The 60,948-nt window shown below is 46.8% G+C and overlaps 2 protein-coding genes and 1 long non-coding RNA gene across 3 annotated transcripts; 1 reads left to right on the top strand and 2 right to left on the bottom strand.

Annotated features, from left to right (window-relative positions):
* Positions 1–404: 404 nt before the first annotated feature.
* Positions 405–25,429, bottom strand: C9H22orf23 (chromosome 9 C22orf23 homolog). The gene is made up of 9 exons (XM_040408477.1): positions 25,352–25,429; positions 15,372–15,492; positions 8,953–9,072; positions 8,195–8,257; positions 4,152–4,334; positions 3,337–3,468; positions 724–824; positions 500–640; positions 405–436 (listed from the first exon to the last, which is right to left on the bottom strand). Exons 3-8 carry the CDS (start codon positions 9,053–9,055, stop codon positions 554–556), a joined length of 669 nt encoding a protein of 222 aa, XP_040264411.1. The 5' UTR covers positions 9,056–9,072; positions 15,372–15,492; positions 25,352–25,429; the 3' UTR covers positions 405–436; positions 500–553.
* Positions 25,430–25,515: 86 nt separating this feature from the next.
* On the top strand, positions 25,516–33,446 carry POLR2F (RNA polymerase II, I and III subunit F). Its single transcript, XM_040408478.1, has 4 exons — positions 25,516–25,630; positions 31,113–31,313; positions 32,871–32,942; positions 33,225–33,446. Exons 1-4 carry the CDS (start codon positions 25,611–25,613, stop codon positions 33,313–33,315), a joined length of 384 nt encoding a protein of 127 aa, XP_040264412.1. The 5' UTR covers positions 25,516–25,610; the 3' UTR covers positions 33,316–33,446.
* On the bottom strand, positions 25,765–31,033 carry LOC120979619. The gene is made up of 3 exons (XR_005774334.1): positions 30,466–31,033; positions 26,533–26,537; positions 25,765–25,775 (listed from the first exon to the last, which is right to left on the bottom strand). It is a non-coding gene; the product is annotated as an uncharacterized LOC120979619 (long non-coding RNA).
* Positions 33,447–60,948: the final 27,502 nt, after the last annotated feature.

Genomic DNA, 60,948 nt, shown 5'->3' with positions numbered 1-60,948 from the left:
ATTTCAGGTAAATACATTTTCGCTGTCTACTACTTCCCGGTGCTGGATATTTCCTTCTATATTGCACAGTGTCAGAACTAACTATCTCTGCTTCCTTCATCTCAAGGAGTGTGACGTGGGGAAGAGCACTGGGGTCATAAGTAGATTTGGAGTGGAGTTTGACTTTAATTCACACTTGGTAGGTTTTTCTATACAGTAAACTGTTCTTTTAAATAAATAGGCAGGACCGTAGCCCAAGTCTTTTTCTAGTAGTAGGGTTTTCATGAACACATATCAAGACTGGGTGTTAGGCTACATGCACACGACCGTATGTGTCCGTATGCCATCCGTTTTTTTTTTTTTGCGGATCCATTGTAACATGACCTATTCTTGTCCGTTTTAGGCAATGTTCTATTTTTTTTTGCGGGGCTACGGAACGGACATACTGATGCGGACAGCACACGGTGTGCTGTCCGCATGTTTTGCGGACCCATTGAAATGAATGGGTCCGCATCCTATTCGCAAAAAAAACAGAACGGACACGGAAACAAACAACGTTCGTGTGCATATAGCCTTAGACTGTAAGCATCTTATTTTCTGACTTCGCTTCCCTTAGTTCTGAGCTTCTCTGCTTGTCAATTATTTCCATCTCTCTCACTTTCTGCAAATGAAAGTAAAGACAAGTTAAAATTGAGACAACTACAAACAATACACAAATGTTTCATCCTGTAAAATGCAGGTTACCTGTGAAATCTCTGTATTGATAATAGTGTGGTACTGCTTTCCTCGACCCAGAGCTTCCATCTCTTGTAGGAAATCCCATCTCTCTTGGATTTCTGCAACCACTGAAAAAACAGTAGGTTACAATGGAATAACTCAGTCATGTGCGTTAGGCTGCTTTCACACATCCGATTTTGGTGATGTTTTTATGTTTTAGTGCAGTTTTCTGTGCTAAAAACGTCAGCTCCAGATTTTAGCTGAAGGTCTGTGAGAAATCTGAAATGCAGGACACACACATTTTTTCTACTGGTGTTTTTGTTCATTAGGTGGTGTTTTTTTTTTTATTGTTTTGCTTTCTTTTTAAAAAACGCAAAATGCTGGAGCTCTGGTGTTTTTACATTTTTCACTATAGGGGGGGAAAAAAAAAAGAGAAGACAACATGTGCCCTGTAGGGCATAAGTGTCTGATCAGCAGGGTCCCATTTCTGGGGCCCTGTCGATTACATGAACTGGGGCCTGTTCTCTCCTGCAGACATGCATGCACACTGCTGCTCCATTCGGCTCTATAGGGCTGCCGAAGATAGCTGAGTGCTTGTACTCGGCAATCTCCGACAGTCCCATAAAGAGTTGAATGGAATGGTGGACATGCATGCTTGTCTGTCGCATCATTCAAATGGGGAGCACGGGACCCCATTCTTATGATTGGTAGGGGCCCTAGCAATCAGTCCCCCGGGAAGTCAGACACTTATTCCCCATCTTCTGAATAGGGGATACCTTGTCTTCATGGGACAACCCCTTTAAGAAAAGATGTGGAAAACAGTGGCAGGTTCAGTCTGGTGCACACTGCACAGGACAGCGGAAGTCAGTATTGAAAAAAAAACCTCCAACAGTCCAGAGGAGCTGAAGGAACCTCAAATGGGAGTTTTTATTTATTTATTTACAGTCAGGTCCATAAATATTGGGACATCGACACAATTCTAACATTTTTGGCTCTATACAGCACCACAATGGATTTGAAATTAAACAAACTAGATGTGCTTTAACTGCAGACTGTCAGCTTTAATTTGAGGGTATTTACATCCAAATCAGGTGAACGGTGTAGGAATTACAACAGTTTGCATATGTGCCTCCCACTTGTTAAGGAACCAAAAGTAATGGGACAATTGGCTTCTCAGCTGTTCCATGGCCAGGTGTGTGTTATTCCCTCATTATCCCAATTACAATGAGCAGATAAAGGGTCCAGAGTTAATTTCATGTGTGATAATTGCTTTTGGAATCTGTAGCTGTCAACTCTCAAGATGAGATCCAAAGAGCTGTCACTATCAGTGAAGCAAGCCATCATTCGGCTGAAAAAACACAACAAACCCATCAGAGAGATCGCAAAAACATTAGGTGTGGCCAAAACAACTGTTTGGAACATTCTTAAAAAGAAGGAATGCAGCGGTGAGCTCAGCAACCCTAAAAGACCCGGAAGACCACGGAAAACAACTGTGGTGGATGACCGAAGAATTCTTTCCCTGGTGAAGAAAACACCCTTCACAACAGTTGGCCAGATCAAGAACACTCTCCAGGGGGCAGGTGTATGTGTGTCAAAGTCAACAATCAAGAGAAGACTTCACCAGAGTGAATACAGAGGGTACAACACGAGATGTAAACCATTGGTGAGCCTCAAAAACAGGAAGGCCAGAATAGAGTTTGCCAAACGACATCTAAAAAAGCCTTCACAGTTCTGGAACAACATCCTATGGACAGATGAGACCAAGATCAACTTGTACCAGAGTGATGGGAAGAGAAGAGTATGGAGAAGGAAAGCAACTGCTCATGATCCTAAGCATGCCACCTCATCAGTGAAGCATGGTGGTGGTAGTGTCATGGCGTGGGCATGTATGGCTGCCAATGGAACTGGTTCTCTTGTATTTATTGATGATGTGACTGCTGACAAAAGCAGCAGGATGAATTCTGAAGTGTTTCAGGCAATATTATCTGCTCATATTCAGCCAAATGCTTCAGAACCCATTGGACGGCGCTTCACAGTGCAGATGGACAATGACCCAAAGCATACTGCAAAAGCAACCAAAGAGTTTTTTAAGGGAAAGAAGTGAAATGTTATGCAATGGCCAAGTCAATCACCTGACCTGAATCCGATTGAGCATGCATTTCACTTGCTGAAGACAAAACTGAAGGGAAAATGCCCCAAGAACAAGCAGGAACTGAAGACAGTTGCAGTAGAGGCCTGGCAGAGCATCACCAGGGATGAAACCCAGCGTCTGGTGATGTCTATGCGTTCCAGACTTCAGGCTGTAATTGACTGCAAAGGATTTGCAACCAAGTATTAAAAAGTGAAAGTTTGATTTATGATTATTATTCTGTCCCATTACTTTTGGTCGCTTAACAAGTAGGAGGCACATATGCAAACTGTTGTAATTCCTATTACATATGTATATGTACTACTCCTGACAAAACATATGTTTAGATTTTTCATACCTATCAATGGAGGTATCCGCATCCTATCTATACAGACCACATTTCAGCATATACATTAAATTATCCCCCTCTGCAGCTGTAGTCACCAAGTGGATGGAGAATCCGAATATACTATACAGTGCAAGCACCAGATGTAACCTATGTAAAAACTTACAATCATCAAATCTGTCCCTCTCTTCCTTGTTATCATCCCCTGTCTGCAGTGGTGGTACTCGAGGAACGTCTGGCAACTCTTTCCCTGTAGCCATAAGGTTTTGTAGTCGGCTTTTCTCTTTGTTGAGGTCTCCTATGGAGTTAAGAGACAAAATACTATTAAAAGGTAAGAAAAATGTGTCTTTACATACTAAAAGTTGCATACATAAATCCTGGAGAGAATAATAGGAGGCTGGTGATCGTTTGGTTTAATACTCTTCTCCATGGCTTCAGTATTAATTGTACTGAGTCCTCAAAGTACAGACACATGCTGCATGTGCAAATGCAGAAGATGTAAGGAAGAACACTGGAGGGACTCGCCCGGTATGGTGGTGCCATACATTACCTTCTGAAACACAAAGTGTAAACTCACTAGGCCTCATTGATCATATTGTTTCACCAGTTTTCTGGTGTGAAAAAGTTGCAAACTCTGTGTTTGTGACTTTTTCAACACCGTATGCGCAAAAACTTTTGCGTTAGTGGCATTTCTCCACCGCCTTCCAGATTTTCCCAAAAAGGGGGCAGGGCCAGCAGCCCTGCCACATTTATCTTCTTTTATGCCAGTTTTCTGGCATACAATAAGACTGAAATCTAAACCAACCAGTAGCTAGCGTAGTTCAGGCGCCCGGACTGGTGAAGGCTGCACCTCATTCGTGACGAGGCGTACACCTTGTCATAAATTAGGAGCAGCCTCTGGCAGTGCACAGGGTTATCATAGACCGACGTACACCGCCGGTCTAGTATAAATCGGGCCCACTATTTTCATACATCACTTACTAGTTGCTCGAGGTTGAAACTTTTCTCTCATGTAAGCGTCACCAGCTCGGCACCTCTCTGCAGGACGTAAGCTTGGTCTTGTATTTATAATGGAGGCTTTTGCTGGACGAGATGCAGGCACTGGAGGATTAGCTTGCGTATTGCTGGCACTGGGGTGACACTGGATTGGGAGTGCACCACCACCTTTGAAAATAAAAGGTATTGTTGCATCCAACACAAGCAAGTTTCTTTTCTATACTGTAGAACTTGTCAGTTACTATACAATTTATTTGTCAAGCTATGGTCATAGGCCAGGACCAATTTTATAACCAATGGTGCCCCCTACTTGCCATTTTTAGATAGTTTTTCTCATAATTTAGCCCACATAATACCAACTGTGAGGGATTAGCTCTATCTCCGGGGTCTCAGTCACAATATTCTCGCTGACAACCGTGTTGAATGTCCAAACAGTGCATTTATTTTGATACCAGCACCAGCAAACACCATACAAAATGAAAACCTTTCCGTCTGGGCACTACCTAAACATATAACATGATCCCTGACTCACCTATAGAGAGCACTGTTCACACATGGAACATAAATGCGGCTTTCTCCAGCCATACAGTCTAGCAGCTTCAGGGCTGTGACCCTTCAACACGTTCTGGGGGATTGTGGCCCAGTAGTCCTCCCGACTCTGGCTTCGCGACCCTTGTTCCCAGGCGTCAAGGCGTCCCCCAAAGTTCTGGCTAGCGCCTAGCCCCGTGGCCCCTCAGCCTTGGCCTGCTGAGACCACACTGACAGAGCCTCACCAGGCCTCTGTCTGTACATTCCCCACTAACTGACACCCTGTGATCCTCTCTGGTCCAAGGAAACACCCATGCTCGAAGGGTGTGGATTGGCAGATCCCACTTCCAATCCTATCTGCCAATCCAACAAAAATCTGGCCCAAACTATACCAACAAGAACCTTGTCTCAGCAACCTACATGCTGCTGAGACTATTACCTCCTGTATTTTAGCTATCCCACCCAGCTGAGGTATCTGAGTGGGATATACACCTCTTCCCGAACTGTCCACCTTATCAAACTTATCACACACCACATAGTGTCAACATCTGAACAATATTCCCTAAAAGTGTATCCATATGTTTGGAATGTAGGTCAATTTAACAGAAGTTTTTTTCCGCATGTGGATGAAATTTCTTAAAATCTCATCTCTTTTGCAGATATTGTAAAATGCTTCGGATTAGCCACAAGCAAGTCCGCAGTGCAAAATCTGCAGCGTATCCATTCCCACTCGGACGTACCTTAACAGTGGCCATACATATTCAGCGGCGGACTGGGAACTTAAAGTAACCCTGGCAAAAAAACTAAAAGTAGCCTTATGTTGTAGGTGGGTCCAAACTGACAGAACATGTGGAAACACGAGTAGGGAGGGACAACAGAAGTAGGTGAGGCCAGCAATACTGTACTGCAGAACCAAATACCACAGTGCAGCACAAAATACTGCTGTCTGCACCAATGTATGAAAACTGTATCATTGTCCTGAAGACAGCAATACAGTTGAATTCAGTGGCCAGGTGCATAAGTACCTGATTCTCCTACATTAATTAATGCTGAGAGCATCAGATCTTCATGTGCTTGGCTGGTGGCCATGAGGAGGCCTTGGGTGGTCCCATGGGCATTGGCCCACTGGGAGATTTCCCTATAGTGTCTATGGTCATTCCTTCCCTGTACATATTAGAGTAATTGGAAGGAGATAACGGAAATCAAGTTAAAATTCACATTTTAATCCTACCTTAAATTAAACACATAGTGGTGCTGTAATACTGGCAGTCCATGCCTGCCAGTGGCACGGCTGCTGGAATGCTTCCCTGTCCTGCTGCCCTGTAGCTCTGGTGGCCTGTGCCTGCCAGCATCACCCTGCGGCTTCCTGGTGGGCATGGCTGCCGGAGTACTGATAGCTCTGCCTGCTCCACACTAGGCCTCTGTGGCCTCTCTGCTTCTGCCCATGGGGAGTGCGCATACTATCTGGCTCCTAAAGCACCAGTGCAAACACATTCTTATCAGTCCCTAACCGATGGACAGCCTTCCCTGGGTATTTATGGGAGAGTACCTGAACAAAAAGGTTCCTAGCTTGTCTAATTCCTGCAAAGTTGTGTTAAATGCTGATCTTCCATGCCCTGACCTCTGCCTGCCTCAACTTTTGGCCTGTTTACCAGATTGAAAAAACTCTGCCTGCCTTAGGCTTACCCACTGACTATGACTCTGCCTGTTCCCTTTGGTGCTATGGATCGGTGTCTTTTGACCTGCCTAGGTCAGTTGTCACCGAACAGAGACTACTCCAAGAGGTAGCAGCCTGGTGGTAGAGGGGTGAAATGGTGAATACCAAGGGGGCCACTGGGATAACACAGTTAAGGTCCTTTTACATGGACTGATGATGGCAGATTATTGGGAACAAACTAGACGTTTCTGATAATTGCCTGATCATCAGCGGAGATGAGGGATACATTTAGGCTAGGGCTACACAACGACATATTGTCGCACCAATGTCACGCAACAATTTTTATGATAGTCTATGGTGTCGCACTGCGACATGCGACGACTGCGACACGACAGTAGCAAAAAATCCATCCGAAATTGATTTTTCTGCGACACCATAGACTATCATTATAAAAATTGTCCAGTGACATTGGTGCGACATCAATGTCGCGCGACACATGTTGCAGTGTAGTTGTGCCCTATGTGTTACGTGACACATGTCGTCGTGTAGCCCTAGCCTTATATGCAGCAATCACCTCCACTGTATGGGGACAAGCGATCTATATAGTGATTGCTTGTATCCATAGGGGATCATTGTTCCTGGGCAGTAGATCATTGTTTAGACAGCACTATCTGCTGCCCAGGAACAATGATTTTTGGTACCAGCAGAATGATAAGATCACCCAAAGAACAACCATTTGCTTTTTTATCAGGTGATTGATGGCACCTTTTACACAGCCGTTTCTACAAACCCTCATCCCTGATCATCTGCCTGATCATTGGCCCCTGTAAAAGGACCTTTAGGAGTAGCCATAAGCCAAATCAGTGACACTGTGGGTCCTCCCCCACTGCGTTACAGGTACACATCCACAGAATCAAAAGACTATCCCGCTTATGGGTTTCGAACCTAAGAAGCCCAAAGGGTTCAATTCAAAACGCATAAGCAGCATAGTCTTTTGTTCTCTGTGTCTTTAATGTAATTTAGGATTAAGCACCAATTTTAATGGTGTTGACGGAGTTCCAATATCTTTTTCCATTGAGTACATGGGAAGCAGCCTGGTATGTCTCCATGCATCGCATGTATCTCCCTGCAACCTGAGAACCTGTCTTCTGCCATGGTGATACCTACATTGCTTACTTTTGCCTTTATGACTTTAGATGAATGTTGGCTGAACCCGGTGGAATTGGTTGACCATGTAACATGTATGGGGGCGTCCAAACTCTCCCCTGTCTTCAGATGTCTCAACATACCCACTCTTTTTTTCTCACAAGAGATAGACCACTGTCTACTTAGTAGTAGCAGTGTATTGCAGCTGTATCCTGTTCACTTCCATGGGATGAAGTTGTGATATCCTGCCCTTCAAACAGTTGATTGGCAGGAGTGCTGAGTTGACCGTCAGATCCCTACAAATCAGATATTTATGCCCAATCTCAAGGATATCCCATCGATATCCTAAACCAAGAAACCTTCTTCTTAGTTGATACAGTGTATGAGTAAAACAGCTGTTAGAGGGCTACCTCCTATCTGCTGGGAAAATGCTGTATACATGCAGAGTAATCTCAATTCATCCATCTACATGGGCCTTTTGGGCAATGGTAGCATAATGAGCCACCAGGGTTATGATGAACACTTAGTATAACGCCATCATGTGTTAGGCTAGTTGCAGACTGGGGTCTGCGCACTCCGGCATTGCTGGCTCTGTCGGGCCCCTTTCACTATAATGGGGACCGGCAGAGATCCGGCCTATATGCTGAGAATCGGATGGAAGGAAACCGCTGATATTGCAGAATATCACTAAACTTACTTTGCACTTGTTCCCTGATCTGACGCTGCTGGAAGTTTGTCAGCTTAGATTCTTGCATCATCACTGAGGAAAAGAAAGACATTTTGGTTTTCTGTTAACTGACATCACTCCCATTAACAGATCAAAATACCCCACACTAATAAATCACGGACAGATATTGAATAACTTTATTAATTTCCATCAAAATAGTGAAAATATAAAATCAATCACAACAACGGCATGCACATATAGAAAAAGGAGGATACAGCGGTTCTATTGTGTAATCTTATGTAATAAACGGGCCTAATTCGACTTAATAAAGTGCTCATCATCACATCTGATGGGTACACAATAAAATGTGCACGGTGCTGGCTAGTACAAAATACATATGTCCCAGGGCAGTAGAAGATGAGGACAACAATACATAACAACCAATAGTGAAATCACATATTACATACAAAGAAAGAGCCCAACATACTTCTAAAATACAGACCAATATGCCTCCTTTTAGCCCAAAATGAGTAAAATGCAATAATAAAAAAAACTGCCTCCGAATTGTACATGGCCTTCAAGTTCATATCTGCTCTGGTTTCAAGAACAGAAAAATGATTTCATTGTGCTCTAATGGCAGCACCAAGAATTCCGGCTGTTCTGAGATCAGAGGAGGGTTATTCATCACTTCATAGTACAGGAGAAGGTTTAGAATTATAGTGGACGTTTTAACACATCTCTAATTACGCACTCATTTTAACAAAAGAGGCAAAAAAACATAACGTTACCTTTAATCAGATCTTGAGTCTCTTTGCTGTACGGAGGTGGCTTAGTGCTGGTCCAAAATCCAGTGCCCATCGGTACTTGCAAATTTTCGTACTTCCGAGACATACTGGGAAGGCTGAAGGCTACAACGATTGGTTAAAAAGACCATATGGGATCACATTAAAACTAAATTAATTTATTTATTTAATGTTCTTTGGAGAGCTGCAAATGAGACAAGTAAAAAAGTACATTTTCACCTTTTAAAGGGCATCTGTCAGCAGATCTGGACCTATGACACTGGCTGACCTGTTACATGTGCACTTGGCAGCTGAAGACATCTGTGTTGGTCCCATGTTCATATGTGCCTGCATTGCTGAGGGAAATGATGTTATAACATATGCAAATGAGCTTCTAGGAGCAATGGGGGGCGTTGCTGTTACTCCGAGAGGCTCCGCTCTCTCTGCAACTGGCATGCCCTCTGCACTTTGATTGACAGGACCAGGTAGTGAAAATATCATAACGCCTGGCCCTGTCAAAGTGCAGAGGGCGCAGGAGTTGCAGAGAGAGTGGAGCCTTTAGGTGTAACGGCAACACCTCCATTGCTCCTAGAGGCTCATTTGCATATATTAAAGCTTTATTTTTCTCAGCAATACGGGCACATATGAACATGGGACCAACACAGATGTCTTCACACATGTAACAGATCAGCCAGTTTCATAGGTACAAATCTGCTGACAGATGCCCTTTAAATTCTGTAGCTTCACTGTCCCTGGTCCAGTGGTCCAGCACTGGTGCCTTGTGTACCATATCACCAAAAACATCTTTCAGACGCTGGCTGCAGCGTTCACGTGCATCTCTGACTGGGCAAGGGACCTGCAGGAGACCACTAGACCAGGAGGGCAGCTTTTTATTTTAAACCCCGTGTTTTTTTTCAATTCGCTGGAAATATTTTTCAAATGCAGTTTACAAGTAGATGCCCTCAGAGCAGGGCCGGATTAACGTAGGGGCTGATGGAGCTGCAGCTCCAGGCCCCTACCATAAAATAGGCCCATCTGCCAGCCAAAAGGCCGTCGGGAGGGTTAAAAGTCCTCTGTTGTACACAGCGCAGCGTCACACAGCACACAGTCAATGCAGAGACGCTCACCTCACGCTGGCAGCAGGGAGCCTGAGGGAGGGACTCGGGAGGAGCGTAATATGATCCTAGAGTGGAAGCTGCTTCTGCCAGCCCCTCCCCTCCCCGCCCACCAACCAATCAGAGCTGAGGCAAGGCAAGCACTTCACAGGTCCTGTAAGGGAACTGCACAGTGTAAAGTGTAGTTCCCAGGTTAGAACAGTGCATCTGCCAGGACCTGTGATGACATCATCTTCAGCATCACAGGTCCTGCAGAATCTAGCAAAGGAACTGCACCAAAAATGGTGTAGTTCCTAGGTTTCAAAGGTACATCTGCCAGGACCTGTGATGACATCATCACAGGTCCTTCAACCCCTAACAGCAAGTATTTGAAGTTCACAATCAGCTCTGCATTGATCCATACAGACTGGAATGGAGTGGTAAGAGGAGGTCCTCCACTTCTCATCATTTACCCCCCCTCCATGCCCTGTTTTTACTCATTGCTCACTCATGTATAATACTTCAGACAGGTACAGTGACCACAACCTCATGTACTTCACACACACAGTGACTATAATGCATAACTGACCACATATTTCTATAAACACTGCACCTACAGTATTATACCTTGTATGTCTCACATATATATATATATATATATATATATATATATATGCACACACACACACACACACACACACACACACACTCTGCATATATTAAACAGTATTATAGATGCAATATGTACAGATATATAATATATATTGCAGTGTACTGATATGTGAGGTACAAGGTATAATATATGCAGTGTGTATAGATATATTGTATATACAGCAGTGTACTGATATGTTAGGTACGAGGTATAATAGATGGTGTGTACAGGTATATTGTATATACAGCATTGGATTGATATGTGAGGTACGAGCTGTAATTTATACCTCATATATCAGTACACTGCTGTATATACTATATACCTGAACACACTGCATATATTATACCTCGTACCTCACATATCAGTACACTGCTGTATACACTATACATCTGTACACACTGTATCTATTATGCCTCTTTTGTGTGCCAGGCCTGTTTTGTAATCCCAATCCGGCCCTGATGCATAAATTATAAAACAGCAGCAAACATAGTTCATGGAACAAAGAGAGAGGCCTGGAATGGGTAGTAGGAGGGGCTATAAAAGGGGAATGGGGGCCCAATTTAGATTCTTGCTATGGGGCCCAGTGATTTCTATGTACACCTTTGACAGGAGCAGAGAGATAAGAGAAGTGACAGATGACACAGAGTTTAGATTACAGGTTGAATTAACCCTTTAGGATCAAATTGGCTTCTCAGGAGATAAATATGTTAAAGGCATCTCATTCAGTAGCTATATAACTAAGGCTACTTTCACACTAGCGTTCGGGTGTCCGCTCGTGCGCACCGTTTGAAGGGGCTCACGAGCGGCCCCGAACGCATCCGTCTGGCCCCAATGCATTCTCAGTGGAGGCGGATCCACTGAGAATGCATCCGCCTGCCAGCGTTCAGCCTCCGCTCCGCTCAGTGAGCGGACACCTGAACGCTGCTTGCAGCGTTCGGGTGTCCGCCTGGCCGTGCGGAGGCGAGCGGATCCGTCCAGACTTACAGTGTAAGTCAATGGGGGCGGATCCGCTTGAAGATGACACAATATGGCTCAATCTTCAAGCGGATCCGTTCCCCATTGACTTTCAATGTAAAGTCTGAACGGATCCGCTCAGGCTACTTTCACACTTAGAAAATTTTCTAAGTTTTAATGCAGACGCATCCGTTCTGAACGGATGCGAACGTCTGCATTATCGGAGCGGATCCGTCTGATGAAACATCAGACGGATCCGCTCCGAACGCTAGTGTGAAAGTAGCCTTAGGGTGGGTTCACATCTCCTTTATGGATTCCATTAAGTGGGGACTGTGGGGACTATTTTATTATCAGCCAGTGACTGTGTTACTGTAATACTGTTATCAGTTCAGCACATAGTTTTCCCTGTGCGTGCATTCACATTTCACTTCACTTGGTTCGTTGTACTACTGTCAGTGTCAGACTGTTGTCCCTGTGGGTAACCATGCACAACAGACAACAATGCACACCACAGTGACAGCTCCTGAGTCCTGTCCTGAGTACTCCTGTCCGGCGTCAGCCTCAGCTTCCCTTCACTATCACTATAATCAATCACTCTTCCTGATCCTGACTCACTCATTAGAGAGCTGAAGAGCCGACTGAGTCAGCAGCAGCAAGTGAATCGAATGGATAGCATCTGCGCATGCGCACCGGCACCTAGAGTCTTCAGTTCACTTGCGAGTCAGCTCAGCAGTCAGTGACTCACCAAGTGAACCAAAGATCCGATTCATGAATCGGTTCATTTGAATGAGCTGATTCAAATGAACCGATTCATCTGAAAGATCCGAACTTCCTATCACTACTGAGGTCATATCCGGCGGGCCGCGGCATTACAGGAACAGCACCAGCTGCTCTGACGTCCTGCCGCCGGATATACGTCACAGGATATCCGGCGGCAGGACGTCAGAGCAGCTGGTGCGGTTCCTGTAATGCCGGCCCGCCGGATATGACCTCAGTGCGCCCGCGGTTATCCCTCCTGCACGCTGCGCTGTGTACAACCTACTCAGCAGTTTCGACCAGCACACGGCCCACAGCGCTCAGCCACACCAGCCCGTGAGACAGCAGGAGCTTCTGGAGCAGGGCAGGTATCAGATAAACTCATCCAGTTGGAAGGGAGGGCAATCATAGTGCTGTTCTGATTTATGGACACAGCTCTCAGCATGCTTAGCCAGCCTTCTATCTGGCTGTTTCTGAGCCTGTGGACTGTGACTCTCAAGAAGCACAGCCAGATAGAAGGCTGGCTAAGCATGCTGAGAGCTGTGTCCATAAATCAGAACAGCACTATGGAAATTACTGACTGGCTAAGCATGCTGAGAGCTCAGTCTAAATAACATAACACATTAAAGAAATTACTGTTTCTAGCTGCTAGTCCACAGTCCACAGTCCACAGCAGCTAGAAACAGTAATTTCTTTAAAGGGATTCTGTCACCAGGTTTGACCCCTGTCAGCTAAAAATATGCTGATGTTCAGGGCGTCTTCACGATTCCTAATGTGGGCTTATAAATGTCATCTGTGGGCTTATTTAGCTAAAAAACAGCTTTTACTAACCTGTCAGTCAAACAAATAAGGTGCCCAAAGGAATGTTAATGGGTGCAAGATGCCCGCCGCACCCACCGCCGTTCGTGCCCAGCGCCGCCTTTCCGGACTTCTGCACCGCCTCCTAATCCTCTGTGCCGCCTCTCGCTCTCCCTCCCTCCCCCCTCCTTCTGCTGTAAGATCTCGCGCTTGCGCACAGGGCTCTGCCTGATGCGCCCGTGCAGACTTCTCCATTTGGCTTCTTACAGCGAAGTGCGCATGCGCCGGCACTTCGCTCAACCCCTGTATGCGCAAGATCTTACAGCAGGAGGAGGGGGGAGGGAGGGAGAGCGAGAGGCTGCACAGAGGATTAGGAGGCGGCGCAGAAGTCCGCAAAGGCGGCGCTGGGCACGAACGGCGGCGGGTGCGGCCGACACCTTGCATTCATTAACATCCCCTTGGGCACCTTATTTGTTTGACTGACAGGTTAGTAAAAGCTGTTTTTTAGCTAAATAAGCCCACAGATGACATTTATAAGCCCACATTAGGAATCGTGAAGACGCCCTGTACATCAGCATATTTTTAGCTGACGGGTGAAACCTGGTGACAGAATCCCTTTAATGTGGTATGTTATTTAGACACAGCTCTCAGCATGCTTAGCCAGCCTTCTATCTGACTGGCTAAGCATACTGAGTGCTGTGTCCATAAATCATAACACAGCTCTATGAAAATTACTGTTTCTAGCTGCTGTTGTCCACAGTCCACAGCAGCTAGAAAACAGTAATCTTCATAGTCATGTTAAATGATCACTATAGTGTCAGGAAAACAAAGCGGTTTTCCTGACACTATAGTGCCCTGAGGGTGCCCCACCCGTGGTCCCCCTCCATGTTGCCAAGATAGAAGCCAAATGAAGGGGTAGTTGCAGGAACAAAATACTTTAATGGTATCGATAAAATATATATGTAATTAAGACACTGAGTGCAGTTCCATAAAAAGGCCCAGCAAAATCCTCAGCACCAGGCCCATGATGCTCTTAATCCGGCCCTGCCTCAGAGGGTCACATACATAAATCACAAGACTATCCTGACAAATAGCATTCCCTTTGTAGAAGCAAGAGGTGAACGCCATTGAACTCTAAGTGGAGGTGTATGGCGACATCTCCTCTGCTGTGGCTGGTGTGGGGATTCACTCTGGTAGTTAAGCGGGCACAGTACAGAGGCAAAATACAAGTTCGTAATTCAAACTTCAGTGTTTATTCACACATGGTGCCAAAAACAAAACGGCACTTTTGCAGTGTTGGTGTTACTTCACACCCAATGGAAAGTTAAAGAGGACCTTTCACTAGAATAAAACATCTAAACTAACTATACAGACACGGAGAGCGGCGCCCAGGGATCTCCCTGCACTTACTGTTATACCTGGGCGCCGCTCCGTTCTCCCGTTATAGCCTCCGGTATGTTCGTAGTTAGGCTCCACCCAGGGGAACCTTCCGGCGTCTCATTCTCCCATGCTGTAGCGCTGGCCAATCGCAGCGCTCAGCTCATAGCCTGAGAGAAAAAAAAGCCTCTCAGGCTATGAGCTGAGCGCTGTGATTGGCCAGCGCTACAGCATGGGAGAATGAGACGCCGGAAGGTTCCCCTGGGTGGAGCCTAACTATGAAGATACCGGAGGCTATAACGGGAGAACGGAGCGGCGCCCGGGGATAACAGTAAGTGCAGGGGGATCCCTGGGCGCCGCTCTCCATGTCTGTATAGTTAGTTTAGAGGTTTTATTCTAGTGAAAGGTCCTCTTTAATAAAACAAAAGTCACCTCAGAAAGTTCAAATACAGGCTTTAGGCGGCCTGTTCCCCTGACACACTGGTCTCCGCTCTCCAGCCCAGCACAGGCCCCAGATCCCAGCACACAGACCCCCTGAGCTCCACTGTCAGACAGAGGTAATCCTCTCCACCTGGCAGTGCTGGCCTTTTTTTATGCCTGGCAAAACCCGGCCTGGAACATGGGGAGTAGTCACCCACCCAGCACTTTGACTACTCCCAGTAAGAGCCGTCCCAGATCAGCTATTGCAGCATGCTAAGTACCAAGGTGTCAAACAGCAACTGCTGCTGACACATAAAAACCGGCTCTTGCTCCACCGAGGCCAGGAACCTATCATCCACAATGATTCCTTGTACCTTCTTAAACTGGTCAGAAGATGAGCTGAATCCTGGAAGTTTCAGGAACCAGAGCCGCACTGCTCAGCCAAGCATCGAGCCAGATTACTTCAGATAGTAGGTGGTCTTCTAGACACAAGTCCTGAGTTATGAGAAAGAAGCATCATATGTGATCCGTGCCAGTTTTCCGGCATAAATATAATGAAAAGTATGACGTTTGGGCCACAAGCTCTATTTATGAGGCCCCTACTCTGAAAAATAGGAACATACGCTGAAAAGTGGCCAGGGCTTCGAAGCTGTGCCAAGCACAACTCACTTACTGATGGGTTCTGACACTTTTCTAACTAGAAGACTTTCAGAAAGCCAGGCCAAGTCCAATCTGCTCTATGACAGATTCATCGCCCGGACGTCTCATGTTCATTAACCTCGGGGAGAGACTATCCGTACCGTGCGCCGATCAAAACACATTAATCAAAACTGGTGTGAAGGAGAACTGGCTTAGTTGCCCATAGCAACCAATCAGATTCCACCTTTCGTTTATCACAGCTCCTCTGGAAAATGAAAGGTAGAATCTGATTGGTTGCTAAGCCAGTTTTCCTTTACACCAATTTTGATAAATCTCCCCATTTACCGCCATTTTCTGCCCATTGCCTCTCCAGTCCACAAGTAGTTAATGTGAACGTTCATTAGTCAGTGAATGCATGACACCCTCCAAGTTGGCAGCGTTGGCCGTGTGCTAATTAAAAGCCATCTGTAGCATATACGCGTGCCAGGGAAGCGGTGGATTTATTAAAGGTACAGTAGACCGAGACATCAACATACAGGAGACTAGTAGAAACATTAAAGGGATCGTCCAAGAGTAAAAAAAAAGAAATGCAGTCATAATTGTAAGATTTTAAAAAAAGTACTGACATGTTAAGGAGCACCTGTCAGCAGGATCAACTCAAGCATACTGCTTAGTGGGGTTGATCCTGCTGATTAATGTGATAACTGTCTTGTGAAAATTGGTTGTTGGACCTTTATTCTTTCCGCACGTTTCTATGCACCAAGGGACCTGGCCAGCGCTGGAAAGCTAAGGTGCCGTGGTGCACCATGGAGAGAGGCCACGCCCCTCAGAGCACTGAAGCCCTCATTTGCATTAAGAATAAAAGATCTCTTTCTTGTAAATGCCACAACCAATGTCCACAAGACAGGTATCATTTTAATCAGCTGGATCAGCCCAACAAACAGTGTGCCTGGTTTAATAGGGTTGATTCTTCTGACAGGTGCTTTTTAAATCGCCCGCCATTCCAGTGCTAATGCTCCAGTGGTCCTCTGCTGGTCTTGGTTTATATTCCAGGATCACTGACAATGGATGACCAACGATTGGCCCGGAGCAGTGGTGCTGGAGAGTAATGAAAGACCAGCCGGGAACCCCCGGAGCAGTGGTGCTGGAGTGTAATGAAAGACCAGCCGGGGACCCCCGGAGCAGTGGTGCTGGAGAGTAATGAAAGACCAGCCGGGACCCCCGGAGCAGTGGTGCTGGAGAGTAATGAAAGACCAGCCGGGGACCCCCGAAGCAGTGGCGCTGGAGTGTAATGAAAGACCAGCCGGGGACCCCCGGAGCAGTGGTGCTGGAGAGTAATGAAAGACCAGCCAGGACCCCCGGAGCAGTGGTGCTGGAGTGTAATGAAAGACCAGCCGGGGACCCCCGGAGCAGTGGTGCTGGAGAGTAATGAAAGACCAGCTGGGGACCCCCAGAGCAGTGGTGGTGGAGTGTAATGAAAGACCAGCCGGGGACCCCCGAAGCAGTGGCGCTGGAGTGTAATGAAAGACCAGCCGGGGACCCCCGGAGCAGTGGTGCTGGAGAGTAATGAAAGAACAGCCGGGGACCCCCGGAGCAGTGGTGCTGGAGAGTAATGAAAGACCAGCCGGGGACCCCTAGAGCAGTGGTGGTGGAGTGTAATGAAAGACCAGCCGGGGACCCCCGAAGCAGTGGCGCTGGAGTGTAATGAAAGACCAGCCGGGGACCCCCGGAGCAGTGGTGCTGGAGAGTAATGAAAGACCAGCCGGGGACCCCCGGAGCAGTGGCGCTGGAGTGTAATGAAAGACCAGCCGGGGACCCCCGGAGCAGTGGTGCTGGAGAGTAATGAAAGACCAGCCGGGGACCCCCAGAGCAGTGGTGCTGGAGAGTAATGAAAGACCAGCCGGGGACCCCCGGAGCAGTGGTGCTGGAGAGTAATGAAAGACCAGCCGGGACCCCCGGAGCAGTGGTGCTGGAGAGTAATGAAAGACCAGCCGGGACCCCCGGATCAGTGGTGCTGGAGAGTAATGAAAGACCAGCCGGGACCCCCGGAGCAGTGGTGCTGGAGAGTAATGAAAGACCAGCCGGGGACCCCCGGAGCAGTGGTGCTGGAGAGTAATGAAAGACCAGCCGGGACCCCCGGAACAGTGGTGCTGGAGAGTAATGAAAGACCAGCCGGGGACCCCCGGATCAGTGGTGCTGGAGAGTAATGAAAGACCAGACTTTTCTGGCAGTTTTGAGTTATTTTGGAGCTGCAGAAAGCTCTTGGTCGTGGTCTTATTTTTCTGCTGTTACTTCTCCTCTAGGTCCCATCACTTTCACAGTTAGAGCTCATGCACACAAACATATTTTCTTTCCGTGTCCGTTCCGTTTTTTTTGCGGACCGTATGCGGAACTATTCACTTCAATGGGTCTGCAAAAAAAACTGAAGTTACTTCATGTGCATTCCGTTTCTGTATGTCCGTATTTCTGTTCCGCAAAGAAATAGAACATGTACTATTATTTTCCGCATTACAGACGAGGATAGTACTGTTCTATTAGGGGCCAGCTGTTCCATTCCGCCAAATACGGAATGCACACGGACGTCATCCGTATTTTTTGCGGACCTCAAAATACATACGGTCGTGTGCATGAGCCCTAAGCCCCACCCCCTTGTCAAGTATGATAGTAAAAAGTGTAGAAACCCTAGAGGGGAGATTTATCAAAACTGGTGTAAAGTAGAACTGGCTTAGTTGCCCATAGCAACCAATCAGGTTCCACCATTCATTTCTCAGAGCTCTTTTGGAAAATGAAAGGTGGAATCAGTGGCGTAACTAGAAATGACTGGGCCCTACAACAAAAAAATTTACGCGCCCCCTCCCCATCCCCAGCAACTTCTTCGCAACCCCCTCCCCCTGTGCAAACCCCACTCTTGTGGCTAGTGAAGATCACTCTCTGAGACCAGGCGCGGCAGCCGCACCGTCCGTTTCATACAGTGTCACTGTGTAACGCCCCAGAGTGGCATTACCCCTTCTGCGCCCTGCTACTGTCTTTATTGGTTAACCTCATGTCATCTGGTGCATTTATTCCAAGTCCTTCACAATGTGCATTCCTATTTCTATGTAACTGTTATGTTAAAATGTAATGTGCCTGGTTCACCAGCAGGTGGCAGCAAACATGGCAGAGCTACAGTTAGGTAGAATGGAACCTTCCATTCCATTCTAACCCCCCTCTGTGGAGGAGTGGGTGAGTCCCACTTCCTGCAGGAAAGGTGGGGACCAGTGAGAGTAAGTCTAGCTTACCCCCTGCTACAGGAAGGAGGGTGTGCTGGGCATGTCTCTGCTGGACGTGCCCAGGCCAAGCCAGCCAGAGCACCTTCAGCTCTGCTGGATGTGGAGGCCACAGCTTATAGTCTCAGGAGCCAGGAGGAGAGTTCCCTGGCATAATTAAGAGACAGACTACAAAGAGAGAAGCTGCAGCATAAAGAAGAAGCTAAGTTAGGGCTCTTTCACACCTGCGTTATTGTCTTCCGGCATAGAGTTCCGTCGTCGGGGCTCTATGCCGGAAGAATCCTGATCAGGATTATCCTAATGCATTCTGAATGGAGAGAAATCCGTTCAGGATGCATCAGGATGTCTTCAGTTCCGGAACGGAACGTTTTTTGGCCGGAGAAAATACTGCAGCATGCTGCGCTTTTTGCTCCGGCCAAAAATCCGGAACACTTGCCGCAAGGCTGGATCCGGAATTAATGCTCATTGGAAGGCATTGATCCGGATCCGGCCTTAAGCTAAACGTCGTTTCGGCGCATTGCCGGAGCCGACGTTTAGCTTTTTCTGAATGGTTACCATGGCTGCCGGGACGCTAAAGTCCTGGCAGCCATGGTAAAGTGTAGCGGGGAGCGGGGGAGCAGTATACTTACCATCCGTGCGGCTCCCCGGCGCTCCAGAGTGACGTCATTCTGGAGCGCCCCGGGAGCCGCACGGACTGTAAGTATACCGCTCCCCCGCTCCCCGCTCCTACTATGGCAACCAGGACTTTAATAGCGTCCTGGGTGCCATAGTAACACTGAAAGCATTTGGAAGACGGTTCCGTCTTCAAATGCTTTCAGTACACTTGCGTTTTTCCGGATCCGGCGGGCACCTCCGGCCACGGAAGTGCATGCCGGATCCCAACAACGCAAGTGTGAAAGAGGCCTTATATAGCAAGCCTGTGAGCACAGCAGAGCCAGAGAGCAACAGATGTAGCATAGTTTGCCTGCCAGAGTTTTAATGCCAGCGCCTGCTGGGACCAAGACAAAATTTGAAGATTGTGTCTGATGAAAGTTTATCAAATTAAAGCTGCTATTCAACTTCATCACAAGATCTGGACTCAATTATTTCTTCAAATTCCTCAACTATTCCCCCCCTATTTGTCAGCTTCTGAGCCAACGCCTGGGGTCCAGCCGTATCCAGGTAGGAGCACTGTGACACAAAACATTAAGGGACATTTTAGGCTACCCTATACCACTCGCCATACCTAAACCTGGGTGCCACCACCAATTACAAAAGGGGCCCTGGCCATTGCCGCTGCGTTGCAACTGTATATAGTGTCATCATTGTATAATACTGTTGAGGGGGCCCTCAAATGCGTCAGTCTTAAGTCTATTGGGCCCACCAGAAGAAATAAGGTCTGAGAGCCCACCCTCTTTGCATACAGGACCTTAAGGGCCCTGCTTTGTTAGGGCCCATTATTTTCAGAGCTTGGGCCCACCGGAGGAGCCTCTGGTACTCTGGTGGGGCAGTCCGACCCTGCCTGACAATAAAATCCTTTAGTCCTCCTCCTGGGCGGACCCCTTCTGAGTTTGGGCCAAAAGTAGCCGCTTCCCCTTTACCTACGGCCCTGGGTGGAATCTGATTGGTTGCTATGGGCAACTAAGCCAGTTTTCCTTTTCACCAGTTTTGATGAATTTTCCCCTAGATGATTTTTAGCATATACACATTAGTAAACCTGGGCCACGTTTTAAACATGTGTCAACTGTACCAGCCACGTGGCCAGTTTAGGCCTCTTTCACATGAACCATACGGATTGTGTCAGGATCTGTTCAGCAAAAAAACGGATGGTTTTGCACATAAGTTCAGTCAGTTTTGTCTGCGATTGCGTTCAGAGTTTCAGTTTTTACCATGCGGGTGCAATCAGTTTTGGATAAAAGAATAACAATCTACATCTCCTAGCAACCAACAGTGAAACGCATCGAATCCAGATGCCTTCGGATGCAATCCGTTTTTCACTGAAGCCCCATTCACTTCTATGGAGCCAGAGATCAGTGAAAAACACGGAATATGGAACATGCTGCGATTTTTTTCTGAACGCAGAAGTGATGCGTGAAAAACAACGTGTATGTGCACAGACCCATTAAGATGAATGGGTCAGGATTCAGTTCGGATGCTATGCTTTTGCATAACGCATCGCACCCAGACAGAAAACTAACTCGTGTGAAAGAGGCCTTACAGTAATTACTTGGGCCACACAGCTGCGGCCATGACAGTATGATAAGGAGATACTGCAGTCTCTTGCAGGATGAAGCGGTGAGAGCCGCAGCCTCCTCACAGCGCCATACATTGTATAGTGGCTGTGCTTGGTACTGCAACTCAGCCCCATACACTTCAAAGGTGCTGAGCGGCTCCTGCCTAGGAAGAGACCTAAGGCCTCTTTCACACGGGCGTTGCGGAAAAATGTCCGGGTGCGTTGCGGGAACACCCGCGATTTTTCCGCGCGAGTGCAAAACATTGTAATGCGTTTTGCACTCGCGTGAGAAAAATCGCGCGTGTTTGGTACCCAAACCCGAACTTCTTCACAGAAGTTCGGGCTTGGGATCGGTGTTCTGTAAATAGTATTATTTTCCCTTATAACATGGTTATAAGGGAAAATAATAGCATTCTGAATACAGAATGCTAAGTAAAACAGGGCTGGAGGGGTTAAAAAAAATAAAAAAATCATTTAACTCACCTTAATCCACTTGCTCGCGATGCCCGTCATCTCCGTCTGACTCTTTTACTGTATAGGACCTGTGGAGAGCATTAACTATAGTTTAAGGACCTGGGATGACGTCACTTTGGTCATCACATGGTACGTCACATGATCTTTTACCATGGTGAATCACCATGGTAAAAGATCATGTGACGTACCATGTGATGACCGGAGTGACGTCATCCCAGGTCCTTAAACTATAGTTAATGCTCTCCACAGGTCCTAGACAGTAAAAGAGTCAGACGGAGATGACGGGCATCGCGAGCAAGTGGATTAAGGTGAGTTAAATGATTTTTTATTTTATTTAACCCCTCCAGCCCTGTTTTACTATGCATTCTGTATTCAGAATGCTATTATTTTCTCTTATAACCATGTTATAAGGGAAAATAATAAGGTTAGGGTCTCCATCCCGATCGTCTCCTAGCAACCGTGCGTGAACATCGCACCGCATCCGCACTTGCTTGCGGATGCTTGCGATTTTCACGCAACCCCATTCATTTCTATGGGGCCAGCGTTACGTGAAAAACGCACAAAGAGGAGCATGCTGCGATTTTCACGCAACGCAAAAGTGATGCGTGAAAATCACCGCTCGTGTGCACAGCCCCATAGAAATGAATGGGTCAGTATTCAGTGCGGGTGCAATGCGTTCACCCCCCGCATCGCATCCGCGCGGAATACTCGCTCGTGTGAAAGGGGCCTAAGGGCCAGTTCACACAGTGTTTTTGTAGCACTGATTTGGGAGCATTTCCAGGTCAAAATCAGCTCCAAGAAAAAACCTCAGAAGAGGCTCCCATTCATTTCAATGGGAAGCAGCACTTGTTTTTTGGGGGGAGGCAGAATCCATGCTGAATCTCCCTTTGAAATGAATGAAAAGCATAAAAAAAACAGCTCAGTGTAAATTCATGTGTTATTTGGCATGGATCCGTGTCAAAAACCTAGAGCTGAAAATGCCAAAAGTGTCCAAAAAATACATCGAAAACGTGTCAAAAACTAAAAATAAGAAACAAAAGCAAAAAAAAACATTTTAAAAAAAGTGTGGATTTCGTGCTGAAATTTAAAATACGTTTGTGTGAACATACCCTTAGCGCTCACTGATGATAATCCAAATCAAATTTCTGGATGACCCCTGAAGGGCATGTCCACATGTGCCTAGAAATTCACTGGAAAAGTCTAGGCTCTCCAGCTGTTGTAAAACTACAACTCCCACCATGCCCTGCTGTAGGCTGATAGCTGTAGGCTGTCTGGCATGATGAGAGTTGTAGTTTAGCAACAGCTGGAGAGCCTCAGGTTGGCCATCCATCCCTGAATAACTGCTTTGAGGTAATGTCCACACCTGCCTAAAAATTCAGCACCAAAATTCACACCGCAGGCCAATTTATGAACTGCTTGTTTCTGATCACTGTCGTTCAGTCACCTGCAGCAATCACCCCCTCTGTATGGGATGAATGATCACTACTACGATCATTCATCCCCCTACACATTCATTGTTTGTGGGCAGCACATCCCTGTTTACACACAGCGATGTGCTGCCCACAAATGATGATTTTTTGTGCCCCACAAACGAGCCTTAAATAGACAGCATAAGGAAGGCGGACTGAGGAAAAAACACGGAGGCTGCAGCTTTTCCAACAGAGAGCTGACTGAAGGGGGTGCCAAGAGTCTCTGATTCTGGGAAAAACCCTTTAAAGGGGCATTCCGATTAAATTATCACCTGTCCACAGGATAGGGGATAACTATTAGATCTATGGAGCTCATACTGCTGGGCACCCACTGATCACAAGAACAGGGGCCTGTACCTCATGGAGCCTCCGAAATGGAGTGAAAGCTCCATTCATTTCTATGTGAGTTCTGGAGATAGCCAAGTATGGCGCTCAGCTATCCCCGCAACTGCCATAGACAAGAATGGAGCGGCTGAGAAAATGCTACATTCATTTTGGGGGGCTCTATCGTGTACGGGGCCCCTGTTCTTGTCAGAAAACCTTAAATCGTCAGATTCCCTTACCCCATGTGACTGCCGGGGGTGTGCGCCTCCGCGCAAGCGCAGTACCAGGGCATGGGTAAGGTAAAATTACAGTGAGCGTTGACTCATGGACGCGCGACGCGCCCAACCACACGTGCGCTCTCAGGGGTAAGGAGATCTGACGGTCTTTTGTCTTGTTAAATCTCCTTACCCTCACACTGCGCACGCTCGGATTGAAGCCAGTCAGCAATGAATCTGAAGCGCGCTGTGTAGTGAGGGATTTTATAATCCTTGCGTGCGCAGTGTGAGGGTAAGTGTAACGTTCACTGTAATTTTAACTTACCCATGCCCTGGACGCACACCCTTGGAAGTCACGTGGGGTAAGGGAATCTGACGATTTAAGATTTTCTGACAGAACACTCCCACCAACTAAGGCTGCATTCACACGGGCGAGTATTCCGCGCGGGTGCAATGCGGTAGGTGAACGTATTGCACCCGCACTGAATCCTGACCCATTCATTTCTATGGGGCTGTTCAGATGAGCGGTGATTTTCACGCGTCACTTGTGCGTTGCGTGAAAATCGCAGCATGCTCTATATTCTGCGTTTTTCACGCAACGCAGGCCCCATAGAAGTGAATGGGGTTGCGTGAAAATCGCAAGCATCCGCAAGCAAGTGCGGATGCTGTGCGATTTTCACGCATGGTTGCTAAGATGACAGACCATGTGATTGGAGCATGTGATCTGACGTCACCAAAGGTCCTTTAGCCCATAGTTTATCTTTTAAAGAACTAAAGACCGGGAGAACTACGCGAACAACAGGAGAAGGTGAGTTAATTTTTTTTATTTTTTTTTAACCCTCAACTGATCACCTACTAAGCATTCTGTTTTCAGAATGCTATTATTTTCCCTTATAACCATGTTATAAGGGAAAATAATAACATCTACACAACACCGAACCCAAACCTGAACTTCTGTGAAGAAGTTCGGGTCTGGGTACCACAGTCGGTTTTTTATCACGCGCGTGCAAAACACATTGCACACGCACGATAAAAACTGAACATCGGAACGCAATCGCAGTCAAAACTGACTGCAATTGCATTCCTACTCGCGCGGGTTTGCCGCAACACACCGGGACGCATCCGGAACTAATCCGGACACGCTCGTGTGAACCCAGCCTAATAGTTATCCCCTATCTGTGATGGCTAACCTCCGGCACTCCAGCTGTGGTAAAACTACAACTCCCAAGATGCTAACCTTCTTGGCTGTTCTCAGAACTCTATAGAAATGAATGGAGCACGCTGGGAGTTGTAGTTTCACCACATCTGGAGTGCCGGAGGTTAGCCATCACTGTATGTGGCTGGAGAATAACGTAATATAACTGGAATACCCTTTGGGACCGCATTCGTTCCGCAATTTGCGGACCCATTCACTTTCAATGGGGCTGGAACGGATGCAAATCCACATTTCCTGGATCCGCATCTGTTTTTTCGGGATCCGCATCCGTTTTTTTCGGGATCCGCAATTTCGTTCCTGGGAAAAAATAGAACATGTCCTATTCTTGTCCGCAATTGCGGACCAGAAAAGGCATTTTCTATAGTGTCTGTGGTGTGCGGATCCGCAAATTGCAGGTGTCCGTGTGTGCAGATCCGCAAAACGCTTACGGACGTGTGAATGGACCCTAATGGGCACCATGTAATGCTTCATGCCCACCGTGGATGACAGCTGATCCGTTATTACACGTCCGTGCACGTACATCCATCTCCCATTCTTACCGTACAGTACCGCGCGCACCAGGGATGTTTACTGTTTCCGTAGAAACACAGGGGCGGGGTTTCCAAGGGGAGGAGTTACATTAGGGAGGCCTCCATGGGGGCGTGGCCTTGTTTGGAGTCAGGGGCGGAGACACGTTACGTACATCCGGACATTGTGTTATCCTACGCACTTCCGCTGAGGCCGCTGTGTATTTCCGGTTTCTTAGTCACGCGTGTGTTGCTCGTTGGAGAGAACTGTGTGCGACTGAGGAGCTGCGCCATGTCCGACAACGAGGACAAGTGAGTGTTACATGGGAGCGGGGGCTTCACCGCATGCCTCTATTACGTATCAGTGGGGGCCCCACAACCATGAGGCTGGCAGTCTGTACATGACCTGTGGATGGTAAGGGCTTGTGCCTACAGGTGCCCACTGCTGGGACCCTCACTTATCACTACAATGGGGGTCGTCATCATCATCCTGCTCCTCAGTGAGGAAGAACTTGATGATGTGCTGTAAAGTGTTGGTGTTCAGCACGGCCCATGTCCTGTACACAGCCTGTTCTACAGCCCCTTCAAAGGGGTTCTCAGGACCTTTAACCCCTTTTCATATGTTCTGTCTGGGTGCAAGGGTTAAAAAAAACACCTGTCACTGATCCAGTTCCCCTCTGATCTGTGCCAGGGCATCAGTGTAAGGGCCCATTCACACAACTGTATTTTCATCATTGCGTCCGATCCTCATATTTAGCGGAGCTGATGCGGACCCACTCATTTCTGTGGGACCTCAAAAGATGTGGAAAGCACATTGTGTGCGGCATGCATCCATGTGTCCGGTGCCACAAAGAGCCTGTCCGTTTTGTGGACAAGAATAGGCGTTTCTAACATAGGGCTGAATGTGCGGGACCACAGAATGCCGGATGCACATGGCTGGTATACATGTTTTGCAGATCTGCAATTTGTCAGTATCTGATGGGGGTCTGACACCTAGGGCCCCCCACAGATCCGCTGTTTGAGAAGGCACCGGTGCTCTCAGCTCACCAAATACAGCACCGTACACTGTATAGCGGCTGTGTATCGCACTCAGCCCCATTCACTACTATGGGGCTGAGCTGCGCCTAGGCCATGACTGATATACGTGTCGTCACATGGCCCAAGGAAATCTGGGAGAAGGCTGCTGCACTACTGCGGGGTCTCGGGTGTTGGACCCCCACTGAACAGATACTGATGACTTAGGCTACTTTCACACTTGCGGCAGAGTGATCCGGCAAGCAGTACGTATGCCAACTGATGGCATTTGTAAGACTGGATCAGGATCCTGATCATTCAGAAAATTGCATTGAAATGCCAGATCCGTCTTTCCGGTGTGATCCGGCAAAACAGATCTGGCATTAATTTTTTTTAGTCTGCACATGCGCAGACCGGCAGGATGGATCCGGTATTTTGAATGCCGGGTTTCCGGCACTAATACATTCCTATGGAAAAAAAATGCCGACATTCAGGCGAGTCTTCAGTTTTTTTCCGTCGGAGATAAAACTGTAGTATGTTGCGGTTTTATCTTTTGCCTGATCAGTCAAAAAGACTGAACTGAAGACATCCTGATGCATCCTGGACGGATTAGGCTACTTTCACACTAGCATTGTTTAAATCCGGCGTTGAATTCCGACACCGGAACTACCCGCCGGATCCGGAAAAACGTGTGAAAACGGATTACATTTGAATCCTGATCAGTATTTTGATCACAATAAAAAAAAATGCATTGGAAAAAACGGATCCGCCATTTATGGACTTTAACTTTTTTTTTCACTTTTTTCGGGTTTAACATGCAAAAGCTGGATCCGGTTTGACGGAACACACGGCGCCGGAACCGGCGTTAATGCAAGTCAATGGGAAAAAGGCCGGATCCAGCGTTCAGTCAAAGTGTTCAGGATTTTTGGCCGGAGGTAAAAAATACAACATGCTACGGTTTTCTGAAAAGCCTGATCAGTCAAAAAGACTGAACTGAAGACATCCTGATGCATCCTGAACAGATTACTCTCCATTCAGAATGCATTAGGATAAAACTGATCGGTTCTTTTCCGGATTTGAGCCCCTAGGACGGAACTCAGCGCCGGAAAAGAAAAACGCTAGTGTGAAAGTACCCTTATCCTGAGGACAAGTCACCAATAAAAGGACTGTTGGAAAACCCCTGTGATGCCACCATTTCTCTTTTTTTTGGGGGGGGGGAGGGGGGGGGGTACTTCTACTATATTGTATAACTTTTGAAAATTTGGAGGGCTGACAGTTTGAAAAAGAAACATGATTCCACCATTGTTTTTAGGGTCTGGCGTCTTTTTGGCACGTGTGGCGGGTATTAGTCGGGCAAAAACCGGTGCACGCGTGGATTTTCGTTCAGCGGTTAACGGCAATAAACGGTTAGGCCAGATCCAGTTTTCTCAATAAGTCTCACGTACACTAACTTGGTACCAATGAAAACTACATGTCGTCCTGCAAAAAACAAACCCACACATTGCAGGGACGTCAGAGTCAAAACTAGTTTTGGGTGGAGTCGGTAGAAAAGTACCAGAAAATATCTGGAATGTAGAAAAGTTTAGAAAAATAGATAATATATTTTGTTATTCTAAAAACACATTTCCATGCTCAGTCCCAGCAGGCAATTATTGGGAAGGGACTGTTCGTTCCCGGTAGGTCCCTACACCATATGCAGTGAGCAGCGTGCTTATTAGCTTGAAGGGCCTTTTCACATATAGGCCTGAAATGTTGCTATTCTTGACTGTTGCACCTCATATGGTGAATATAAATTGGCCAGAATAAGCATTTTGCTTTTTCATCACTTGATCAGCAGCACATTTAGATATTAACTGGAATGAGTGTTTGTAGTGACGTTCGTTTCCAATTGTACCCACAATTGTGCAGTGTACATCCACCATAAGCAGGGTGTTCTAGTGGTGATAGATAATCAGTTCTCACCTTTCCTGTCCTTATACTATAAACAGTGATAATCGGGGTGTTCTACTGATGATTATCAGACCCTTATACCAGGTAACTGCATGCTGCTCCAAGGCCCTTAGTTAAAACACCTGATACTGCACATGCTTAGCAGTAAGGAACAGAGGAGGACATTCACTGCTGGACATGCCTGCAGTCACCTCAGAACTGGTAGACGGCATTAAAGGGTTTGTTCTGGATTAAGTAACTTCCTATAGGGAGCTGTAACAAACAGTCATCAGATTGATTATTTCACAGACGCCAATGCATTAGCATTGGAATCTATGGAGATTATACTATGTTCAGACCTCCATAGGAACTAATGTGCAGCAGCCTCCTGTCACACAGGAGGACCGTGGCTGCCACACATGCACTCCAGCTACCCTGATCTCCTCTAGGGGGACCCGAACACACCCTGACCGTTTTTTCTTCCGTGGGTCTTCCTTGATTTTTGGAGGATCCATGGACATGAAAAAAAAGTCGTTTTGGTGTCCGCCTGGCCGTGCGGAGCCAAACGGATCCGTCCTGACTTACAATGCAAGTCAATGGGGACGGATCCGTTTGACGTTGACACAATATGGTGCAATTGCAAACGGATCCGTCCCCCATTGACTTTCAATGTAAAGTCAGGAGTCCCTATTATACCATCGGATCAGAGTTTTCTCCAATCCGATGGTATATTTTCACTTGAAGCGTCCCCATCACCATGGGAACGCCTCTGTTAGATTATACTGTCGGATATGAGTTAGATCGTGAAACTCAGATCCGACAGTATATTCTAACACAGAGGCGTTCCCATGGTGATGGGGACGCTTCAAGTTAGAATATACTAAGAACTGTGTACATGACTGCTGCCTGGCAGCACCCGATCTCTTACAGGGGGCTGTGATCCGCACAATTAACCCCTCAGGTGCCGCACCTGAGGGGGGTTAATTGTGCGTATCATAGTCCCCTGTAAGAGATCAGAGGCAGCAGGGAACAGACCCCCCGGCCCCCCCTCCCTCCCTCTATTGTATTATTTTCATTGGTGGCACAGTGTGCGGCCTCCCCTCTATCCCCCCCCCCCCCCCCCCCAATCATTGGTGGCAGCGGAGAGTTCCGATCGGAGTCCCAGTTTAATCGCTGGGGCTCCGATCGGTAACCATGGCAACCAGGGCGCTACTGCAGTCCTGGTTGCCATGGTTACTTAGCAATATTAGAAGCATCATACTTACCTGCTGCGCTGTCTGTGACCGGCCGGGAGCTCCTCCTACTGGTAAGTGACAGGTCTGTGCGGCGCATTGCTTAATGATCTGTCGAAGGGGGGGGCCGAGGGTGGTCTGACCCCTGCTGCCTGGCAGCCCCTGATCTCTTATAGGGGGCTATGATATGCACAATTAACCTGGCACCTGAGGGGTTAATTGTGCGGATCACAGCCCCCTGTAAGAGATCGGGTGCTGCCAGGCAGCAGGGGGCAGTCATGTACACAGTTCGTAGTATATTCTAACTAGAAGCGTCCCCATCACTATGGGAACGCCTCTGTGTTAGAATATACTGTCGGATCTGAGTTTTCACGAAGTGAAAACTCAGCTCTGAAGAAGCTTTTATGCAGACGGATCTTTGGATCCGTCTGTATGAAAGTAACCTACGGACGTGGATGCCAATCTTGTGTGCATCCGTGTTCTTTCACGAACCCATTGACTTGAATGGTTCCGTGAACCGTTGTCCGTCAAAAAAATAGGACAGGTCTTATTTTTTTGACGGACAGGAAACACGGATCACGGTCGCTGATGAACAACGGTACATTTTCTGAGGCCTAATTCTATAGAAATGTGCATTTTCTTAGGGGTTGGCCTGTTTCATACAGTGAGGGCATATTGCTAGCGTATGCCCCCAATGTCTGATCTAAAACGGAGCCCGCAAAGTGCAGGAGGGCGTACCACGCTTGGCTATTTTTGGAAGCCCCCTAGAAATGGATGGGAAGCGCAAGCGCAGCCACCGCTCTGTTCACTTCAGTGAGGCTGATGGAAATAGTCGAGCCAGTGCCCCATCTTCAGCAGTCCCGTAGAATACATACATGGGCCGCTCTCCTTCACTTTGGGGGCTCTGTTTATTTAGATAGATATTGGACCCACACCTCTAGCAATATGCCCCCATGTATGAGACGGGTCAACCCCTGTTAAATCTAGTGTATTCTGGGTGCCTAATCATTCTACCAGGACCTGCTGCATGCGCAAAATATTGTGGGAAAGAAATAGCAGATCTATTTTGTTTATCATGTAAACTCCTACTCTGCCACTAGGGGTCAGTGTGACAAAGGTTATCAGATCCTTGCTGTTCTATGCCCTGATGCATTTCAGTTACCAGGCCTGAGGATGTGGGGGTCACATGGGATGTAGGAGGGACTTCTTGCATTGCTTTCATCTCGTGACTAAAGATGAAAGCGGCTGTGAAAATGGAGGTATGATTATGCCGGACGGTTATTTTACCCTTGTCAGCTGCATTCGTCCAGACTCTGGGAAGTTACGTGTGATAGTTGCATCACTGACTCTCTGAGTATGAGGAGTCTGATATTTGAGTGAATAATCCTATTAAAAAGGGTTTCCAGGATTTTTTTTTTAACTGATGACTTGTCCTCTGGCCTAGGAAAAGCATAGAGAAGGAGCTGATCGGCAGGGGTCCCGGGTGTCAGACCCCCACCGATCAGATACTGATGACCTATCCTGAGGATAGGTCATCAGTATAAAAATCTCGGAAAGCCCATTTTAATTTTGTTATTTTATGTTAACTTAAAATGCACAATTAATTTTCTTTTCTCAAGTTTTGATGGAGATGATTTTGATGACGCTGAAGAGGATGAGGGGCTTGATGACTTGGACAATGCAGAAGAGGAAGATCAGGAGCATGTTGCCATTTTACCTGCTGGTGAGGGGCAGCAAGCAAATCAGAAGCGGATTACAACAAATTACATGACCAAATATGAGCGGGCCCGGGTTCTCGGAACCAGAGCACTGCAGATAGCGTAAGTATGCTACATGGAAACACTCTTATTCAGAACCTAGGGCAGCAGCCTGTCGGGGTATGCTGGAAGCCTTGCAACAGCCGTTAGGCGTACATGGGTAGTCTGTATCTGTAGGAGAGGCGTTTCACTGGAAGTCCTGTCTTCTTGCACCACACCTAACGCTGAGCTCACCAACTCCATGCGAAGCTGTTGGCAGAATGTGTCACATATGGTGGGTGAAGACTAATTCCTGTGTCCTACTGTTTCGGCTTCACCCAAATGCTGGCACCAAAATATCCCAGAGGCCAGTAGGAAGAGGTGTGGCTTATCTGAAAAGGGATGTTCCTTAGGGTGCCTTCACACGCTGCAGAAAGTCTGCAACATCAAGACTTCCACCATGGTGCCATTGGCGCTGGAATTAGCACTTTAAATGGAACAGTAAGCACAGCTCCTTTCACAGACTAGTGGCCGTTTTGGGTTACTGCGCCTAAGCTCATTGAAGTGAATGGGAGCTAAGCTGCAGTAGCCAACACATTCACTACTTTGTGAATGGAGCTGTGCTTTCTGTTATAGGATTTGTATATTGATGAGGTTATTGGGCTATTTGGCCCCACACCCCTTGATGATCAGTTGTTGGGAGTAGTGCCGGTGTTCTGCCAGATTCCTATACCTTGGCATAACGCTATACCGGAAGTGACGCTGCCGCACATGAATCAGCTGGAGGAGGGTGTGGAGGCAGGAGAAGGACTGTGTGCGCGAAACCGTGCACCGCACGTGCGCACTTAGGGGTAGGTAGATTTTCCAGCGCAAAATGTTCCATCAGATCTCCCTACCAATGAGTGCGCACGCAAATCAGGGCCAGTTCATCCTTACCGCAGAGCTGAGTCCAGCACTCGGCTCCGCTGTGTGGTGACCTCGATATTCTTCACTCAGCTCTGCGGCAAGAATGAACTGCTCCTGATGATTTGTGCGCACTCAGGGGTAGGGAGATCTGATGAACATTTTGCGCTGGAAAATGTACCTACCCCTAAATGCGCACGCGCGGTGTACGATTTTGCGCATTAAGTCCTTCTCCCGTGGCGCTGCAATGATTTTTTGCTAATCCAGTGGATGTGCGCTTGCGCATCGCTTTACACACCCTCCGCCAGCTGATTCCTGTGCGACCGCGTCACTTCCAGTATATTGTTCTTCCAAGGTATAGGAATCTGTCAGAACACCGGAACTAAACAGCTCCATCTGTTTTGTGGTGAACAGAGCTGGAGCTCCTTCTACTACACAGTGGGTGGAGCTCTAGTTCGGGGTGTTGGACCCCTACCGATCAGTTATTGATGGCCTCACCTGGGCATAGGCGATCAATATACAAACCCTGGGAATTAAACCTTTAAAGGGAACCTATTACCTGCACTATGCTACCCCTGCTGAGGGTAGCATAGTGTAGTGACAGATCTGCTGATTTCAGTGAGGGATGCATATAGTAAGTGTGTCTATTAAGTACTGAGTTGTTTGTGGAATGAGCCCCACATGCTATCGGCATAAAAAAGTCAGATATTCCTTGACATTTGCCATTTTGCTTTTTAGAATGTGCGCACCTGTTATGGTAGAACTGGAAGGAGAAACAGATCCTCTTCTTATTGCTATGAAGGAGCTTAAGTAAGTGTCAAGGTTTTATGTTTTGTATAGTAAGAGTTGTCTGGAAATGAAATATTGATGACATTAGCAGGAAAGGTAATCAATATTGGATCAGTGGGGTTTGACTCTTGGCTTCTCTGCTGATTTTGATGAGGACACAACACTTTGGTGAGTACCATGTCCTCTTCCTAGGCCTTTGACGTCTGTCCTTGCAGTTCAGTCCGGTTCAAGTGAATTGGTTTGAGCTGCAGATAAAAATGCTTAATTATTCTTTTTACTTATGAACTATTTATTTTGCTACAGAGCCAGGAAGATCCCTATAATCATCAGACGCTATCTCCCTGATGGCAGTTATGAAGACTGGGGGGTGGATGAACTGATTATTACCGACTGAGACCACAGGAAGTGCTCAAAGCCTCATGGAACTTCTTTTATCCTTGCCCACCAACGTTTGTACATAACTATTTTATAAAACTTGTAAATTTGCTGTATTTAATAATAAAATAAAAAAAAACATTAAGAGCTTGCCGCCTTACTTTTCATTATAACCTAGTTCTCATCTAGCCAATGTGCAACGTGCTGAATTGTTGTTGCCCAGTATGATGGTATCCAGAGAAGAAATGTGTAGTTCCACAGGATAAGGGGTGACTATCAGATCTGTGGGGGGGGGGGGGGGTCCTACCACTGGGACCACCACTGCTCACGAGAATGGGTAGAGAGGGCTTTCCCTCGCTCACGCATTCAGTGTTTTTTTTGTTTTTTTTCTGTCCTTGTGCAGGACAGATGCACTGAGGTCAGGCTTATTTATTGCTCAATGAAGGTTGAGCATGGCAGAGGAAGGTGGCATTGCCAGTGCTCCCTGCACCCTCATACTCATTGCCTGGGGAACCTGATACTTATTTACAAGTACCCCGATATTCTCAGCTGCTTACCTAGCAGGATCACTAGTATTAAAGCAGGATATTGAAAGGTAGTGTGAGACCTCCCCGGCTAGAACCAGATACTTCTGGGTCACATGATCAAGCAGGGGCACCACGTCATTTCCTGTAGCGTGACATGGATTTGAATATGGAGCTCAGGAAAGAAAGTGAGCAAGCTCACAGGAGTTTGAGCGGGCAGGATTCTGCAGTACAGACAGTTTAATCTGCTAGTGGCAACCATGCAGACACTAGTAGCTATCATTACAGGTCCCACAATTAAGTTATACTGTGACAGTCTTAGATTCTAATCATAACACTTGTACCTAGCGGTGGGTGGTTTTGCCCAAAAAATTAAAACCAATTTTTTTTTTTCATTTCCAACATTTGAATCAATTTTCAATTTGAATCTCAATTTTTCTTATTTTTGTTAATTAAACTGAAAAAAATACCAAGACAGTACTGAACCACTTACCAGGAGCACGTGTAGAGGAGTGCAGGTCACCAACATGTGCTGGTAAGGGTAACAAGTAGGCTTGGGCGAGTCGACCTTCGGATCTTGGATCCGAAGTTGATGTGTTCATATATTTTGATTTCTGGATTCCGATTTTAAATTGTCTTTAAATACTGTGGGGATTTGCTCTGGTAGACAGGACAAGCGGGTGCAGTATAGAGGCAGACACGTTTGTAACTCAAAAACTGCAGTGTTTATTCACACTAGTTGCAGGTTCACAGTATGACAGCCCATTTCCAGTATTGGTGTTAGTTCACCCCCAAAAAAGTTAATACAGAAAAAACATTCACCTTTTGATCCTGGGTGTTTAATCCACACCCGGCTGAATGCTCAGTCTCAAGGTAGGCTTTAGGTGGCCTGCTCGCCTGACACACTGTCTTCAGCTTTCAGCCCGCACACAGGCCTCAGATCTCAGCAGAGTTTCACACAGCTCCAGTGTCACGGAGGAGTAATCCACCAACCTGACACTGCTGGCTGTTTTTTATAGGCCTGTCAAAACCCGGCCTGGACCGTGGGAAGTAGTCACCCACCCAGCACTTTGACTACTCCCAGTAAGAGCCTTCCCGATCAGCTATTTACAGCCATACTAGAAAGCAAGGTGTCAAACAGCAACTGCTGCTGACACAGAAAACTGGCTCTTACTCCACCAAAGCCAGGAACCTCGGTGACGCATGGTTAATAAGTGGAACCCCAACCTATCAGATGTTTATAGCAAAATGATGGGAATGTCTTTTACATTTTAATGTGGTCCTAAAATCAACAATATGGCCAAAAGAAAAAGCTTTGACTGGTATGAGGTTATGGGTAAGAACTGCTAAGTTCAAAACATGTTAAGCGGGCGTTGGAGGGAGTTGATGTCTGTATAGCTGTATTTTAACCGAAGACAAATAAAGATAACGGCAACATATACAACCCTGGATGCTGGAACTTCTTTTCTGTGTTTGCTCCAAGGGCTTGTCCGGTCTGTTCCGTGCAGTGGGATCGTATGGTGAGCTGGAATGTAATCTGTTTATGGACTTTGAATGGTAGGCAAGCCTGGGCATCAGAACCAAATGATCCGGTTACACCAATATGAAGTCATAATTGTCGGTCACTTGGTCGTCAGCCACATACCAGGTATAGAATGGTGAGGTGGCACATTCAGAGGGCAGCTCCTCCGTTGCCCTTATCACATACACCATGGAGTGACAGCTCTGCACTTGTCATTGTATGGTGAAGTACTGCAGTGGCCACAGGGGGAGGAGCTACAAAGGGGATGTCCACCTGCCGGAGGTGCCTCAATAGAGTGCTGAGAGCGGGTCACCCAAAGCCACCACCTGCAGTGTCAGGGAGAGCAATGTGCGCACATGTTCCCATTACTGTCCTCCCAGTTTCATGCATGGCAGTGCTTGCCTGTCTTCTAGGCTAAGCCGAGCATTCCCAGAATGACAGCCCTACACCTCAGTTGGTGGCAGTGCCTCAGTCGCCATTGACTGTGTGGGACAACACAGCTGTCACTGGCAGTCTCCATGCACACGGTCCCGAGAGCTGTGTGTCCCCCTGCCACACTTCCTGTGTTTCTCTCCTCCCCCCGTGCTGCTGCTGTCTCTCCCGTCTCCTCTCTGGCCCCAGCTCTCCCTCTCGGTCTCTTTATGAATCTATTCAGATACAAGGTGGGATTATAAGGAGAAAGCAGCAGCAAGGTAAAAGACAGCAGGGCAGTAAAAGTTGATTTGATGTAAAAATATAAATAATGGAATAGTCAGAGCCCTCAAAGGCAAATTAATTTGATTAATCACCCAGCCCTATTTGTACCCATTCTTGATATTGATATGGTTCACTTACCCTAACTTTTTTGTTTTGATAGGGTGATAAAGGAGTCAGTAAACCTAAAGCTGGACCCTCTAACAGATATGCTTTGTGCATGGGTGAACTGGGAACTTAAAGTGGCCTTGGAAAAACCTAAAAGTGGGTCCAAATTGACAAGATGGGGCAACACAAATTGATAGGGACAAAAGAAGTAGGCAGGCCTGCAATACCGTAGTGCAGCACAAAATACCGCCCCAGCAGAACCAAATATCACAGTGCAGCACAAAATATTGCTTCACCAGAACCAGATACCACAGTACAGCACAAAATACTGCTGACTTCATCACTGCATTCAACTCTATCCCCGTCCTGAGGTTTCACTGGTTTTGCTGGTTTTACTTGGTCATCCACCAGCTTTATCCACAGACTGGTTACTTTTCTTTCTAGCTGAATGGCCTCTTGGTGAACAGTTTGGCCATCCAAGTTTTGGTCTGGAAAATGACAGTACAATATTGTGCTGACAATTTTTTAATCAGGAGTCAAAGACTCTGGGTAACATTATCTGTGTATGAAATAAAAGCATATCAGTTCAGAAGAAAACATTGCTGGGATTATCTTGCTACCAAAGACTCTGGGTAGACTGGAGCATGGTGAAGGACAGATTGCAGAATTTCTGGGATGTTTTCCGGTAAAGTTAATCTGTGTACAGTTTAAGTAGAATCACACCAATTGCAAAGTAACCTACCCCTTGTCCATTTTTTAAGATGAAATTCTGCAGGTCCCCTCTGGTGGCCAATTCCATCACATAATAGGCCATCAGAAGGGACCTGCTGTGTGGAAAACGGCCAGGCCGTGAATCAGCTAATGACTCTCCGGGGATAGTTGTAGGACATGGCGCTCTTTGAAGCTGTACCCTTGTTCTGTGAAATCCTGTTTCTGACACTTTAATGGCAACACATTCTTTGTGGATGATATTACTTGCCATGAAGACTTGATCAAAGCTTCCTCTTCCGTCCGTTGGAAAGTAAAAGACTCTAGTGATAGGGGTACTGTGACAGGTTTTTTTGCCAGCCTGATCAAGTTTCTCCAAAGAGATGTCACTTGTGGATTTCTGGTCATGACGACTGCTGCTCTGAGATGTTTTGGTACCTCTACTACTATTGTCAATAGGTCCTGGGATTTCACAAGGACTTATTTTTTTCTGTGATATGACTTGTCCTCCTCCATTTTAACACAGTAATACTCACGCATTATCTCTAGGCTGTCAAAGAACAGGATCTTTTGGCTTTCTCTGGGTTCTCCAGTCCCTTCGCTCCATCCTTATGGATCTTTTTTTCTCCATCTCCTACTTTACTCTCCAGTTCCTCTTCTCTATTATGATATTCTCCATCCTGTAGACCATAGTACTGGATATACTAGTCTTCTATGCTGTGAATTAAGTCCATTGGTATTGTGCTAGCATTTTCTGATCCACAAAGCTGCCCGTCTCCAGTTCTGTCTCATTGTCGGTGGCCATGATGCTTTGATTTGCCTCCTTTTTCTCCCTTTTCCTGACATGTCTGTAAAGAAGAAATGTATAGACAGAGCATAAGAAGTCACACCGGGAACCCTGAAACCTGCTGTGTAGGATAAAGGAGATATGACTAATGATGATTTGAAAACTTGACAGAAGAAGACCTATCCCAAGGACCTGCAATGAATGTGGTGCCTCAGGTAGACAACCCCTAGCTGTATGTCTTATGGATGTTAGTTAGAGCCAGTCATAAAAAGGAAGACTCAAGCAGTTAAGGTATTATATGGAAAACCCAGAGTGTTGTAGGTTTCAGTATGTGGCTCATGACCAGCCCATGCAACAAATTCATGGAAAGGCATACTCAATTTCCCTGATGGCTGTATCTCCCTTTGGCCTTGAAGTCTCGTGCCTAATAGGCGCACGCACAGTACAGGCCACACACCTCCTGGACTTAAGAAAACTGTACTGTGCCAATGTTTGCTTCACCAGGAAGAACAACTTTGGCATAGTAGAGTTTCCTTTAGCCCAGGAAGTGTCTGGCCTTTACTGCTCATGTGCCTATCACAAAGGCGAACGAGAAGGCATGGTTACATCAACACTGCTTGGCCCGGTCACTCAAAAGGAAGGAGGCGCTGCCATCAGGGAAAATGAGTGGTGCTTTAGGTGCAATGAAGATGCTCTCATTGCATCAAGAATCTAACTTGCATAAAATCAAATAATACCTCTTCAATGGGGGCACGGATTCGAGATGGATTTTTCTGCAACTGTCGCAGTCGCATGTTGCAGTGCGACACCATAGACTGCCATTATAAAAATTGTCGTGCGACATTGGTGCAACAAAATGTGGCAGTGTGGTTGTGCCCTATCTGTCGTCCGACAAATTTTGTCGTGTAGACCTAGCCTAAGGGTGCATTTACACCAACAGATTATCTGACAGATTTTCTGACCAATCATTGGTCAGATGGCCATTATACACAACAACTATTGGTCTGATTGGACAGAAATTGGTCAGATACTTTTTTTGGTGTAAATGCATCTTAAGAGTAAAACTAAAAGATGAAGTTGTGGTAAAGGAAAGAGAGGATAGAATTTCATATTCAATCCTAACTAGAATTAAGCTTCCTCCTCCAAACAATGATGCCAGTTCTGTTGGTGTTAGACGACGTTTGTCACTAAATGGGACCTGGATTACAAATATCAGAGAGGTTTATCACAGAGCTTTCAATCCTGGCCCCTCAAGGATTTATCTTCACCAATCCATCACCTACACAGCTTCAGTTATTACAGGAAGGAGTGCACCATTTCATTTGCCTGGGAGCAATCCAACCAGTTCCAAAGAGTGAACAAGGCAAATGGCACTGCTCCAGATTGTTCCTGGTAAGCTAACCAAATGGAAAGTACAAAACCATTATACACTTGAAACCCTTCAACAAGTTGTGACCTGTAACAATTCAAGATGGAGACCATAAAATACTGATAAAGAAAGATGCAGTGATGTCAACAGCTGAAATACGGGATGCATATTTTCATATTCCTATCCAACAATCTTCACTGATGTTTTTGAGATTTGCAGTATCAACATCTGTAACTTGTTTTTCTCCCATTTTCATAAAAATCATAGTGAAAGTGGTAGCTGTATTAAGATAAAAATTCATCACTGTCATCCTGTAACTATTATGTATTATTAAAGCGCCATTCATTCCATGGTGCTTTACATACATAATACAGACAATTGCAATAATCATGAACAAGACGAGTTACAAACTGGTACAGAAGGAGAGAGGGCCCTGCCCGTGAGATCTAGACGACCTTCTTGCAGTAGCAGAGTCAGAATCCCAGTTATTGGATCATGTCCAGTCAACAATTCATCTCCTTCAATAGCTGTGTTGGATAGTTTACTGGAAGAAGTAAGATCTCTCAGCAAGTTCTCAAAAGATCTTCCTGGTATTCTTCTGGACTCGTTAAAAACAATAGTTCTTCCTACAGATAGAGATAGCTTTTCTGTCACGGCAGATTCAGTCATAGCTTTTCTGGGAGATCTAACTTTCTGTCTATAGCATGGGCCCAGTTTCACATAAGACTCCTCCAGGAGTTAATCCTTTCCAGGTGGAACAAAGCAACTTCACTAGACAAAAGCCTTTGCTTGATTCCAGTGGTCAAATCAACTCTTGACTGGTGGCTGTCCATTAGTGTTTGGTATGAATATTTGAATTGCGATTTTTAATCGCAAATATCGACACTTCGAGAAATCGCGAAGATTTAGAATATAGTGCTATATATTCGTATTCGCAAATATTAATTTTTTTTTTTTAATCTGAACCCATGATCTCTCCCTGCTTCTTGCTTGTGGGCCAATGAGAATGCTGCAATGTCTTTGTCTGAGCTTAGCAATATCCCTAGCAACCAATAGGAAAGTTGCCTACCCCTTACTATATAAGAACCTCCCCAGCAGCCATTTTCTTCAGTTTTTTTGCAGTTCGGAGAGAGACAGCAGTGTCATTGCTGTGCTCTGTGCTTTGCTGAGTCATTACATTAGATAGTTTTTTATTTTTTTATAATAAATCTTTATTACGTTTTTCCAAATTTTACATGGTTATTCAAGTCATTTTATTCTTACATTACATGTATTTCCCCAACCCCCCACCCCTGACATATCAGTTGCTCGGAAAAAAAAAAACCTGGCAATTCTATGTTTTTTCTTAATCCCAACCAAATGGAATTCCTCTCTGGCCAGCGACACCCTAGTGAGGTTCTCCCATTCTTTAACTGTAGGAACAACCCCCCCAATGTCCAACTATACATTTCCTAGCTTGAAATAGTAGTTTAATTGCTATCTCTCTATGTTGGGGGGCCTCCACTCCACCCATCACCCCTAAGATACATTCCTCGAAGTGCCTAGGCACTATAAACTGATAGTATTCCTCCTATTTTTTTCAATCTTTACCCAATAATCTTGAATTTTTACACATGTCCATAATATATGTATATCGTCCACTCCTATCTCTCCACATTTTTGACAAGTAAAAACTTTAGCTTTATAACACTTCATTAACTTCTTGGGAGAGTAGTAAAGACGATACAATATATTAAATTGGGTTATTCTATAGGAGAAATTCCTTGAGACCCTGTTCTTTGCCTGTATAGCCGAATCCCCAAAATCTTCCCGTAAGGGGTTCAAGGCTCCCTGCCATTTATGCATCAGATTGTCAACTGCTCTTCTGTTGTTCTTTTGGTGCGACAGACATTGGTATATTCTTGAGACCAATTGCTTGCCAGGTGTTAATTTAGTAATATTAACCAAAGGCTGCGGTAGAATAGTTATTTGTGTGCCTTTCCCTATCATCTTATACAGTGCATGATTTAGTTGTAAGTAATAAAACCTCAACTCTATATTTTTCAATTGGTATTTCCTTTTTAACTCTTCGTAGGAGATTATATCCCCCTCTTCCCATACCTGGCCTAATTTATATATGCCGTATTTCCACCAGATCTTCTGTTCAATTAACTTTAATTCTGTGAGGTTAATATTGTCCCATAATATGGTGTCAACATGAAAACCAGTTTGGGACCATAGTTCTTTTGCCGTCTTCCAACTTTTAGCCATCAACACAATTAAAGGTGTATAATTACATCCCTGTTGGGCCAGAATACCTGTTTCCATTATTTGAAAGATATTACATTTTTCCAGTCTTTTATTTATCCCTGCTGTTATATTCTTATAACTTTGCGTGTTACTCCATTTTATCATATTTTTTATAAATTTTAATCCCAGAAATGAAATAAAGTTCCAAGTCTGGTACAGATAGTCCACCCTCCTTCTCATGGATACACAGTATCTGTGCCTTTATCCTCGGTTTTTTCCCTCGCCATATTAAATCCGTTAGTAAACTAGCTATTATTTTAAAATATCTTTTAGGGATTATCACTGGTGTGTTCCACAGAATATAATTCAGGGCAGGTAGTAAACACATCTTCACCAATGAAATTCGACCCGCCATCGACATGTACAACCTTTTCCATACCTCTATTTTCTTCCTAAATTCCTGAATTTTCTGAACCACATTCAGTCGGACATAATCATTAGGATCCGGGGTAATCTGAATTCCCAGATATTTAACAGGTTCATTAATCTTCTTAATTTCCAACAGTCCCGGTCTAAAGTTGTTCAGAGGATCAATCGGGATTACCATATTGCTCAAATACTTGAAAAATCCTGGTGAGTGATCCATGTGAACCCACAAATAACATAATGTCATCCGCATATAAGGCGATTTTTTTTCCTCATGAGTACCATATCTAAACCCCACAATTCCCGGATCCTGCCTAATCATGTCTGCAAGTGGCTCAATAGCTATAGCAAATAGCAGAGGGGGAAAGGGGACATTAGTTAGTTAGCTTATATATATATATATATATATATATATATGTAGTTATGTAGTTAAGGCTGCCCGGCAGCCTGTATTTGTGGGAGGGGCTGAGGCCCCCCCCCCTTTTCTTTATAACCCCGTGCTAACACTTAGGCGGGACGTGCAGCCAGGTACTTCCGGGTCACGGCGCGCTCGCCACCCTGTACTCTGCACGTCCCGCGGCTCCGCTATAGGCTGAGGTAAGTTACGGGGACTTACCTGCCCGTTCATATTCCGATCGGGTGGGAGGCTACACTAACAGGTGACCAGGGGTTCGGGTGTCGGGGCCCGATGCAGATCCTGGCTGGAGCCGTTTCAAGGTGGGGGGAGGTGCCGCCTACCTTTCGGCCATGTTGCGGGGGTGATCTGGTGGTCGGGTCCGGATCCACGCCTGGCGGCAGTGATGGCGGCGGCGCCCGCCGGTGTCACTTACTGTTCATGGTGTTGCCGTCGCCCGGAGGAGCCTCTCAAACAGCACTGGCACAGGCATCGCTCCCCCCTCCGCTCTCACGCACTCCAGGAGCAGGGCACTGTATCTCCGTCAGGGCGCCATGTTGTACTGCCATATCCTAGGCAACCGCACCTGCTCCACATCCTGACACCACGGCCTCTTCCGCAGCAGGTTACGGCAAGCTCCAAGGTAACGGGTGTCGCGTCGCGGCCAGCCTCGTCATCGCGTCGAAGACCCGCCCACCTGTGTTTCTTCTGCCTTTCTGAGTGTCCCGTTGTTGTGTTCTGACAGGGAAGAAAGGAATAGAAAGCTGATTGCATTGGGAAAAAGAAAAAAAAAAAAAAAACTACGTGTTTTTGTTTTTCTGTTGTCAGGTGCTAGGGTCTGTGGTCCCACGAAGCAGAAGCTTCAGGCCCATATTCGCAGACGTCTATTTTTCAAACTGTCAAGTTTGCCAGTTATCCCACGCATGTTGTCACGATAATGTCACCATGTTAAGTGTTGCATACAGGCTTTGCTGGGGCTCCATGTTGGTGTGTGTCTCCACCTGGTGCGTCCAGGCGTGTCATTTGTCCTCGTTTCACGTATTCCTGAAGCTTCAGGTGCTCGTCATGTCCTACGTCTGCCCAGTTTGGGGATTGTTCCATTAAGTGTTGCACGTCCGCCGGAAGCGTTCAGGCGTTCTGTCACGTCTATCACCATGTTGGCATGTTGTCCTGCCTGGTTCCTTCAGGTTTCATGTTCGTCAGTCCTCATTGCACGTCCGCCTGAAGCGTTCAGGCATCCTGTCACGTCTGCCGCCCGCGGTGGCATGTTGTCTTGCCTGGAACATCCAGGTCGTCATGCTAGTCAGTCCTCGTTGCACGTCCGCCTGAAGCGTTCAGGCATCCTGTCACGTCTGCCGCCCGCGGTGGCATGTAGTCTTGCCGGGAATGTCCAGGTCGTTATGCTCGTCAGTCCTCGTTGCACGTCTGCCTGAAGCGTTCAGGCTTTCTGTCACGTCTGCCGCCCGCGGTGGCATGTTGTCCTGCCTGGAACGTCTAGGTCGTTATGCTCGTCAGTCCTCGTTGCACGTCCACCTGAAGCGTTCAGGCTTTCTGTCACGTCTGCTGCCCGCGGTGGCATGTTGTACTGCCTGGTACGTCCAGGTCATTGTGTCTCGGCGGTCTTTTATGATGATAAAAAAAAAAAACACACACTAGTGGTGGGGTGGCCACTGGTCGGTTCACTTCTAGCATGCGTGTCACCTTCTGCGTTCCGGTCATGCAGGTACAGTATTGTGCTCATCATAAATCTCTTCTTCACACGCCAGCAACTTTTAGGTGGCACCAGTTATCTCCGGCCTTTGTGAAGCAGGGCCACCATCCCCTTCAGATTGTTCGTGTCAACTTCCATGGTACCTGATCCGTTCACGTCCACAGTCATACCCAGGTAAGTGTTTTAGCGCTTGTCCACGTGTCACCCTCCACCTTCTTGGGTCGGCCCACCTCACCCCTGGTGGTGGCCCCCCCGTATTCCTTCCCCTTTCACCAGGGTTTCCTTAGCATGCGTCCTGGGTTCTTCACGGTCTCCCATCCACAGCGGCTTTTCTTGTAACTAGGGTTTTTAGTCCTCAGGTGGTCACCGGTCCACGGCTCTTCAGTCGGTACGGGCGACATGTCTCAAGCTTCAGACATAGAAGACTCATCATCCATCCCCGAGTCTCAAATATCCGGACAGACGGCCCATGGATCCCTCAGGAATTGGACTATTCCGAAGCTGGTCGCTGAATTAAACAGAAGGTGCATCAGCCACCCGCCATCGGCCAGAAAGGCGGAGCTTTATAGACTTCTAGTATCTAACCTGGGACCTTCCGTTGATCAAACGTTGCTACCCTCGATTCAAAATTCATTGGCACAGCTGCACGCCATGATGGGAAGTCTGGCTACTACGGTAGCAGACATCCAGGCCAGGGTCATGGAGCTCAAATCCAGGGCACCCGCCGCCTCGCACCCGTGGCAACCCCCCGTCCCCTGGCCTCAGTCAGGTTCCCCAGGTATGTCCCTCACTCCTCTGGCCATCGGCCCGGCCCACTTCGTGGCAGAGAATATCAGGAAGGACATATTGGCAGGGAAAGACGTCAACCTGGCGTCAATTCTCATAGCATCTCACGATGCTAATGAGAACAAAACGATCAATTGCGGCCAGGTCTCAGTAGTGTTAAAATCCAAAGATGCCCGCCTCAATCGGAAGCTTTCCATACCCGAATTTGTGCTAGCTTTCAGTCTTTACAGGGATGTCATCTGCTCTGCTCAGCCGAATAGGAGGGAAGAGCTTGACTCGTACCTCTACCGGGTCACCGACTTAGGCCACAAGTATAGCGGCACTGCCTTCTATGATTATTATCGTTCCTTCGCAGCCACCCTGGCGCAATTCCAGTTTTCAACAAATTGGGCTAATCTTGACATGGAGCTTTTCTGCAGACATTTTGCAGATCTCCGAGCCCCCACTTGTGGTTTGTGTCAGTCCATCTTTCATTCTACCGAATGGTGCCCCAATGAGGCTGCTTCCCAACCAGATAGAGCCCTTCCTGGCCCGTCTGGAGTCCCCAGGGGCCCGGCCCCCATGGATAAGTTTGGTAGACCTATTGTCTATTTGGGGAAAAGTCAGATATGTAACAATTTCAATTTCGGTCACTGCTTGTTCAGCGGCTGCAGGGCCCTTCATGTTTGCATAGTCTGCTTCCGTGCTCACCCCAGGTCCACATGTCCCAAAAGATCCTCCAAGCAGCCATGACTAACCGACATAAACGTGGACCTCCTCGAAGCGCTTCTGAGGGGCCACCACGATCGGCAGTTTGTAGTTCATTTGTTGACGGGTCTTTCGCATGGGTTCCATACAGGGTTGGTGGCCCTCCCTCAGTCCAACTGGGAGTGTGATAACCTTCTTTCCGCCAAACGGGATCCGGAGGCAGTGCAGGCATCGATTTGACTCAGAGTTGAACAAAGGGTTCCTCATCGGCCCCCTCGATTCCATTCCCTTCGATTTTTGGAGGGTCAACCCTATCGGTGTGGTGGCTAAAAAAAGATTCAAATAAAAAAAGGCTTATTTATGACCTCTCGGCTCCTCATTCTTCCTTCGTGCCCAGCATTAACTCCCTCATACCATCAGAAGAATTCAATATGAAGTACTCTTCCATCGACGAAGCCATACAGTTCATACTCAAGGCGGGTAGGGGAGCTTGGTTGTCCAAAACGGATATAGCGGACGCATTCAAACTTCTTCCGATCCTTCCTCAACTTTGGCAATAGTATGGTATCAAGTGGGCGGGCAAGTATTATTTCGCCAATCGCTTAACTTTTGGCTCCAAAAGCAGCCCGTGGCTGTTTGACCAGCTCGCTCAGGCACTGCACTGGATCCTGGTCAAACACGGTGAGACTCCCATGTGCATCCACTACCTGGATGACTTCCTGCTGGTAGAGCACCCATCCCAGCAGCCCTCCAGCTTGTCCACCCTATTAAAACTATTTTCTGCGCTTTAAGTCCCTGTAGCCCCAGGGAAAACAGTAGGCCCATCCAAGTCTATCACCTTCCTGGGGGTCATTCTCAACTCTGTTAGGTTAGAAGCTAGGCTCCCCGAGGAGAAGTTGCTGCAGATCCGGACGGTCATCAATAAAGCCTCCGATTCCTGCTTCCTGACCAAATCGGATTCCCAGTCGTTGCTGGGCAGGCTGAATTTCGCCATGAGGGTCATGCCCCAAGGGCAGGCCTTCATTTTGCGTCTCTTGCTTCTCCTGCCGTCTGCTCCTGAACAGGACAGTATCATTCACTTGGACCAACAGGCCATGGCGGACCTATCCATGTGGGTCCGTAGGTCCGTGATCCGTGTCCGTTTTTTCTTCCGTGGGTCTTCCTTGATTTTTGGAGGATCCACGGACATGAAGAAAAAGTCGTTTTGGTGTCCGCCTGGCCGTGCGGAGCCAAACGGATCCGTCCTGACTTACAATGCAAGTCAATGGGGACGGATCCGTTTGACGTTGACACAATATGGTGCAATTGCAAACGGATCCGTCCCCCATTGACTTTCAAGGTAAAGTTAGGAGTTAATATACCATAGGATCGGAGTTTTCTCCAATCCGATGGTATATTTTAACTTGATGCGTCCCCATCACCATGGGAATGCCTCTATGTTAGAATATGCCATCGGATTTGAGTTAGATTGTCAAAACTCAGATCCGACAGTATATTCTAACACAGAGGCGTTCCCATAGTGATGGGGACACTTCAAGTTAGAATATACTAAGAACTGTGTACATGACTGCTGCCTGGCAGCACCCGATCTCTTACAGGGGGCTTTGATCCGCACAATTAACGCCTCAGGTGCCGCACCTGAGGGGTTAATTGTGCGTATCATAGCCCCCTGTAAGAGATCAGGTGCTGCCAGGCAGGAGGGGGCAGACCCCCCTCTCCTGTATTTAACTCATTGGTGGCCAGTGCGGCCCCCCTCCCTCCCCAGTATTATATTCATTGGTGGCCAGTGCGGCCTCCCCTCTCCCCCCCCAAATTAAAATCACCGCCCCCATCATTGGTGGCTAGTGCGGCCTCCCCTCTCCCCCCCCTCCCTAATTAAAATCACCCCCCCATCATTGGTTGCCAGTGCGGCCTCCCCTCTCCCCCCTAATTAAAATCACCTTCCCCCATCATTGGTGGCAGCGGAGAGTTCCGATCGGAGTCCCAGTTTAATCGCTGGGGCTCTGATCGGTAACCATGGCAACCAGGACGCTACTGCAGTCCTGGTTGCCATGGTTACTTAGCAATTTTAGAAGCATTATACTTACCTTTGCTGTCTGTGACCGGCCGGGCGCTCCTCCTACTGGTAAGTGATAGGTCTGTGCGGCGCACAGGAGCGCCCGGCCGGTCACAGACATCGCAGGTAAGTATAATGCTTCTAAAAATTGCTACGTAACCATGGCAACCAGGACGCTACTGCGATTAAACTGGGACTCCGATCGGAACTCTCCGCTGCCACTAATGATGGGGGAAGGTGATTTTAATTAGGGAGGGGGGGAGAGGAGAGGCCGCACTGGCCACTAATGATGGGGGGGGGTGATTTTAATTAGGGGGGGAAGAGGGGAGGCCGCACTGGCCACCAATGAATATAATACTGGGGAGGGAGGGAGGGGGGCCGCACTGGCCACCAATGAGTTAAATACAGGGGAGGGAGGGGGGCCGCACTGGCCACCAATGAGTTAAATACAGGGGAGGGGGGTCTGCCCCCTCCTGCCAGGCAGCACCTGATCTCTTACAGGGGGCTATGAAACGCACAATTAACCTCTCAGGTGCGGCACCTGAGGGGTTAATTGTGCGGATCACAGCCCCCTGTAAGAGATCGGGTGCTACCAGGCAGCAGGGGGCAGTCATGTACAAAGTTCTTAGTGTATTCTAACTTGAAGCGTCCCCATCGACATGGGAACGCCTCTGTGTTAGAATATACTGTCGGATCTGAGTTTTCACGAAGTGAAAACTCAGCTCTGAAAAAGCTTTTATGCAGACGGATCTGCGATCCGTCTGTGTGAAAGTAGCCTACGGCCACAGATCACGGACGCGGATGCCAATCTTGTGTGCATCCGTGTTTTTTCACTGACCTATTGACTTGAATAGGTCTGTGAACCGTTGTCCGTCAAAAAAATATGACAGGTCCTATTTTTTTGACGGACAGGAAACACGGATCACGGCCGCGGATGAACAACGGTGCATTTTCCGAGTTTTCAACGGACCCATTGAAAGTCAATGGGTCCGCAGAAAATCACGGAAAACGGAACAACGGCCACGGATGCACACAACGGTCGTGTGCATGAGGCCTTAGCAAGTCAGGGCAGCTGGACTTTTATTTTCTCTTGAAGATGTTTCTCTAGTGATCCAACTAGTTTTCTCAGTTAGAAATGAAGTTCTAATTGATAAAGCCAGTTGAATGACTAGAGAAACATCTTTAAAAGAAAATACAAACCCAGTTGCTCTGACTTATTACTATTGATAAAGGCTCTTCAGGCAACAAATAACATTTTCCAAAAATTGTCATGTCTACTTGGATAACACCACAGTAGTAGCCTTCATTCAACAACAAAGGCTGGGGGTGAAAGAGAGCAAGGCACAGTCATCTCAAGGCTATAGCACAAAATAAAATCTTCTCTTTGGGAGAGAGGTCATTGTCATCCTTGAAAGCAGTCCATCTGAAAGGCTCTCTAGGCCAGGGGAATGTTCCCTGTGTCAAGAGACCTATTTAAAAAAAAAACGTGAGGTTCTCTCAACCCCAGTGATCTACTCTTGGGAGTGGATGGACTCTCTCATAATAAAAGCTGAGACTAGCCTATCCCTTCTCCCAACTCAGGTAATTCCCAAAATACTACAAACATTCTTGAGGAAGCATTGCACTCAAATTCTAATAGTTGGTTTGGTCTTCTAAAAAAAGCTCAGTCTACAAAAACTAGTAATCTTTGGGCAGTATCCAGATCTTCTAACTCAGAGCCCAATACTGAGAAATTCCTACTCCTAAAAAGGGATTATTGCAGGTTATCTAAACCCTTCTACTAAGGCCTCTTTCACACGAACGTGTGCGCTCCGTGGTCGTATTGCGGACCACATTTGCGGATCCGCAATACACGGGCGCCGTTCCGTGGGCATTCCACATCACGGATGCAGACCCATTCACTTGAATGGGTCCGCAAATCTGAAGATGCGGAACGGAAGCACGGAACGGAACTCTACGGAAGCACTACTGAGTGCTTCCGTGGGGTTTTTCGTCCCGCACGTCCGTTCCACAAAAAGATAGAACATGTCCTATCTTTTTGCGGAACGGGCGGATTGCGTACCCATTAAAGTGAATGGGTCCGCGATCCGCTGCGGCTGCCCCGCGGTTGGTGTTCGTGCATTGCAGCCCGCAATTTTTTGGGCCACAGCACGGCCACAGGGCGCACACGTTCGTGTGCCAGCTGCCTAAGTAGAAAGTGATATGCTTTTAAGATCTATCTTTATGAGGTAGTGGAAAAAATTAGCATCCTGATGTGGAGAAGACTAGTTCAGTTTAGAGCTCCCTGACATTTCTCTCCTGCTTGACATCCTGCAAGAAGATCTGGACCTAGGCCTTTCTTTTAGTACACACTTTGTACTGGTTGCCTCTCTAAGTTCCCTGTATCATACTAAACACTGCAAGGTCCCTTCGGTCTGTAAAGACATTTTGTACAAAATTATTTGGGCCTGTCTACCACACATCAAGGCGATCTCTGTAAGGCTACTTTCACACTTGCGTTAGGTGCGGATCCGTCTGGTGTCTGCACAGACGGATCCGCACCTATAAATGCAAACGATGGTATCCGTTCAGTGCGGATCCGTCTGCATAACAGCTTTTTCAGATCTGAGTTTTCACTATCGTGAAAACTCAGATCCGACAGTATATTCTAACACAGAGGCGTTCCCATGGTGATGGGGACGCTTCAAGTTAGAATATACTAAGAACTATGAACATAACTGCCACCTGCTGCCTGGCAGCACCCAATCTCTTACAGGGGGCTGTGATCCGCACAATTAACCCCTCAGGTGTGGCCCCCCCCCTCCCCAGTATTAAAAGCATTGGTGGCCAGTGCGGCCCCCCCTCCCTCCCCAGTATTAAATTCATTGGTGGCCAGTGCGGCCCCCCCTCCCTCCCTCCCCAGTATTAAATTCATTGGTGGCTAGTGCGGCCTCCCCTCTCCCCCCCTAATTAAAATCCCCCCCCCCCTCATCATTGGTGGCAGCGGAGATTTCCGATCGGAGTCCCAGTTTAATCGCTGGCTGCCATGGTAACCGATCGGAGACCCAGCGATTAAACTGGGACTCCGATCAGAACTCTCTTCTGCCACCAATGATGGGGGGGGGGGGGGGGGGGGGGAGGCCGCACTGGCCACCAATGAATTTATTACTGGGGAGGGAGGGGGGGCCGCACTGGCCACCAATGAATTTAATACTGGGGAGGGAGGGGGGCCGCACTGGCCACCAATGAATTTAATACTGGGGAGGGAGGGGGGCCGCACTGGCCACCAATGAATTTAAAACTGGGGAGGGAGGGGGGTCTGGCCCCCTGCTGCCTGGCAGCACTTGATCTCTTACAGGGGGCTATGATACGTACAATTAACCCCTCAGGTGCTGCACCTGAGGGGTTAATTGTGCGGATCACAGCCCCCTGTAAGACATCGGGTGGGGGCAGTTATGTACACAGTTCTTAGTATATTCTAACTTGAAGCGTCCCCATCACTATGGGAACGCCTCTGTGTTAGAATATACTGTCGAATCTGAGTTTTCACGATCTAACTCAAATCCGATGGTATATTCTAACATAGAGGCGTTCCCATGTTGATGGGGACGCTTCAAGTTAAAATATACCATCGGATTGGAGAAAACTCCGATCCAATAGTATATTAATAGGGACTCCTGACTTTACATTGAAAGTCAGTTGGGGACGGATCCGTTTGCAATTGCACCATATTGTGTCAACTTCAAACGGATCCGTCCTCATTGACTTGCATTGTAAGTCAGGACGGATCCGTTTGGCTCCCCACGGCCAGGCAGACACCAAAACGCTGCAAGCAGCGTTTTGGTGTCCGCCTCCAGAGCGGAATGGAGGCGGAACGGAGCCAAACTGATGCATTCTGAACGGATCCTTATCCATTCAGAATGCATTGGGGATGAACAGATCCGTTCGGGGCCGCTTGTGAGAGCCCTCAAACGGATCTCACAAGCGGAACCCCAAACGCAAGTGTGAAAGTAGCCTAAGACGGGAACCTAACACTAAATGCTACCTGTTATGTGCCATAATGGACACCATAAAGTTCAGGGAGTGAGGTTCCACATGCATGCTGGGTCCACTTTGCTTTTTATCATTTTTGGTGCCAAAATGGCCTCCATTAAATTTAGGGGATGCAGGTACCAACATGCATGCTGAGCCCACTCTATACCTCTCCTGGTGCCAGTCGACTTCCAATGAATGCAATGAGAGTCCACTCTATACCTCTCCTGGTACCAAAAGGCTTCCAGGGAGAGTAGGCTACAGCTTTATACTTAGGCCTCATGCACACGACCGTTGTTCAGGTCCGCATCTGAGCCGCAGTTTTTGCGGCTCGGGTGCGGACCCATTCACTTCAATGGGGCCGCAAAAGATGCGCTCCGTGGGCTGTCCGCATCCGTTGCTCCGTTCCGTGGCCCCGCAAAAAAAAAAAGAACATGTCCCATTCTTGTCCGTTTCGCGGACAAGAATAGGCATTTCTATAATGGGCCGCCTGTTCCGTTCTGCAAATTGCGGAAGGCACACGGGCGGCTTCCGTTTTTTGCGAATCCGCGGTTTGCGGACCACAAAAAACAGAACGGTCGTGTGCATGAGGCCTTACACTAATTAAAATCAGCCTATGGGGCAGACAGGCTGGTCAGGGGTGCAAGACTCAGGGTGGGTTCACATCTGCGTTCTGGATTCCATTATGGCTTTCCGTTATAACATGGTTATAACGTAAAATAACGGAATACATAAGACAGAAGTCAAAATGGAAGCCTTTATAGGCATTCCGTTTTGATCCGTCTTGATAGAAGTCTATGGGGAAGTCTAACGGATCCGTCTGGGTATGCAAGACAGAAAAAAAAGTCCTGTTGACAGGACTTTTTTCTCCGTTCTGCATAACGGAAACCAGATGGATCCGTTATGCTTCCCCATAAACTTCTATTAAGACGGAATGCCTTTTAAAGGTTTCCGTTTTGCATTCTGTCATAATACAAGTCTATGGGCAGCATAACGGATCTGTCCTTCCATCTTATTGATTCTATTATTTTCCGTTATAACCATTTTATAACGGAAAACCATAACGGAATCCAGAACGCATATGTGAACCCATCCTTAATGATGTCAGCCACAACTTCAGTACAAACTGCAAAGGAAAAGGGGGTTAGTCAGCACATCCCAATGCACAGGTGCACGCTGCCATGGCTAGAAACACAGAGGGAAAAAAAACACAATGCAACAGCACTCTGCAAACCAAATAAAGTACAATAATGCCATAATAAGCATGCACATGGCCGCACATGCACAATAAGCATGCACATGGCCGTTCCGTGCATTGGGAACCGCAATTGCGGTCCCCAATGCACGGGCAACATCCGTGCAGCGGGCTGGACCCATTCAACTCGAATGGGTCCGTGGTCTGTCCGACCGCAAAAAAATATGCCATGTCATATTTATTTGCGGTGCGGAACAACGGAAAGAAACACCATGGAAGCACTCCATAGTGCTTCTGGTGTTCCGTTCCGTGACTCCGTTTCGCATCTCCTTAATTGCGAACCCCATCAAGTGAATGGGTCCGCATCCGTGATGCGGGGTGCACACAGCCGGCGGCCATGGATTGCCGACTCGCCGTTTGCGGGCCGCCCAACGGCCGTGTGTATGAGGCCTAATAGAAAATATTCTGGTGCTAAGGCTACGCTTATTTTGTAAATTTGAGATTCTTGGCAATTACATTTTGTACAAAATTATTTGGGCCCGTCTGCCACACGTCAAGGCGATCTCTGTAAGACGGGAACCTTACACTAAATGCTACCTGTTATGTGCCTTTTTCTTTGCAGTTTATACTGGAGTTGTGGCTGACTCCATTCAGTCTTGCACCCCTGACCAGCCTGTCTGCCCCATAGGCTGATTTTAATTAGGCTTATTGCACACGACCGTAGGTGTCCCATGCCCGTACTGTGGACCACATATGCGGATCCGCAATACACAGGCGCCGTTCCGTGGGCATTCTGCATCAAGGATGCGGACCTATTCACTTCAATGGGTCCACAATACGGGAGATGCGGAATGGTGCGGAACAGAACCCTATGGAAGCCCTACTGAGTGCTTCCGTGGCGTTTCGTCCCGTACTTCCGTTCCGCAAAAAGATAGAACATGTCCTATTTTTTTGCGGAACGGGCAGATCGCGGGCCCATTAAAGGAAATGGGTCCACGATCCGCTGCGGCTGCCCCATGGTCGGTCGATGTTTGTGCATTGCGGCCCGCAATTTGCGGGCCACAGCACGGCCGCGGGGCGCACACGTTCATGTGCAGGAGGCCTTACTGTAAGTATAAAGCTGTAGACTGCTCTTCCTGCACTCACTGAAAGCCTTTTGGCACCAGGAGAGGTATAGAGTGGGCCCAGAATGCATGTTGGTACCTGCATCCTCTAAATTTAATGGAGGCCATTTTGGTACCAAAAATGATAAAAAGCAGAGTGGACCCAGCATGCATGTGGAACCTGCACTCCCTGAATTTTATGGTAGTCGTTATGGCACATAACAGGTAGCATTTAGTGTTAGGTTCCCGTCTTACAGAGATCGCCTTGATGTGTGGTAGACGGGCCCAAATAATTTTGTACAAAATGTATTTGCCAAGAATCTCAAATTTACTAAATAGGCGTAGCATTAGCACCAGAATATTTTCTATTACTATGGCAATTTTTGTACTTTATTTGGTTTGCAGAGTGCTGTTGCATTGTGTTTTTTTTCTTTGTGTTTCTAGCCATGGCAGCACGCACCTGTGCATTGGGATGTGCTGACTAACCCCCTTTTTCTTTGCCTTTCGGTCTGTACATTTTTAAAATTGGCTAAAAGATTAAAATAATTGGCCCATCTCATACGTTGGGGGCTTATTGCTAGGATATGCCCCCAATGTCTCATAGGTGTGGGTCTACCTCTGGGACCCGCACTTATCACTAGAAAGGAGCCTGTAAAGCGAAGCAAAGCGGGCAGCGCATGTGCATCCACCCTCCATTTATTTCTATGGGAGTGCCATTTCCGTCAGCTCCATAGAATGTGACTTCCAAGAATAGCTGAGCTCCTATAGAAATGAATAGAGGGTGGCCGCTCATGCATGGTCCGCTCTCCTTTACTTTTCGGGCTCCTTTCTAGAGATAGATACGGGTCCCGGAAGTGGACCCACACCTGTCAGACATTGGGGGCTTATCCTAGCGATATGCCTCCAATGTATGACATGGGCCAATCCTTTTAAGAACAAAGATAAACGTGGTTCTTCCTTGAAACTTCAACTGGATTTTGGCACAGATATCCCCATGGAGCCTCTAGATTCTATTTCCATCAAATTCCTGACTCTGAAAACCATGAACATCTGATCACCCTATAAACGAGCAAAATGCTCATTCATCAGGTGAAACAGTTGTTCATGCAGGCAAATAAATTATTGTGCTATCTAAACGGCACTCTGCTGCCTAGAAACAATGCAGCCATATGAGGACAAGCGATAGTAGTAGCTCATTCTCATACTGAAACCAAATAGTAACAGCAGCACAGTGCAATAAAAGTAGTTAGGGTGCAAAATCCTTTGAAAAGGTGGACAACCTTTCCTCCAGTATAGTGTATCCAAAGAATAGGCAGCACTCCAAATGTAGTAAAAGGTGATGACCCGTTTATTCCCAGGCAACGTTTCAGCCCACACACTGGGGCATTGTCAAACTTCATACTGTGGAGGTGATCGCTGCATGTAAATAAAGCCAATAAAGATATAGGTTTTGACCACAAAGTCCTTAGTGTCATTGTCCGACAACCCCCACCCACCTAAAAAAAAAATTTTTATTTGATAGCTCTCAGGAGGTTGTGGAAATTGGGTATTAGGCCTCTTGCACACGACCATGGTTTGGTTCCGCATCCGAGCCGCATGTTTTGCGGCTCGGGTGCGGACCCATCCACTTCAATGGGGCCGCAAAAGATGCGGCCAGCACTCCGTGTGCTGTCCGCATCCGTTGCTCCGTTCCGTGGCCCCGCAAAAATGATAGATCATATCCTATTCTTGTCCGTTTTGCGGACAAGAATAGGCATTTCTATAATGGGCCATCTGTTCCGTTCTGCAAATTGCGGACTGCAAAACGCGACACGTTCGTGTGCAAGAGGCCTTAGTCTCACTGGTAATCTGGATTCCTTAAGGTCTACCTGACCGCACCCAGACATTCCCACTCTTGCTATCATTGGATACTTTTGTTGTGTGTAAATAACTGGGAAATTAGCAGTTTTGTTACAATACACTGGATATTGGATGAAGGGCTGGAACATCTCTGGTTTTTTCATCTCCTATCACGGGAAGGCACTCTAAGGTGTAATGTTATGAAGACTTTCAGGAAACCAGATCCTTCTTCTCACTGGTGGCTTAGAAGCTGCAGTGAGAAGAGAGCAGCAGCCTGATGAATGGTGAGACAGAGGTTGTTTTTCAGACTCCCTGTAGGCACTGTAGCTAAACTGTAGTTGCAGATTACAACTCTGAGCTAATAGAATCAAGCAAAAAAGCTGTCAAACAGCAAGATTGGAGGGAATGAGATAGCAATTACTCATCCCCAGTAGCTCGTGACTGGCATATCACTTTTGAGCTCATGACTGGAGGGTCGCTTTAAAAATGTGTATTCTTTCGTAGTTGACTTGCCAACTTCTTTCAGTAATCTGGGAATATTACATACCATGGGATGGCTACTTTCCATGAACTTCCAAAAAGGTCATAAACAGTAATGTTTGACTCATACAACTATAAACAATTTTGCAATATTTTACTCCAGCTCCAAAGTGACAGCCCCAGGTTGGCAATATAAATAGAGAAGGGTGGCATCCTTCACATCTATAGGATGCAAACGCGTGGGAGTCTCGTGATTTATCCATGTGCCTGCTTCCTCTGGCTGTGCCTAGCTCCTTCCTCTTTGGCGCAGGTGCTGCCCAGTAACTGGATGCGGTCAGCGCATGCACAGATACACCAGACGAATCCAGTTACCCTTTGTTACGGCATACAAGGGAATACTCCAAACTCCCGAACGGAACCTCACGAGTAGCTGCTAGCAGACGAATAGGAAACGCAAGCGACTTACACTCCTAGCAATCAGTCTCTAACAGCATACCAGTGAATCCCCCCAAGAACGAGACGAGGCTCCGTGTTGAGGGTAAAGCAGTGGACAGCCAGAGCTGTGTGTTTATTGATCTTATATAACATTGGTACACATCAGTACCACCCACAGGGTTTTGTAAAAAAAAAACAATAAACACGTACAATACAGTAAAACACTCCCACACAAAATCCTCCCCTCTGCCTGTGATACAATTACCTTACACAATGGGTTGATGTAATTATCACAGGCAGGAGAATACACAATGTCTTCTGTCCTGGAGACAACCGAGGATTAATTCAATTATCTCTCAGGACAAAGGGAAATCGCCAATACACACGTGGAGACAATATGACAGACATCACTACTCAAATATACAATGTCCTAACCATTACAGTAAACATAGACATTTAACATATCCCCAGATGGCTGGGATCTGAGCGCTCAATATATCCAAACAGCGCTCAAATGCCACAAAAACAGTCAAATCGCCATGGGGTTTAAGTTTAGCATGGGCTGATGAGAGGGCCCATAATCCTGGGGCAAGAGGCACGCAACCAGGCTTCTCCACCACCCAGTGGCAAGGTTGGTTCCGCCACACCCTTCAGCGCTTGCACCAAAGTGGAGGGAGATGGGAGAGCCAGAGAAAGCGGACACATGCTTCAATCTCCATGCTAGTGCTATATTTTATGAGCTGCTTGAGTCAAAGGAAACTTCTCACCAAGCAATCTACATAATGCAGAAATTGTTTCCAGGTAAATTTGCAACATATCTATTTATTTTGTGTATTCTTACAGCAGATTTCACCACTTTCAATGTGAAGGGTGAAATGCATGGCAAATCTGCCCAAAAATCTGGTGCAGAAATTGCAGTGGAAATATTAGCTACTTGTGCAGGTATCCGAAAACCCATTAGAGGCTGCGTTCAATAGCAACACAAGGAATAGTCTTTATTTTCTGAAACCAGAATACCTCCGAAAAGTTAAAGGGGTGGTGCAGTGGCACAATATTTAGACCTATTCTCAGGATCGGTCATCAATATCAAATCGTTGGGGGTCCGACTTGTGGCACCCCTGCCTATCAGATTATAATTACAGAGCACAGACGCTAAAAGGGTGAGGATAGGTCATCAATATTGTGCCATTGCACAACCCCTTTAAAGGGCATCTGCCAGCATATTAGTATCTATGACACTGGCTGACCTGTTGCACATGTGGTTGGCAGCTAAAGGCATCTGTGTTGGTCCCATGTTCAAGTGTGTATATATGCAAATGATCCTCTCCTAACGGGGGCAATGCCTAAAGGCTCTGCTTTCTCTATAACAGCCGCGCTCTCTTCACTTTGATTGACAGGGTCAGATGTGTGTGCGACGGTTTCACTGCCTGGCCCTGTCAATCAAAGTGGAAAGGGTGGGGCAGTTGCACAAAAAGCGGAGCCTCTGGGTGTAACGGCAACACCCCCATTGCTCCTAGAGGCTCATTTGCATATATCAAATCTTCATCTTTCTGAGCAACTTGGGCATATGCAGCAGGTCAGTTAGTCTCATAGGCACAAATCTGCTGACAGATGCCCCTTAAAGTGCAATACCGACCAATCGGATTCCAACTAGATAATGAAAGCCGTGATCTGATCGGTTGCTGTTTATTTGCACTAGTTTTAAATGAATGAAGACTTTTGCATCTATAAAATAAATATTCTGAATAAATAGCTGCATTTTGAATGGATACATTTTGTTGTTACCACCTAAGGTGATCTGTACATTCAGAAACCACATATTTGGCAATCAAGGATCCTTTTGGCTCCCTAAAGACCATGTTTGAAAAAAAAAAAAAAAGAAAGAAAAAGAAGTGATTAGCTCTAAAACCTGCCTAGTCCTCCGCCAAACAGAGGCCTCATTGTGTGCCTCTACCTCTGCACCTGTTACTATGGAAATGGCCTAGGTGAGGACGCATTTCTCAGGAGTATCAGAAAGCTGGATGAAACCCACTCTTTGTTTCGCTCAGATCCGTGGTCTGTTGCTCCTGCGTTCCTGTCACACCTGGGAGACAGGTTAGCTCTGATTCCTCTGCTGCAGTCACATATTGTCGACATAGCTACCAAATGAAGTGCCAGGCTTCCCCAAGCAGCTTCCAGGTTCCTCACTAGGAATGCATAGTTTATTTAGGAAGTTCTAAAGTTGAGTGTTTATGATCTTGGACCATCCATGAGGTTATTTTCTTCCTAAGGGGGCGCCTTCACACGCTGCAGAATTTTCCACGACTGAAAATCATTTCTATTCACTTGAATGAGGCAGCAAGCCCATGGATTTCTGTAATCCCCATTCAGGTGAACAGAACTGGTTTTCAGTTCCGGAAAATTCTGCAACAAAATCTGCAGCGTGTCCCTGTGAAGGCGCTCTTAATAGACCTTTAACCCTCAAAACAGCATGGCCATTAGGGTACAGCCACATGGTCAGGTTTCTGATGCAGTTTTGGAAGCCAAAACCAGGAGGGAATTAAAAAAAGAGAAGTCGTATCTGTCCTTTTTAGGCTACATTCACACGACTGTAGTATTCTGCGGATCCGCCAATCGCGCATCCACAAAACACGGATGCCGGTCTGTGTGCGTTCCGCAATTTGCGGGCCGCACATGCCGCCGATATCATAGACGGACAAGAATAAGACATGCTCAATTTTTTTCTGCGGACCATGAAACGGAACTACGGATGCGGACAGCACACAGTGTGCTGTCCGCATCTTTTGCGGCCCCATTGAAATGAATTGTGGAACGGATGTGGACTCATTTATATGGTCGTGTGACTGTAGCCTTAGGCTGGGTTCACACGGGCGTTGCGGGAAAATGTGCGGGTGCGTTGCGGGAACACCCGCGATTTTTCCGCGCGAGTGCAAAACATTGTAATGCGTTTTGCACTCGCGTGAGAAAAATCGCGCATGTTTGGTACCCAAACCCGAACTTCTTCACATAAGTTCGGGCTTGGGATCGGTGTTCTGTAGATTGTATTATTTTCCCTTATAACATAGCGAAAAGACAAGAAAAACGGAGCTCAAAGTACCAAAAAATAATTTATTTTATTACATAATATTAAAACATGATTAGAGAATTACATATATGGGATACCAAAGACAGGGTGAACAGGAACAGAGTCATGGAAAAGGGTGCCACCCTGGGGGGACACGCTGGTCAAAGATATATGAATAAAGGGGTCATGGAAAAATATCGGCACAATGGCCAACCTATAAGCCTCTAGTATACAATAGTACAGGGTGAGTAAATGGTTAGCAGAAGAACAACCACGGTAGTAAAACGTGGCGTGTTAAGCACAAAGCTAGAAACATAGAAAATAGAACAAGTATATAACACGCCAGGATTAGTGACAGACCGGTGTAAAATAAAACACCAAAATCCAAAAATCGTGGAAGTGAGACTGCGGCCAAAACTCACCCAAAGAGACCATGTGTGAAGCGACCCAGGATGGCGCTACCCCAACGCGCGTTTCGGCGTGCCTTCGTCAGGGGGTAACGCCATCTTCTGTGGATCAAGTATTTAGAGTCTCTCTAGACCAATAGGGAGTCAGCACTTACTCGTCTCCCAGGTGTGTATGCAGTCCGCCCGCGAAACTCCAGCGTACCCGCGTCCCGCTACCCCGCGGCCGGCGTCCCGCCAGCACGCCCACCCCACGTGACATAGTCACCTAGCGGGCGGCAATGAGGTAAGGACGCGCGGGGCGCCGGAGGCAGCACTAGACGACGCGCGCACGCATCACAAAGGGGGAGGAGAAAAAGTGGACGCCAGCATAACTGGACCAAGCCCCCTGCCATGTCTCCATCAGGAGCCGTCACATCAACATAAGGGGAATAACAAAACAGCATATAGCGCGCCTGCATGTTTGTCTGTGAATGGGACATCCATGATTATAGAAAGTATATATCCACATCATAACATATGGAATGGACATAACACCGGTACCTAATAATATATATACAAAGCATGCATAAATAAATAGATATACATACACAAAAGTTCATCTATATATTGTAGACACAATAGTAATAGTGAATGGAAATAAATGAATAAAAATACCACATAATATAGAATCATGATTGAAGTGAGAAAGCATGATCATAATAGTCCATAGATATAATACGTGCAGTGATGGTGGCAGGAAAACTATAGTGCTGCATTATAGTATCAATAATCTATAATAGCCTGTAGATGACTTATAGGAATGTATATGTGAACAGAATGAGGTATGAAAATATGTGTATGTGCCCTGCTCATAAATATTATGACAAGGTATACATATAAGATATTGAATAAATATTAAGCTAGAAAAAACATAGTGCTACAAAAAAATTCATGAAAAAAGAAAAGTGCAAAATGCAATGCAGAATTGCTAGATACATGTGCAAAGTGCAACATAAAGTAAAACATGACCAGCACATTCAATTCAGGAAGAATTGAAAAGTGCAAGATACAATACAAGATTGTTGAATAGGTGTGCAAAGTGCAAAATGACAGCGTGAAAGGCACAATGAGTCTTTTTT

The sequence above is a fragment of the Bufo bufo genome, chromosome 9, assembly GCF_905171765.1.
Source record: "Bufo bufo chromosome 9, aBufBuf1.1, whole genome shotgun sequence".
Lineage (NCBI taxonomy): Eukaryota > Metazoa > Chordata > Amphibia > Anura > Bufonidae > Bufo > Bufo bufo.
Note: the sequence above shows the minus strand (reverse complement) of the source record. Positions and strands in the feature narration are given on the sequence as shown.

Bases quoted from the DNA above. Each gene is read 5' to 3' on its own strand.
- C9H22orf23 (XM_040408477.1), bottom strand. From the start codon at position 9,055: ATGTCTCGGAAGTACGAAAATTTGCAAGTACCGATGGGCACTGGATTT. The intron at 3,469-4,151 runs GTAAGTGATGTA...TTAACTCCATAG, and splicing joins GTTTCAACCTCGAGCAACTA to GAGACCTCAACAAAGAGAAA. The intron at 825-3,336 runs GTAAGTTTTTAC...CTGTTTTTTCAG, and splicing joins GAGGGACAGATTTGATGATT to TGGTTGCAGAAATCCAAGAG.
- POLR2F (XM_040408478.1), top strand. From the start codon at position 25,611: ATGTCCGACAACGAGGACAA. The intron at 31,314-32,870 runs GTAAGTATGCTA...TTTGCTTTTTAG, and splicing joins ACCAGAGCACTGCAGATAGC to AATGTGCGCACCTGTTATGG. The intron at 32,943-33,224 runs GTAAGTGTCAAG...ATTTTGCTACAG, and splicing joins ATTGCTATGAAGGAGCTTAA to AGCCAGGAAGATCCCTATAA.